The 70,767-nt window shown below is 41.4% G+C and overlaps 4 protein-coding genes across 5 annotated transcripts; 2 read left to right on the top strand and 2 right to left on the bottom strand.

Annotated features, from left to right (window-relative positions):
- Positions 1–26,030: 26,030 nt before the first annotated feature.
- On the top strand, positions 26,031–32,019 carry CCNG1 (cyclin G1). The gene is made up of 7 exons (XM_068159437.1): positions 26,031–26,237; positions 26,947–27,210; positions 28,266–28,519; positions 29,110–29,188; positions 29,283–29,381; positions 29,613–29,807; positions 30,501–32,019. Exons 2-6 carry the CDS (start codon positions 26,947–26,949, stop codon positions 29,802–29,804), a joined length of 888 nt encoding a protein of 295 aa, XP_068015538.1. The 5' UTR covers positions 26,031–26,237; the 3' UTR covers positions 29,805–29,807; positions 30,501–32,019.
- Positions 31,682–38,534, bottom strand: NUDCD2 (NudC domain containing 2). The gene is made up of 4 exons (XM_068159448.1): positions 38,295–38,534; positions 37,057–37,105; positions 34,975–35,126; positions 31,682–33,431 (listed from the first exon to the last, which is right to left on the bottom strand). The coding sequence occupies exons 1-4, from the start codon at positions 38,481–38,483 to the stop codon at positions 33,348–33,350; spliced, it is 474 nt and encodes a 157-aa protein (XP_068015549.1). The 5' UTR covers positions 38,484–38,534; the 3' UTR covers positions 31,682–33,347.
- Positions 38,535–38,645: 111 nt separating this feature from the next.
- Positions 38,646–54,953, top strand: HMMR (hyaluronan mediated motility receptor). The gene is made up of 18 exons (XM_068159408.1): positions 38,646–38,755; positions 39,644–39,742; positions 40,332–40,408; positions 41,188–41,268; positions 41,965–42,153; positions 42,435–42,521; positions 42,990–43,090; positions 44,234–44,308; positions 45,224–45,402; positions 46,154–46,302; positions 46,591–46,805; positions 47,388–47,504; positions 48,277–48,435; positions 50,752–50,904; positions 51,020–51,119; positions 51,333–51,509; positions 51,990–52,152; positions 52,897–54,953. Exons 1-18 carry the CDS (start codon positions 38,710–38,712, stop codon positions 52,908–52,910), a joined length of 2,181 nt encoding a protein of 726 aa, XP_068015509.1. The 5' UTR covers positions 38,646–38,709; the 3' UTR covers positions 52,911–54,953.
- Positions 54,339–68,358, bottom strand: MAT2B (methionine adenosyltransferase 2 non-catalytic beta subunit). 2 transcript variants are annotated; one of them, XM_068159425.1, is made up of 7 exons: positions 68,287–68,358; positions 62,128–62,322; positions 61,178–61,292; positions 60,728–60,880; positions 57,598–57,791; positions 57,347–57,460; positions 54,339–55,947 (listed from the first exon to the last, which is right to left on the bottom strand). In XM_068159425.1, the coding sequence occupies exons 1-7, from the start codon at positions 68,314–68,316 to the stop codon at positions 55,777–55,779; spliced, it is 972 nt and encodes a 323-aa protein (XP_068015526.1). In that variant the 5' UTR covers positions 68,317–68,358; the 3' UTR covers positions 54,339–55,776. The 2 variants fall into 2 exon arrangements, with proteins under 2 accessions (XP_068015526.1, XP_068015518.1); XM_068159417.1 differs by lacking the exon at positions 68,287–68,358 and adding an exon at positions 66,143–66,282.
- Between the last annotated feature and the right edge of the window lie 2,409 nt (positions 68,359–70,767).

Genomic DNA, 70,767 nt, shown 5'->3' with positions numbered 1-70,767 from the left:
CAAACATTTTCTCACATTTCTCTGTAATATTAAATTACTTCAGCTAAAGTGAATCTGTAAGCTGTTCAGCTCAGAGCCCTGATCCTCTCTGACTGAGGAGAAGACTGCCTGCCTCAAATACATGACAACTTCCTGTCATAGTGAATAACAAAGAGTAGCCAGAATTTGAGAGTTCAAAGTTGCTGCTCCTTCCTGGGAGTATGGAGGTTGAATTTGAAAAGAAATGTTTGACTCTTGAAGTGGATTACTTGTACTCTTTTTAATTTAAAGTAATGAGAATGTCTCTTCTTGCAACAAGAATAAGTTATATCCTGTAGTTTTGTCTAAGAAAATTGCATGAACCGCAGAGGATTTCTCTTCAGTGTGGTATAAAGATAGGGGAAAGGGACTTATGTTTGCTTCCACACTGGCATGCAGGAATAATAAAGATGTAAGTTAAATAACATGAGAATGTATGGTACAATGGAAATTGATAAGCAGTTTCTAGGCTTCAGATGCACCAGTTATAACCAAATTTCCAAATCTACCTTTGGAAGAAAGCAAAGTTTTGAATAATAATTTCTTAGGCATTTACAGAACATCAATTCTAAAAAGCCCTGGAGGTACTTATAACCTTTCAGATTGCTATGAGAAATTGTCAGGAACGCTTCCATTCCCTACTGAAACATATTATTCAGCTGGGGTGCAATACAGAAACTATTCAATAGGCAACAAGACAAGACATTAAAAATATCTACCCAGGAAATTATATGGATACCTGAGGCAAGAGGAATGAAATTACCAGAGCTAGAATTTGATCAAGGCACAAAGATGCTGCTGTTGGTAAATGCTTTGTGATGGTCTGAGGATCATTCTTTTCAGCACCAGCAACTTCAAAACGTAAGGCGAGATGAGAGAAGATAATTACAATTGCAAATGCCAGCAGTTATTTAAACTGAGAGTGCATTGCATTGGGTTATTGTGATCATCCATACTTATTCTGTAATTCAGAAGGTCAAAGGTTGTATGTAAACACTCCTTTTAGCATCTGCATATAAGTACAAAGAAGCACCAAGCTTTCCAATCTCAAGTACTGCCTTTAACCTGTGCTGGCATAAATAGGTTGAAAAGTATTTAAATGAGAAATAACTATTTAGACAGGAAGCACCAACATTAAATCATTTTGTACAGCAGGCTGGTGCTTCTCTAACTGCCTTGCACCTGATGGGAAATGACACTTTAAATTATTTTCCAGACAAATAATGATACAGTGCAAACTTTTATTAAAGATAAAGACAGTAAGTGATGTGGCCTAACTTTGCAGTCTACTTGGCCTTGTGTCAGATGTATGTGAAGAAGCCATCTTTGTGAAGAGCTTGAACTGCTTATATTATGCCTCCATCCTCAACTTTCTTTTCTAATGGTGCATCAATCACTATTAGAGCTATAAAAAGGCACAAGTGTTATTCTTTGGATTGTTACAAGAAAGAGGCATACAATAAATATTTCATCATGGCCTTTGTGTCTTAAACTGAATCCACCTCAATATTATTTAGTCCAAAAGGGCACTTTTCTTTCCACATACCTCTAATGTTTTCTTCCTACTTCCTCATATATTTACTTCTCAAGAAGACAAAAAAAAATCCTCTCTCAGTCTCTACCCTTTGCAGCCACTTCTAAGCCTTCAATAATTCATTGCCTGGTAGTATTAGCATAAAATACTTGGGATTCAAGGCAAAATCATGCAAATACTTGCATCCAAAAATAATTGACTCAAAGATCTCTTTTTTTTTTTTTACCCTTCTTCCTTCCTCTTCTTTTCCATAATTTGATGCATAATGTGATTGGTTTATGTCTTAAGCACATTGAAGATAAGTGCTTTGTAAACAGAATTAGTAACTCTTTTTTGAGCCACTTCTACCAATAAGAAAAGCAAAAAATTTTAACAGTAATAATTCACTGCTCAGGAGCTGCATTTCAAGCTTTGCATAAAATAAGCACCCAAAATCATGGCAATTTCTCTTTGGAGTGCATTAGATTACCAGTATGCCAAACAGTCATCTCAAAACGCTTAACTTAACATACAGTACCTCCTTTCAGAGCAACAGACTTCATCCAAACTGTAGGTGAAAAGAATAAATCTGGACTAACAAAATCTAATGTAATTTTTAGCGCTGATTCAGTGTAGGATTATGCTAAGCCTTCATTGTAATGACTGTATAGTGGCACTTAAATGTCAGGTCACAATTTCATTCAGCCTCCTTTACTGAAGCCAGATGAAAGCTTTTGTTTCCAAAGATAAGTAGTCATACTTAACACTCCACAGGTCAGTAAGTCAGCACCTGTCCTACTTTTTCCAGTACTGTTTTCATTGCAATGGTATCTGTGCTAAATACATATAGACATGCAAATTATGTATTCAGTTCCTAGATAAGCAACCAACTTTTGCTCCCGCAGTTATCCTGTGCATATAATATACACAAGCACCCCCTCAAAAAAAAAAGTGCTTACTGAGATAGTACTTAACTTTTATAGGCAAATAAGTTGTATCTCCTACTCTACTCACCAGCAAAGTACAATACTGTAGCTTCTAACCACAATCTGACATGCAGAAATCTTCTCAGAGCTTCTATGCATAGGTCCCAAGAGTCTTACTTCTATGAATTCCTTCCCAAACCCGTTTTAACATTTTAAGTCACTTATTTCTGCAGTTATCAGGCATTGATTTATACACTTGCCTTACCACCTAGCCTTCAGTGTTCTGGAAAGCAAATACAGACACTTTACTGCACATCCTACTATTTTTACTGCTGAAATAATGAAACCTTCTATAAGTTATTCATTTCGTTGTAAAAGTTTATTACACTATATCTTCCAGAAAAGCTATTCAAAACAAAACTAAGCAGTCAATTACCCGATAGAATGAAGCATTAATGGTAATTAGCAAGCTAATGTTCAATTAGATTTAACAAAAATACTGCTGGGAACTTAAGAAGCACCATAACGCCAATGGCCCTTTATTATTGGAATGATAGGATACAACAATACAAGTCCTGCTACCAGCAAGACCTCAGACTACATAAAAGTCCCAAGAACAGATGACTTTTCCTGAGATTTGAGCTTCCTACAATCCCTACAGCTCCTCGGGGAGCCATGTCAATTATACCATCATCAATGCAAATGGCATTTTAAAGAGTCTCTGCAACAGGCAGAGAATGCTAATGCAGATCAGAGGTGCCAGCATACAGCACACTTCTCCCAAAAGCTCTTTAACCCATTGTGAGTCTAGTCAGCTGGTTCTCTCATTTTAAAGATAGGCTACTGGTGCCCCTTCTGTCTTTGTCAGTCAAAAAATCAACCATTAAAACCAATCCATTTTCCAACACCAAAGCACTGCGGAAGGCAGTGGTGGCAGCAAAAAGATCCATTTCAGTGTAGAGAGTGTGATAATGGGAAGGCTGCCGGCTTTCTTGCCTGGTAGCTTATTCTTATTAAGATAAAATGTTTTCCGAAAACACTACTCCAAACAGAACATTAATAAAAAGAAAGGGAGTGATGGAGCATGAAAATGCTTAATACTGCTATGTGGCATGAGCAGAAAATGAAACTTTGCCTGAAATTTAATTATCACTGCTCTAAAAAAATATGAAACAACAAGAAGGACAAATGCCACATGCTCATTTTCCAATGGCATTTAAGCTATATACCCCTGATGCTCCATAGAATAGGGCTCTTTGGGGAACAGATACAGAGAGTATAAATGAAGTAGCCATACAGATCAAAAGGAAAATGTACTATTATGGAAACAACTGGCATATCAGTTTGAAAGCAAATGTCAGCCCAGCAAGCCATCCCACTGCAAAAACATTCATATATGCAATATATCCACTTCACATTTACATACCAAAGAAATTCTAAGTTTCTATGATTCTAAGAATTGGGAATTTGTCTACCCCAAATGTTTAAAAAAAAAACCAAAAACCTTTTGCCTTCATAAAAATTTTGTGTTGACTGGCAAAATAGAATAGACCAGACCAGGTTGGAAGAGACCTTCAAGATCATCGCATCCAACCTATAATCCAACACCATCTAATCAACTAACCCATGTAACCAAGCACCCTGTCAAGTCTCCTCCTAAACACCTCCAGTGATGGTGACTCCACCACCTCCCCAGGCAGTCCATTCCAATGGGCAATCACTCTCTCTGTGTAAAACTTCCTCCTGACCTCCAGCCTGAACCTCCCCTGGCACAGCCTGAGACTGTGTCCTCTTGTTCTGGTGCTGGCTGCCTGGGAGAAGAGCCCAACCTCTGCCTGTTTACAACCCCCCTTCAGGTAGTTGTAGAGAACAATAAGGTCACCCCTGAGTCTCCTCCTCTCCAGGCTAAGCAGCCCCAGCTCCTTCAGCCTCTCCTCATAGGGCTTGTGTTCCAAGCCCCTCACCAACTTTGTTGCCCTTCTCTGGACTCATTCCAGCAAGTCAATAATAAAACTTTTGAATAATGTAGCTCAGTTAACCACCACTAGAAGTTATTTTTCAGTTACTTGAACTAATACTAGTTCACAAAGGTGAAGTACTTTGGTAACCCACACAGATCTGCACAAGAGAAGCAAGAGCAAAACCAGAGATATCAAAAGCAGAAATCAAGGGCAGAGGTGAAATAAGCATTTAAACCGTCAGGTCTCAGGAAAGCAGAGAGGCTTTTGAACTGTGCGGTGTTCAGAGAAACCAAAGACCCAATTCTAACATCAGCTTTTTATTAAATGGCTACTCCCTTTTGATCTGAGCTTTAGTCACACTCCAGGATAACTGTAGGCAGCAGCAAGGAGGGAGGAAAAAGAAAAAACAAGATAGGAACTTAAATCTACACATACTTATAGAACAAGTGTCACATTCAACATGAGGTGTGAGGTCACCCCCACGGCCACATCTTGCCTGGGATCATCATTCAATTGTGAAAAACACTTAAAAAAATGTGTTTCTATTTCAAGGAGTATAAAACCTTTCTGGTAACACTGAAGTTCAACAAAAAGAAGGCAACACAGGAAGGTGAACTTCCCAGGGAAGAGTTTTACCTCCCAGAAAGTCACCCCTCTGTGCAAGCTCTACAGTTCCCCATGTTTCACAATACAAAAGGAGGTGCTGATGTGCTGCTTCTCCACTTCATACAAATATAAGCTTATGTAATGTTCTGGGAATTAATTCTAAGCTTTTTAGGGGGTTTATTTCTTTATTTTCACCAAGCAGAACTAGACAATGAAGTAGATTGCTTTTTAAATTCTAATCCTTTTTAAGAAGTCAATTTAACAAGACTTGCAAAAATCTACTTCCACAAAGAATTCTGTCCTGGAAAATACCTCATTTTCCCAACTTGAACTGAACCAAATGCTATTTTTGGCTTTGATGAAAGCTCCTCTGTTTTCAGCACTAGAGTCTGGTAAGTCCATATGCCGGTACCAGAGACACTACTGATCAAACAGCACAAGCATCAAGGGATTTGCTTCCCACACAGTAGGAAAAAAACACCTTCGACTAACAGGAAGTTAGCATGGCATTCTATTCCTGCCTCTGTCCTCCCCACATGTAAACTCTCAGCACACAACTCCTTCAGCACACACTTACTGCTCAACTGACCAACATATATCAAAATACAACCTCAGTCTCTTATGCACAGCATGACAGAAATGGTTACCGGTGGTAGTGTTAGATACATCCCAGCTTTCACTCTGATGCCCAGAGAGGTATGACAGGGTGGCCTCAGATGGACCTTCATATCCCCCAGATCCTTTCTGTGCCTGTGGTGATGGAGTTAGGATAGCTCCACAGGCTCTCCTGTCAGCAGTGGTGATCTTGAAACCTAATCCAGGCACAACTGCATAAAACTAAAGCTGCTCTATCAGACATGACAGCATCCATAATCTTTCCTGGCTGAAAGTTCACAGAATCACAGAACTGTCAAGATTGGAACAGACCTCTGAGAGCATCACGTCCAACCACATAGCTAGAGCTCACAATCTGACAACTACTGCTAAACCGCTACCACTAAACCATGTCCCATAGCACCACATCTAGGGATGCTGACTCCTCTACCTCCCTGGGAAGCCTGTTCCAATGCTTGACAACCCTTTCAGTGGAGAAATTTTTCCTAATACCCAATCTGAACCTCCCTTGGCACAACTTGAAGCTGTTCCCTATTGTCCTGTCACTTTCATCATTCACACAAGTTTTCACACATTCAAGAGCACTCTGCAGCAACTGATCACACAGATCCTTTCTCTGTAATTAGATTCACTGGTTCATGGATTTCTATACCTTAGAGAAATATTTTTCTTCCCATACAAAGGCTTTTATCAGAATATGACACCATTCAATAAGAAGTTTTAAGTGTATGTTTAGAATAGAATAAACCAGGTTTGAAGAGACCTTCAAGATCATCGCATCCAACCTATCAACCAATCCAACCCACCTAAACAATTAAACTATGGCACCAAGCACCCCATCAAGTCTCCTCCTGAACACCTCCAATGATGGTGACTCCACCACCTCCCCGGGCAGCCCATTCCAATGGGCAATCACTCTCTCTGTATAGAACTTCTTCCTAACATCCAGCCTAAACCTCCCCTGGCACAGCCTGAGACTGTGTCCTCTTGTTCTGGTACTGGCTGCCTGGGAGAAGAGACCAACATCTGCCTAACAACCACCCTTCAGGTAGTTATAGACAGCAATGAGGTCACCTCTGAGTCTCCTCCTCTCCAGGCTAAGCAGCCCCAGCTCCCTCAGCCTCTCCTCATAGGGCTTGTGTTCCAAACCCCTCACCAACTTTGTTGCCCTTCTCTGGACACGTTCCAGCAAGTCAACATCCTTCCTAAACTGAGGGGCCCAGAACTGGACACAGTACTTGAGGTGCAGCCTAACCAGTGCAGTGTACAGGGGCAGAATGATTGTCCCTGCTGGCCACACTTCTTGATACACATCAGGATGCCATTGGCCCTCTTGGCTGCCTGGGCACACTGCAGGCTCATGTTCAGCCTACCATCGACCAGTATCCCCAGGTCCCTCTCTACCTGGCTGCTCTCCAGCCACTCTGACCCCAGCCTGTAGCACTGCATGGGGTTGCTGTGGCCAATGTGCAGAACCCAGCACTAGGATGTGTTCAATCTCCTGCCCTTGGACTCTGCCCATCTGTCCAGCCTGTCGATACTGCAATAGAATATTTTATGTTGCCAAATGCAAGTTTTTAGAGGATCCACACTGTATTTCTCAAGGAGTCTAATCTGTTCACCTGATTTTAGCTGTAAGGAAAGAAAACAGGTTGCAGGTGTACCCAGCTCTGCAGGCTGTATTACTGTATTTATAAACATGGAAGTCTTCATTCCACAATCACCCGTTTTGCACACAAAATCTTCACCCGAGCCCACGTGAACTGAACTTTTTGAGTCCACTATGGTTCAGGAATCTCTACTGCAGACAGTTTATTTCAGATGAGTTTTTTAATGAGTGAGATGATCCCTATTTTAAATTTGGTATTTCAGTAAAGGTTTCCATTGATCTCAATTTTCCAAGTGCACTTGAAAGCTTCTAAGTAACAGCGGTAGGTTGATTTTTAATTTTGCTTTCACACCACTTGAGTGGATTCAAATTCTATGAGGCAAAATGATACTTGGCAGCAAATGACACAAGATGCCACTTGGCACCATATTCTGATTTTTAAGCAGAAAATGTTGGAAGGCTTAAAATATTTCTTTGTCTTACTCTACAGTGACTGAAATACATGTATAATTTGTCAACAGCTACAATACTAGAGAGGGGAAGCCAGTGCATTAAAATCACCTTTTTCTGTAGATTAGAAGGGCATGGACTACACAAACTTGGGGAAATCAAAATACTACAGGGTAGTATGTCTGAATATTAAGATCAACTATATGGTCAAGGAAAGCTACAGACAAGTAACATTTCTGCAGTTCAGTCACTTATGATGGTCAGTTTAGTACTTAAATAGTATCATAGTATGAGTCAGGGTTGGAAGGGACCACAAGGATCATCTAGTTCCAACCCCCCTGCCATGGGCAGGGACACCCCACACTAGATCAGGCTGGACAGAGCCTCATCCAGCCTGCTCTTAAACACCCCCAGGGACGGGGCCTCGACCACCTCCCCGGACAACCCATTCCAGGGTTTCACCACTCTCATGGTGAAGAACTTCCTCCTCATATCCAGCCTGAATCTCTCCACCTCCAGCTTCATTCCATTCCTCCTAGTCCTATCACTACCTGAGATCCTGAGAAGTCCCTCCCCAGCCTTCCTGTAGGCCCCCTTCAGATACTGGAAGGCCACAATTAGGTCACCTTGGAGCCTTCTCTTCTCCAGACTGAACAGCCCCAACTCCTTCAGTCTGTCCTCATAGGAGAGGTGCTCCAGCCCTCTGATCATCCTTGTGGCCCTTCTCTGGACACATTCCATGTATATATAAATGTATATTTATAGCATACTGCAAATTCAAAGCATAATTTGATCAACCTATTGTTATATCATGGCCACCATTTCAATTAGTATATTGAATTTGTTTTGTCTAGCCCACATAAACAGTTATCCTATTGCAGCTGAGCTGGAGTACTACTGTGTACTATGAATATTATTTTCATGCTTTCCCCACCCCCCATTCCACTACTCTCTTATCCTCGTTTTCATCTCAGTGACTTTGTCATTTGTATGGCAATTTCTTCTAATAGCTTTACTCATGCTTCCAGACTGTGCAAAATGCTGAACAGAGCAGAACAAGCAATTCAGGCACTTGGAATAGCTTTAGGAGGGCTATACAATCTTTTAAGAAGCATTAGGTAAGGTCCTGCACACACAGTATTTATTTTGCAGATACATTATCCCTGTGGTCACTGAACTTCACAAAGCTAAACCAATAATGAAGCATTCACAAGGAACACCTTTTCTGTTAGGGGATCCCTCACCTAGTTGGAGAGTACACAACCAGACTTAGCAAGGAGATGAATGGGATTAAATACTTCAAAGCAGCACTAGTTCTTACTTACATTGGCTTCTAGGAAACAAGCAGCTTATCATGAAAAAGAGAAGAACAGAGTAGAGCAGTTTTAACATGCCTCCTTCCTCTGCTACCCCAAGGAAGGATCCATCATCAGGCACTGAAGGAGCATAGATTTAAAAGTTTAAACATCACTGAACAAGCAGAAGGAACCAAAACCGGCAATTTGTGGAGACTGGTCAAAGATCCCCTCATTTGTGATTCAGCCTTAAACACCTGTTAATGTTTGGAGCTCTGCAAATATCCAGGTTAGATATTGTAGCAAAACACTGACTCATAAAAGCAAAGAGGAAAAAAAAAACAACCAAAACCCCCTTATGCCTGCAACTGACTGGAGTCCCACTGCAACTCAGCTCCCTGAGCTTTGAAACAGGAGCTGTTTTCTGTTCAAAATATCCCCAAAGTTACTGCTGGAATGCCTCCTGCCTGCATTGAAACCCCTGCCCTGCTGCTTTGCATTCAAAAGAAGCATAAGAGTATTCATCTACTCAAAGGTCTGTTCAAGAGTCCTGAAGAGAAGTCTCTCAGGTCCATCTGCTGTAATTACTTCTTTTGAACTCTGACTAGAAAGCCTGGCTCAGACATAGAGTGCTAAACAGGACATCGAAGAGAGACCTGAAACTGCAGATGGGAAGAAATACAGAACCGTTTCCATGCAATTATATATTCACTCATTTTATATCAAGAGTATGTCTGCTTCTGCCTTGGGAAAAGCCAATCAAGTCTGCAGTTTTTAAACCAATAAACAGCACACTTAAGCTTTGTCATTTTTCAGAGCAACGTCAAAAAGACACAAACAAAACATAGTCACACGTGTACTTTACAGAGCTTGAGCCAGAAGGAGCTCTCAAACGTTCCACTTGAAAGTGCTAAAACGATTGTTCACAGAAACAAAGCAAAGCAGCAGAGGCACAGAGGGCAGGCAGGCAAGCACAGGCTAACTGGACAATAGCCAGCCCTGGAGCTGGGCAGGAACCCAGTATTTCATGATAGCCCTACTGTGACTTTTGCCTTAAAAGACTTTTTGTCCTCACTCCAGCTCCCACTGCTGCCAGCCTTTTCACTGATTTCAGCGAAAGGTTGATTGGGCCTCAGGGCTTAAGTTTCAGACATGCTGGATGTGTGTTGACTTCAGCTGTCATAAATACTCAGCAGCACTTATCCAGAAGAGCAAGTCCTTAGCATGCAAAGCAATTCCGTACTGGTCACATCAATGCCTTACAGAAGTCACAGAAGCATGAAAGTATTGTAACATGGAAGACAGCCCTGACACGGTGACAGAGAAAGCTAACAAAACACTCAAGAAAACTACACACAGAGTGCAGGCTTGCAGGAGGACACCCCACATTTACTGGTATCTGTCAGAGGTTTCCAAAAATAATCACACATCCAATAAAGTTCTATCAACTGAAGCACATGATGAATGGGAAGATGAGAATTTCAACATACTGACCTTAAGAACCAATGCAACTACCTGAAGGGAGGTTGCAGCCAGGAAGGGGTTGGTCTCTTCTCCCAGGCAATCAGCACCAGAACAAGAGGACACAGTTTCAAGCTGCACCAGGGGAAGTTTAGGCTCAAGGTGAGGAGAAAGTTCTTCACAGAGAGAGTTGTTAGCCATTGGAATGTGCTGCCCAGGGAGGTGGTGGAGTCACCATCCCTGGAGGTGCTCAAGAGGGGATTGGACGTGGCACTTGGTGCCATGGTGTAGTCATGAGGTCTTGGTGACAGGTTGGACTTGATGATCTTCAAGGTCTTTTCCAACCTTATGATTCTATGAAATCACTTAAAACTAACTTTTTTCCCCCCTACCTCATGGCTGAAATTCTTCTCCATTCAAAGATGGCTACCTTTTGTTGTCATTCACATTGACATTTTAGGCTGGATGTTAGGAAGAAGTTCTATACAGAGAGAGTGATTGCCTATTGGAATGAGCTGCCCAGGGAGGTGATGGAGTCACCACCACTGGAGGTGTTCAGGAGGAGACTTGACGGAGTGCTTGGTGCCATGGTTTAGTTGTTTAGGTGGGTTGGATTGGTTGATGGGTTGGACGCGATGATCTTGAAGGTCTCTTCCAACCTGGTCTATTCTATAAGGCACAATAAAGGTACTTGAAAGGTAATTCTGCAGTATTTGGGTTGCATATATCTATAAAACTGTGACCACTGTGGCATTTTTTTTCCTTAAAACATCATGTTTCTTACACATGAATTTCCATAAAAAACATGCAGTAGCAGATCATCTAGAACCTAATAAACTCAGTAGGCACTGTGCCTACTGCGTGTGTATGTGTGTGTTTGTGTGTGTTAAAAGGCTCAAGAGACAATTTCTAAGACTGCAGGGATAGAGAGTTCAGCTCCATGGACCTATTCAGTAGAACAGTTCCAATAACCACATTCTAAATAGGTGATTTCTATGACAGGGGGAAACCACTTCAGATTTTCTCAATATATCAACTGTTCTCTGTTAAAATATTGAATAAAAACCACCAAAAAACTCCACACTCATCTACATCATCCTCTCTTAATCCTTTTGTCCTGCCTTGCAAGAACAGCTTTTTTAGTTACAAACTAAATGCTGCAAAGAGCTCTCTGGAGTACTTCATGAACTCTCCTGGCTTTCAGTGCTGTCTCAGAGATGCACCAAGTGAGAGTGAGTCACTTCTTCATTAATTATGAAAATCCATAAACTAGGATACAGGTGCAAGGACTGCTAAACAGGAACACTGTTGGTTTGGGTTTGGTTTGTTTTTAAAAAGGGTTCTTATGAAACACACCAAATGAGGATTTAAGGATGCACACACACAAAAAAAAAAACCCTGTCCTTGTACTTGACCCACAGTTACATTTTAACTAGTTACCAGCTATTAAAGATGGGAAATAAGATTGCAGACAGAAGCATTACAGTCCCTGGATGGAGCCCTGGATGTTTCTAACTTTCCGTGCACAGGGAAGAATTGAATACAAGTGTCCAAAACAGTTTCACTTCAATAATCTCTCTATCTATGGCCAATTTACCTAGTTACAAACTGTGTGCCATCAGCACACTGACATGCTGCTGCTGCTGAGCAGGCAAGCAGCAATACTGATTTTGAGTAAAGCTCCGGGTGAAAGGAAATAAAAAGGCAGAGCTGAAAATCCTTGGCAAAGCAGAAATCCTTGTCACATGCCCAGCAGCAGAGTGGGCCTAAGCTACCATGAAAAGTAGCTCTTGATTGAGGCATGTGGGTTCACATAGATTTATCAGCATAGCAAGCACTGGAAATCACAAGTACAGGCAAGAGGCTGAAAAGAACTCTCAGACAGGAGAAGCAAAAGATGACTGATAGTACACCAGAGGCTGCTCAATCCTGCCTGAAGCATGGAAACAGACAGCACCACAGGACATAAGAAATCACAGGTTAGGTTGTCTGTTGATCACATGAATTAAAATACCTCAGACTATTTCTATTAGCTAATTTTTCATCTTCTTCTTTTATTGGACAAAATTTGAGACATGAATTTCTACCAGAGTTATGCAAGTAGCTGTTCATCTTGCCTTTCTTTCTGTTTAAAGTTTCAAAGTACTTCCAAACAACATCAATTCTTTCTTCTACAAGGCAAGCTGGGAACACATTTAATCTGTTTATCTGCTGGGATAAAGAAAACAGTTGTTGATAATTAAGCACTTTCTTAAATATTTGGTTGTTTGGGTGTTTTTCCTCAATTGGGACACTCAATGGGTAAGCACAGAAGGAAAGAAAGGATAAAAAACGCTTCCAACAGGCTACCAGCCTCACTCTTCTGGCAAACAAAATGAAGGCAGCCTCTACAGGTCTCCTGTCAATCTGCAAACAGTTTCATGCTGCAATTAAATTAAATCACAGGCTACAGATTTAGAAGCTTAAAGATGCTCATCACTCAAAGAAAAATGAAACCACAAACAGTAGCTCGATAAACCATACGGCCTCATGTCATGTAGCCAATGTAACAGGCTTTATTGATAAGTATTTTTTTAATCTGACATTAGCTTGAAATAACATTTTCAAACAATGGCTCTTTCCTATTGAGTTTCTGTACAATCCATTACACTGAATGCTATCACCTTTAAGCCAACTACAGGGGTTTAACATTCCAAGATGTCTGAGAACACAAGTATGACAGTTTCCCTGAGCAGCACTGATTGCCACATATTTTAAGTTACTCTGAATGGGAACAACAGAAAAATAGCTTCTAGGTGCATAGTGTATAAGCTTATCTACAGGAAGCAAGGAACAAATCAAAAGGGGAGAAGTGACACAGGAAAAACTCATAGAAGCAATAGCACTTTTGTTGACATAGGCAACATCATGGGATTTTAACCTTAAGAAGTGTCTTCATTTAGCACAGTGATTTGAGAAACAATCTTCTAATACAAAAATTTTGCTTCCCAGAGATAACAAAGAGCAACCAAACTTGACAGGAAAGAGTTTTGTCTCTTGTTTCTGAGCCCACAGAACCCAGACAACCTGTCAGAACTCCAAAATGCAGGCTTCCCTCCCACAACCCCTCACTGCAGATGGAAAATGGTACAAGGCATACTGGCCATTAGACATATTCACAAACCTCATGCTAAACATTAAATAGAAGGTTTGCAGACAAAGCACTAACCTCAACCATGATAACACACAAGCAAGTCCCAGCCAAACCTCCAGTAAACTGACCAACCACTTCTCCTCACCCCAGCTCAAAGTAGAGCAACTCAACCATACACCAGACCTTAGCTTTTCTAGTTTCTCTGTGTTTGCTGCAATTCCTTGGATCTATACTTGTGCTAGATTCAGATCAGCTGCTAGTTTGATGTAAATGCCTGCTAGAAAGGGCTTATCAAACAAAAATCAGGATAAATTGTAATTTTTTCCCCCACACTATCTTACAATGTAATGAACATCCAGCCAGGAGTCCCAAAATATTTAACTAATCAATTTAGGTTCTGTTTCAACCAGCTCGACAATTTACAGCTGGTGTGCTTAACGAAGCACAGATTCTCCAGACAGCCACAAAGCTCAGAAAAAGAGGGGAGGCATGTTTTCCCTCTCTACTTTCTAAGCAAAGATTCCCATACTCCCAACACTGACCACCCCGCCCTCACCATACACACATATACTAGCCTCAAAGGAATGAACTGGTCCCTTCTGGCTCCAGTGCACATGTGGCAGACTGTGCCTCACACATTACTTCAGGCACAAGCAGTGACCAGCAAGAATGCTATAACCTCCACATTCCTTATGAACTGAAGGTCTACCACAGTGTCTGAAGACACACAGGCACCATAATAGCATCTTCAGTATATAGGGTTTATTTGTACTAGAAATAAATTGCTACACAAGAGATCACAGTTCACTTAAGTTCCACTTTCTTCTTTTACACATTGTGAAAGGAGCACACATTACAGCACGACATGTAGCCTGCAGTTGTCCCTTTGACAGCCTACTGACACTCCCCTAATGATTCCCTCATCCCATCAAATGCTTGCCGCCTCCAAGTGTTTGAAAACATAATGTTACATTTGCCAGTTTGTTTTAATGCAGGTTTAGTTTAGATTCCTATCTCCAAGGTCTATGCATTCAATTTCTCACCACACAGAAAGTGGGAGGTGCTGTTGTATTTTCTTGGTATGTTAAGACTCCATTGGCACACCAGCAGCTACATCCAACAAAGGAAATTTTAGCTAGCTTAACTTCTTACAGTTTAAATTATGTGCAAGCAAAGTCAATACACTTGGTTTTCTTCTTCAGCCTAAAAAGAAAGCTCTGCCTAACAGTTAAGACTTAGAAGAGAACTGTGGTCTGTCCTCCCTGCTACACCAAAGTCAGTAACTCTACTTGACCATTCTTTATCACCCAGAGATTAGACATCTTTCACATTGCTGTAGCAAAGCCTTCAGGAAGCTATCATAGTCTGCACTGGCATGGAAGTACAAACACTGCACCACTGACAATCCAACAGCAATTGTGCTTGCATGGAGTTACTCTTTCCACTTCATTTAATAGACCTATGGAGTCTTCTGTCAAGACCTCAATTCACTGTACTGCATGATTATTGACTTGCAATTGCAGAGTTTCCAGACTCAGTGGAGCACAAGCACAACAAGCTTATGTAAAGCTGAGCAGATAAGGAGCACAAAAGTGGACTGGGCATCACATCAGCAGTTCCTTAAAACCTAACACCTCTTTACATCATCAATACTTGTATCAACTCCGCAAGAGCAATGCCTGCTCAGTTATAGTCTTCACTTCACTGATGTATTAACTGTCCCAAAAATTATGTCACTAGATGCCATATAAAGAAGCCCTCAAGTGGCAGAGGATGACACTAAGACATCTACAATGGCATATATTGTTTTCCCACAAATCTACTAATGCTTCTCAATACTGAAAGTCAATTATGAAAACACAAGAGGTCTCATGTTAATGCAGGGGCAGGGGTAATTATTCATCTAATACTGCTGCTGCAAAGCACTCACATGAGGATACAACAATTAGAAGTGCATGATTTAAGGACATGTAAATAGGCTTGGGTGTGTATTGAGCTAAACAGTAAAATAAAACATTGCATAAGAAAAAGAATCCTTCAGTAAAAACTGAGTTTCATTCCTGTAAGATCTGACCACCTCCTGAAAACCTAAAAAACTTAAAATGTGGATTTGCCAAGTCTATTTCTCAAGTGGTAGCATTTTCTTCCCTTCAGCAAGTTGTCCTGCTTTTTTTCAGGACTTGAAAAATCATTCCAGTAGGAGGTTAAGTTGAAAGTCCTCTTTATAAAAATATCTCCTTTCACAGTCTTTTCTGGCATTTCTCAGCTCTGGATTTATAAGTAATTCCACAACACATTCACTGAAACACCCAATATAAATATACCAAAGCTCTCAGTCTTTAATGAGGATGATATGAAACTTGTCTATACAAATCATGTGCCACTACTGCCCTCATTCGGGAAGACTGAATCTCTCATTCTTATTTCTCCAAAGACTACAGTTTGCCACAAAATTATTGTTGTTATTAGTTTTGATAGTTCAGGTGTGAGCATATGTGCTGTCACTTACCTTTTCTTTCAACCTTAAGTGTCATCTCCTAACAGGAGGGATTTCTATTGATCCCTGAGCAAGACAGAGAGAGAAACCTGCTAGTACTCTAAACCACAAATGAACCAAGAAACCCTCAGCACTTCTTAGACGTAAGTGATCATGAGTCATTTCAGTGCTGAATCCACCTACATATGAATGCAAGTACCAAATAAACCATTAAAAAAAATACATACATAATCAAAAGCTGAAAACAACTTGTGTTCAGATCACAGAGACAAGCATTAGAACAAAACATGACCAGGGAAACAGTTTCAATGTGGTTAACTGTTGTTCATAACAAGGAAAGACAGATGAAGTGAAAGACATGAAATAAATGACAGATGAAAAAACATAAAGGGGCAGGGGGGGTAGAATCTGCTACTAAGCAGACAAGCCTTTTTTAAGTGTGTGAGAAAAGGCAGAGAAATAGAGACACAGGTGGCAAGAAAGAAATTGGTTAACCCTAATTTTAAAATAAATAAATAGATGCTTGACAAACAATAAGGGAGCCAAATCAGTTTAAAGCAGCAGAAGGAATCTAATAGCCTCTCCTCTTAACTCAATCACAGCCCTATCCAAACAATTTTGCATTTTAAACAATACCTTTCCTCTATTAACATTTGATTTATAGAGGGGGAAAAAAAAACCCTTAAAATGTCTCTCATCCCCAAACTGTGCATTCATAAAGAGCATTCTCTGCTATTATTGTTGATTTCTAAGCACTCCTAAACAAGCTGGAGTCATGAGAATATTTCAAAGGAAATAACAAGGCTGGGGAGAGGCCTTGAGCACAAGCCCTATGAGGAGAGGCTGAGGGAGCTGGGATTGTTTAGTCTGGAGAAGAGGAGGCTCAGGGGTGACCTCATTGCTCTCTACAACTACCTGAAGGGTGGTTGTAGCCAGGAAGGGGTTGATGTCTTCTCCCAGGCAACCAGCACCAGAACAAGGGGACACAGTCTCAAGCTGTGCCAGAGGAAGTTTAGGCTGGAGGTGAGGAGAAGGTGCTTCACCAAGTGAGTAATTCGTCATTGGAATGTGCTGCCCAGGGAGGTGGTGGAGTCACCGTCCCTGGAGGTGTTCAAGAGGGGATTGGACATGGCACTTGGTGCCATGGTCTAGTCATGAGGTCTGTGGTGACAGGTTGAACTCGATCTTTGAGGTCTCTTCCAACCTTAGTGATACTGTGAAAATAGACTGTTTAGTCTAAATCAGTCCCAAGTAATATTAAATATTTGTCCCTTATTCTTTCAGTGGACTACTCAGACCTCTTCATGCGAAAGCTGACTAGATCATCCTTTTCCAGACTAATAGCCCAGTCCCTAAAACTGGGAGCAGATTCCAAGACCCACAAGATAATTTAAACTCTCTAGTAATCCATGTTGGTTTCTACAGAAGATATTTCTCTCAGCTTTGTTTCAGAACTTGTCGTGGGATGTGAGACAAAAAGAAGCCAGTGAGATTTCTCACATACATTATTTAACCAAGGAAGAATGCTTCCTCCGTTTTCATCATGTACTGCCACCAGCTTTGATCAGCTTCAAGCAAGTTACAGGGCATTTATCCATTTAGATGATTACCAAGTACTTACATAGATATTTGAGCCTGAATAAACCTGATGTCAAAGAGATCTGTGACTCAGCAACTTGGGACTCCAAATATTGTAATTTAAGAAAACTGTGCTAAAATAAGCAGAGACATGTTTGGGTTGGAGGGCAAGTCAAGGGTGTAACTAAAGGGACTGCAGAGAGCTCTCCAATTACAAGTTTTCAGGACACCTCTGTAACCTGCTTATTAAAAACTAAAACCAAAATAGACTACATTTACCCTTCTCTGGAACCTGCTTTCCAAATGTGCAGCACCAGACAAGCAGCACAACAGGTCTCACAATTACCTCAGAGACAACACTGTCACTCCAGCTACATTTATCTGACATTTTACATTCACACTTTAGGAAACAACAACTATTTCTGGACAGCAAAATACTATCTGAAGGACAGAGATTATATCCTATGCATTCTAAAGTGGCAGGTTGCTATGGTTTCCCACTGCAAGAACAAAATTCGCTTCATTAGGTTATGTGAAGATCTCCTCTACTAAACCAAAAGGGTTCATCAGGGAAGCAGACTGTCCTTTAATCACAGCTCTGCCTTTGTGAAAACCAGTCCATTTTTTCCCCCTGAAACAGCCATTGAAATGAAGGATGTAGCTCTGCACATGAACTGAAATATCCTAATGATTCCTGCTCTGGCCTGAGATACTAATCACTGAGTTCCCACAATAACAGGCATGCTAACTGACTTGCAGGCTGCTGTACTCTAAATCCATGGTTTGGGAAAAAAAAATATTAAACTCTTGATTGTTTAAATGTCTGCCTGAGCTACCTACTCACTTAGTAAAACACTGTAACAATTACAATCAATTAGCTGACCCTTTTATCTTGAAAATAAGTCTCAGATGACAGAAGCAAAACTATTTCCCCTTTTGAAAATACATATATCACTCTTTACCAGGGCACTGGGAGAATGAGTTATCCCAATCTGACATGAAGCAATCTTCCCAACACTTAGATTATTTATGGGACACCTTGCAGAGTGTGACAGAGCTCCACTTTAGAGAAAAACAGCACCAAGATTTATTGCTGGGCAGTCTTCAGCAAGGTACAAGTATGGGCCTGTCTCGAGGGGCTTCTTCCTTTCTGTCACGGTAAGACATTTGCATCCAACCCTTAAAGATAGTGTTGTTTTAATACAATGAGTTGGGGGGGGGAAGGGTTTACATTTAACCTGCTCTCCAGCCTAACTTGTCACATAAATGCCAAAGCTAGAGCAAGAGAGGTCATTTATGTACAACCAGTGAGAAACACCAATACAGTGTGGAAGCATACCCTCAATCCCATAATTTTAAAGAAAAAGCCATTAATGTGAAGAAAAGAGTTACATTTCTCTATTAAAAAGCTTAAAATAACTTCACCATAGTGTATATTTATTTGCAAACACACCTGACTTAATAGTTCTTAAATTTGGATGGAGCTACAGTCAGAGGAAAAATATAAAGTATAAATATTACTCTAGAGTGAAATTACACCACTAATTAGTCAAAAACTGGCCCTGAGATGAGATTCTGGGGGTGGGGAAGAATATCAGCTAAAACCAAGATGAGGGAATAGTGAAAAACCTAAGCCCCCATTCCAATGCATTCAATTCCAGTGCTTTAGAGAACATCTAACCTTTGTGACACAAACCCCATAATTCCCTGACCAGTGACACCAGGGTGTTACCTCATTTTTGGTGTGACAGGAAGAATGACTCAGTGACTTTTTTTTTTTCCTAACAATCTTTTCAGTGCATTTTTGCATATTTCCAAGTACCACACGACCCACTAAACAAAATCACTTGTTCAGTCCGTCTCTTGGGGTTCATCCGCCAAGCACGGTGCAGAAGATTCCAGGTACTGCTCCTAGCAAACCATTTTCAACCATTTTTAAGCCTTTGAGCTCTCAATTAGTCTTTGATCAATTAGTCAATTAATTTCCTTCCTAATATATTTTTCTGAACAAAAATAAAACCAGCAAGCCACATATTTCTGTGGTTTCAAGATGCAGCTAACAGAGTTCACAACCTGCTGTTTCAGGGTAGTCAGGAACAACCAGCTCATTATCAGTACACCTTGAACAACCGTGCAGCATCCACACAACCACAGGAAATGTGTAGTCTGCAAGCAAAAAATCATTTTATAAGATAAAACACGACTTTTTGCTGTGCTGTAACTGAAGTATTTCAAACAGTTCTCTCTGAAGACATCTGACAGCTCCCAGACTGCTTTCCACAGGGTGATTAACAAAACCACACACCTTTGTAGGCTTATTAATATTTAGACTGATCTCTGCTTTCCCTTTCTGTTCAGGAAATCACTGTTTTGAATCCAGCTGCTAATACACTTCCTAGAAGAGCAATCCTGAGTCTTCTCAAAGTAGGAGGAAATACCTAGCTAGAAATCAAGGGCAGAGAACATGTAATCATGAAGTGCTCAGAACTGCTGCCATTTTTGAAGTTTCCAGCCAGAGCATCTAAGATTTCATACCCCATGCCCTTTTCCCCTAGGACAGATAGCTACACACTAGTCCTCTTTATGATTCTTCTTGTCTGTTTTAACAAAGCCTGAGGGAAAGGGCTGTGAAACCACAAAGAATTTCCCTGAATAAATTTAAACACCTCTGGAGTAAAAGGAGACTATTTTTAAAATCGATGCATCACAAAAGCAACTAAAAGAGATCAAAATAGACATAAGTAACCATACAGAGCAAATACCAGGCACACAAAATAAAGAGACTAGGGCACTTAGATGAAATGCTACTCCAAAACAGTAACACACACACAAAAAAAAGCTAATGGACCACTATTACCCCTACCCAAAGCAGATGTTTGTGCATTATCATTGTAGTCAAGGTGGAGAAACATGCAATAGTTTGCTTAGCTTGGCAGCTTCACATAAGTATGCAGTAGTAAGTTTCCCAGCTTGAAAAAAGCAGAGATCTTGAATTCACTGTATTAAGAAAATGAGGGGAGAAGAAACCATCAAACAGATGTTTGATTAAGATCCACGTAAGAGCATCAAGTAAGAGTTAATTACATCTTCCAGATGCATTCCAGGTTTTGATGTTTATGGAGAGTGTTACAATCTCCCTATTCAGCCTGAAAAAGCACCCTTCTCTTGATTGATTTATAGCAAGGAAATGCAGAGCTCACTGCCTTTATTTTTTCCCCTGTAGATTTCTTTCTCTTCAAGTTGAAGAACGTAATGGGAAGCAAAAGTAATAAGAAACTTTTAAAATCACTTCATCTAAGCTTCAGTCAAATCATTCAATGTATCAGTGACAGGGCTAACTGATGCCTCCTCTGATCTTTATGACTTTTCTTCTTCAATGACATTTAGACACAAATCCTTTATATTAAGGATAGTGGGAGTTCAGTGCACGTAACACCTTTGAGAACCTGCATCTCTGTAAGCTTAAATGAGGCCTTTGAAATTAGAATCTCCCAGTTCTCCAGTGCCTATGCTGAACTTCAAATTACAGACTTTCCCTAAAGTAAGTCCAAGTGACCCAGAGGCTTGTCTCCTTAGCCTCCCAGTGCTTGTACTGAAATCTATCCAAGAGATCTTTACTCTGCTGTGACGTATTTGCTACAACAAGACTCAGTAAAGGAGTAATACCAGGCAAAGCAAATCTCACATTTACTGGTGATGCTTCACTTCTTTCTTTTTATTTCTCTCTCTTTCTCATGTGCACTTCCTTACAATTATGTTAATGAAATAAGATAATTATTACAACAATAGAATAAGCACAAGGCAACTACTAGCAGTGAAGGGGAAACGAGACAGGATTTTCTACAGAATCAGACAAAAGTTTTGAGGACTGATTATTGCGAAGATGAAAGAGCCAGGAAGCAGCATCACTCCACCAGGGAAGACTAACCAGAATCTGAGGACAATCCTGGCAAAGGCAGGGCAGGGCCCCACCAAAGACAACACCCAGAGCAAGCAGTCTGGTGACAGCTACAGGCTGCACTGACAGCCCTGTATTACCATACAAGAGAGAGGTCACAAGGCAAGTCCAAAGTCAATCTGGAAGTCCAATCAACAAGTCTAGACACCCAGAGGAGAGGCCTGACCACAGTCCATTCCTAGTCCATAACTGTGAGCATAAGTGAGGTTCCCAGATCCCTGGATGGGGAATGGCGCTGGAAGCCTCAGGTGAGGCTGGTCCAGGTAATTAAGACCTACCAGTGCTCTCTGATTCTGGCAGTGGGTATTAAACAGACACTTTACAAAGATTTCTGAAAGACATATATACATAGATTAAATAGAAAAGAGGTGAAGATGCCACTCCTAACAAGTATTGACTGCTTCTATGGCAGGATTGCCACCCATCCCTGTCCATGCAGCAGCCCCAGGACCAGCATGCTCCTCAGCCCCACAGCTGTATATATTGCAATCAGTGTGTCTTCAGCCACCTGGCCAGTTCACAAGATGGGACGACATTCAGTAGAGATGCAGCATCTTCAGCTATCCAGTCTTAATGCTCCACCTCTAATCTGCCAGACCTACTAGGGAAACAGCTGCAACAGATTTAAGTATTTACCAGCGTCCTCACCCTTTGCTGCCACCCTCTTTCAGAGTCTTCACCCCCCACACAGCAGACTGCAGAGCAGATGGAGTGAGTACACTGTCTTCAGCCACTTCAGCTTAAAGTCTGGCACCTTAGAGCAAGAAATTTCTCACAGCTGCTGCCCAAGTGACTAACAGCAGCCTAGACTCTGCACCAAGGATGTTAGCTACATACACTGATGAAGGTGTGAAGGTGTTCTGGGCTTCCACTTGCTAAGTGTCTAAGCTCTAGGAATGCTTTTAAATCAAATCTCATACATGACACCTCACTAACGTGAATTCATGTTCCTTACCCTCACTTCAGGCCAGAATCCTTCCTGCAAGAACACAAAATAGGCCAGTGGCTTTGGCTGCTGTCAGTGGCTTCCAACCAGCTCTGTGGCCCACTGCTTTTTAAAGTTCTTCGTTTATTTTTACCAGCAATTTAAGAAATAAAAGCTATTTAAAACAAGCAGCATAAAAAGAAGTATCATTTGCCTCACATGATTATTATGTGCATAGCAATGACAGGAAGAATGCTGAAATGTTTCCCAACTCTTAAAAAGAGGAACGTTTCCTCTGCAATATATAATTTTGAATTTTAATTTAGATAACTCAGAATATTTACTGGCAACAAAAATGTGCATATTCATGAGATCTGATTTACTATAATCTTTATTTCTGATGTTCTGCATCTGTGAATACTTAAAGTACTTGAGTTTGCATTCATGGGCAATTATACAGGAATCTCAGAGCAGCAACAGATTGATTTATGGTTAAGAGTCTGTAGCACAGAAAGACAATTCATTTTCTTTCAGAAGGGCTGGGGCATGAGTTTCAGGATTGATGCTTCTGCTCTCATTTTTGAACAAATGACTCTTACTTTTTTTGTCTAATAGACGTACAAACCAAGGTCATTATACCGAAGGTCAAAACAGTGATTTTTAGATGCATTAACTCTACCAATAAGATCTGAGGAAGAAAGTTAAATAGGCATCAAGTGGAAACCCAGAAGGTAGATTAGAAGCAAGTGAATGGTGCTTTAGAGGGGAAGGACAGACACACAACTCAGTCATTCCAAATACACCCAAGGACTCCCTCAAGTTCCTCCATGCTGACGTCCCTTAAGCTTTCTAGAAATCCAAGCACTTACTAAGCCAAACACATCTGTATTACATATTTCTGCATCCCTAACTATTCCTCTTTCTGGTTTTGCCTTTCTTGACATTCATTTCAGCCCTATGAAATACAAAGAGTCTTCTAAGAAAGTGAACTTCAATTAATTTCTGAAGGTAAGTCATAGGAAGATTGAAACAAACCTATAACGAATCAGTGAGAAGTACAATGGGAGAAAGCAGGATGAATACAGCTTTTGATGCATGTACTGAGTAAATAAGATTATAAAGCTCACTGATGCATGAAACAGTCCCTGTGTTTCACACTCACCCTCCTTTAAACATAAGAACATAACTGATGAGGCTTCCCAGGACAGCACATGCCTCGTCTTCCTCTCTTTATGTGACAACAGAAAAATGAATATTGGTAATGACAACTATCAACAAGAAAAGGGGAAAATGTGCCAAGTACTTAAAAATCACCTCATTAGAGCAACTCAGGCCAACTGTTCCTTTGGCAAGTCTTAAGTCTGGTGAAAACATACACAATGCTCTTACCAGGATTTAGCCAGTACAAAAGCCAAACATATGAACAACTTTTGCCCAACAAAAGTCTTTATAACTAATCTTTACTCCCCACACAGTCTGCTTTTAAGTGAAAATAATTCCACAGCATTACTCCAAGATATACAGAGATAGTGAAAACAACTGCACTTTCACATAGCTATAACGCTAAGACCTACCTCTGAGAGCAAATCCACAATGCTGTTTGAGTTCCTTCTGCCTGAAAGGAGTTTATGCACACCAGCTCATAGCTCCTTGTTGGGTACATTTGTATCAGACATACCCCTGGCTAACAAAAGTACCCCATTCTGAACAATTGCAGTATTATCTGGCACATCTGTCACCTGAATTTTTACCCCAAAAGGCCTTAAAGTCAGCCTGTCCTCTACTCCTGGTAGGTGTGACAAGCTCTAACTTAATGAGTACGATAAAGAATAGGCTGTGCTATGGAGGAGGGTAAAATACTGCCTGGAACAGGTGTTGGCTGTTTGCAGTTTGCCACCACTTAAAGGACAGCTCCTCCTCACTCCATTTTTAAAGACACATAAAGCAGGTCAGAAATAATGCTTACAGCACATGCAGAACAAATGTATTCATAAGCAGAAAATGGAGAGAAAGAAAACCTTCCTGTCTCAGAGGACGTATCATGACTTCTTTGACTTGTGTGGTCAGTTGTAGACTATCAGAACTAGCTAAAAGTGGTACCACAAAAGCTGTCTAAAGACTATATGAATCAAGAATAGCATGGCCAGCAGGAGCAGAGAAGTCACTGTGCCCCTGTATTCCATGCTGGTCAGACGACACCTTGAGTACTGTGTCTAGTTCTGGGCCCCTCAGTTTAAGAAGGACATTGAGACACTTGAACATGTCCAGATAAGGGCAACAAGGATGGTGAGAGGCCGCAAGCACAAGCCCAACAAGGAGAGGCTGAGGGAGCTGGGGTTGTTTAGCCTGGAGAAGAGGAGGCTCAGGGGAGACCTTATTGATCTCTACAACTACCTGAAGGGTGGCTGTGGCCAGGAGGGGCTTGGTCTCTTATCCCAGGCAAACAGCACCAGAACAAGAGGACACAGTCTTGAGCTGCATCAGGGGAAGTTTAGGCTCAAGGTGAGGAGAAAGTTCTTCACTGAGAGAGTCATTAGCCATTGGAATGGGCTGCCCAGGGAGGTGGTGGAGTCACCATCCCTGGAGGTGTTCAAGAGGGGACTGGACATGGCACTTGATGCCATGGTTTAGTCGTGAGGTCTGTGGTGACAGGTTGGACTCGATGATCTTTGAGGTCTCTTCCAACCTTGGTGATTCTGTGATTAAGCCTTCTTATCAAATAGATTTTTGAACGACAAACAAGCTGATAGACTTCAGTGGGGAAAGGGGGTAAAATAAAGCACTTTTCTCAGGATAATTATCACCCAGACTGTACCGAAATCCTGGACTTCCTGAAAGACATCCCAACATACATAAAGCTCACTTGGCTTTGAAGTCTTTCAGGTCCTTCCAAGATTCAGAGAGCTTCCTGCGGTCTGCATATACCTTCAATATCAGTATATTTAACGGTAAAAAAACTTCTGGGCTGCACATCAAACTACCTCACTTGTTAGTCACATATCAACATAGAGGAGTCAGAATAACAAATATAGCTAAGAGGTTTGCCTTCCTAGAAACAAACCTTGCATTGTAGAATTTGTTGGTTTGCTTCTTCAGCTGTCAGCCTTGGAGGAGGTGGGAACAGTCACACAAGCATGGTCCACCAGTCCTCAGCCCACGGGGAGAAGAGTTTCCCCTGGCTGGAGTCGAAGCGCTGCACGGCGCTGCAGGGCGCTGCAGGGCGCTGCAAGCCCGGCTGCAAGCCCGGCTGCAAGCTCCTGCCTCGCTCTCCTGGGGCCGTGGCACGCGGACGCCACGAGGACTCCAGCTGCCTGACAGCTTAGAGCGAGCTCGCGTTCACCACACCCCGCCACCACCAGAGGTCGCCATCGAGCCCAGCCGGCCCATCTCCTAACGACAGCGCCCCGCCCCCTTCCACCATGTCTGCCTAGTGATTGGTCTGTCTGGAAGTCTGTCATGTCTTCAGCTCCGCCTCCCGAGCTGGGCGGAGCGGCGGGGACCGTGCGGGATAGGATCGGACACAGGGTTGTCTGCGTGCCCGTGGAGCGGCGGCTGCATGGCGCTCTCGCGGCGGTCCCTGATGCCCAAAGGACCGGACAGGGGTTTAGAGTGACCCCTGGGCACTGCTGCGCTTGTCGTTGCGGGTCACGGTAGCTCGGGGACCTCCCCACGAGAGAAGCGACGGGAACAAGGTAAGGGCGCGGGACAGGGACCCACCGCTGACGGATCTGGGCTCTTCGGCTCCGTGCCTGGCCCGTCCGTGGGGCGGGCATTGCTCCTCCATCTCGTCGATGGGGCTGGCTGGTCGCCCGTCTGCTGTCAGAGCCCCCGGGGCGGCGAAGGGCAGGCCCGGGCATGTCCCGGACATGTCCCGGGCACGTCCTGCACAGGAGGCGCGTGCGCGGCCCCGCGGAGCCCCGGGGCGCCGTGGGGCCTGGCCAGGGGGTGGGAGCTTGCGGTGGGATTTGGGGAGCCTCCCCTCATCTGGGGCTGCCCCCGGCTAGGTGGGCGCCTGTCCTGGGGCTGGCTCAGTTGTGTGTCACCCGGTGCCTGAAGTGGGCAGTTTGCCTCTGAAGTTTGGGTTACGGGGCGTAGAAGGGTGGGTGGGTGCCCCCGCCCCGGCCGCCCGGCTGGCGGGACAAGTCAGGTCCAGCTCGCTCTGTACGTGGGGAGCTTGGCTGCCGGTGTCCGCTCTGTGACTGCCTAGTCACCGGCGCTGCGGCCGGGCGCTGATGCCGCCGTTCCAAGTGTCCCTCATGTTGTAGTTGCCAAAAGACTTAAAACTGAGCGGTTGACCCACCTACCGAGAAAGTTTTCATCTTTTCTTTAGAGACAACTGCAACTTTGTACCTTTTCCCCCTTTTCGCTGTTTGATGGATTTGTGTTCGTTTCTACTTGCAGATGATTGAAACATTGGTAACGACTGAAGCTCAGGAACTGCTGTACCAGCTGACAGCCTTATTGGAACAAGAGTTAAGATGTCAGCCAAAAGCTGCTGGCCTGAGACTAATTGAATCTGCTCATGATAATGGTCTCCGAATGACTGCAAGGCTGCGAGACTTTGAAGTGAAAGATCTCCTCAGCCTAACTCAGTTCTTTGGTTTCCACACAGAGACATTTTCAATAGCTGTGAATTTCTTAGATAGATTCTTGTCAAAAATGAAGGTAAGGCTTTTAAAAGTATAAGCTCTCAGTCCTGAACTTCTGCTCATTGCAGCTTTATCCTTACTGTAAGTTAGAAGATCATGGATTTACATGGCTAAAGATGAAGCTCATTATCTAAACATCTGATTGCACAAAAGCTAAAAAATGTCTTTCCCTGTTCAGATTTTAGTAGTGTTAAAAAAGCTGTTTCCTCTGGAGAAGGAAGAGGGCATCAGTTCTAATGTAAGGATTCCCATAAGCTTGGAAATGCAGACCATATTAATGAATTAGATCAAAACAGGTTGTCTTACCTGTTGCATGTATAGAAGAACACCTGGTATTACATCTTATTTTACTGCTGTTTCAACCTACCTCTTTAGCCCTGTTTTTATCAAGAGGCTTGATGCTATTCACTGGTAAAGCACTGGAATCTGGTAAAGCATTCAGTTAGCACTCCATTCTACCACACGTGTGTCATGCTGACCTGGGGTGTTTTTAATTGTCTAGTGACACAAGATTACCACTGTACTGTTTGGCCAAGAACAAAAGGTTGTTTTACTTGTGTGTTAAAAATGAGAAAGCTAAATGGAAAAGGATGATTTGAAAGGCTTCTGAGCTCAAAATGAGCAGTAAAAATAGGGACTGTAATGACTGTATTTTATGGACTGAGAGTGTGTGTGTATATATATATATATACATGGGTGTATACATGTGTTTAGAAACGAATTTCATAAGCCAATATATACAACAGTGTAAGTCCATAAAGATTCTGATTAGGTCATTACAGAACCTCACTAATAAACCAGTTCTACCTCAATCAAACTATATTGTTCTGCAATCTCGCTTTTTTAGATGAATGAGGTGGAATTTGTAATGAGTAATGGTCTTCTCATTTAATTAAATAAAATTAAGAATGTAAGTAGATAAAGACTTTATTAACAGAACTATCTCCTCTAACCCCCATAATTTTTCCTTAAAATCCCTTGGTGCCTATGTAGTTTGGTACTTAATATGTTGAAAAAGCTATCAAAGGACTGACTAACTCTTTAAAAGTAACAACAGTTTACTTTTTTCAGGTACAGCCTAAACACTTGGGCTGTGTTGGACTCAGCTGCTTCTACCTGGCTGTGAAGGCATCAGAAGAAGAGAGAAATGTTCCCCTAGCCACTGACTTAATTCGGATAAGCCAGTATAGGTTCACTGTTTCTGATATGATGAGAATGGAGAAAATAGTATTGGAGAAGCTGTGCTGGAAAGTTAAAGCTACAACAGCCTTCCAATTTCTACAGCTATACCATTCACTTATTCATGAGAATTTAAGCTATGAAAGGTAAAATATCTAATCCATGTGTTTTGCTGTGACTATGTGATCAGGAAGCCTAAGTAGAAAAATAAGCAGGGAAATAAGCAATTAGCTTTTCTATACTTAAAAAAACCCACAAGCTTTCTCTCTTATTGGCAATTACTGTAAATAGGAATATCTGTAGTTTAGTAGCATTTTAATTTTAAATGCTGTTTGTATAAATTGATCTAAAGAGTATTGCTCTCTGAGCCAAAAAACCCAAACTTGATCAATAATGACAGTATAATAAATCTCTGCTTATGCTGCACTAAGTATTGCCTCATTGCAAACATTTCAGTATCTGGCTTAGAAAGATTCCTTGTGCTAGTAAGCACAAACACTCCTTGTTGGTAAGGCTGTTTTGACAAGGCAACTCTCCCCAGCGGAACACAAGATTTATTTTTGGCATTAGGACTACCAAAACTGAACACCTGCTTGACTGTAACCCTAGAACTTCTGGGACAAATGAGGCCTTTGTTTAGATAAAGAACATTTTTTTGCTGCTGCTTTATGTTCCCAGGGTGGTGCTGCCTTGATCTGGCTTGCATTCTATATTCACTCATCTGTTTTTATTCTAGGAGAAAGTACCTTAATTTTGAGAGACTTGAGACCCAGCTTAAGGCATGTCACTGCAGAGTCATGTTTTCTAAAGCCAAGGTAAACATCTTGAAAGCTCAAAGACAGTGAGACTATTGAAACTTAACAAAACAGTGTTTAAAAAAACCCAAAAATTCTCTCTCTCTCTCTCCAGCCTTCTGTCTTGGCACTGTCTATTCTGGCACTAGAAATAGAAGAACAAAAGCTGCTGGAATTGACAGAGGCATTGGAATTTCTGCAGTTGCATTCCAAGGTATGTATAGATACAGTTTCAGGGGAGGAAGGAATTAAGATGCATGCAAGGGCCTACACTGCAGGGAAGGGACAGATCTGTGGGCATGCTGAGTTCTTTAGTGGCTTTGTTGCCTTTTTTTCCCATTTAGCTTGGGATCTTTGGCTTGCTGTCTTATGTGAAGGTGAAAGTACATGTATGAAGTATGGATTTAATGAGTTATTCACATATTACATTCTCTCTTGCATTTAGATAAACAGCAGAGATCTGACCCTCTGGAAGGAACTGGTGTTGAAGTGCCTTACAGAATATTCCTCAAGCAAGTGTTCCAAACCAAATGTCCAGAAACTGAAATGGATTGTGTCTGGACGTACAGCACGGCAGCTTAAACATAGCTACTACAGGATAACACACCTTCCTACAATTCCAGAGACCAGCTCATAATAGGTAACTCCTTGTGAAATGAACTTCTGATAATGTAGAATTAACTAGCTGTTAACTACCACAAAGTTTCTTATTCTGTATAGGTAACCTCTTAGAGACAAGTAACATAGATGTAGTCAGCCTGCCATAGAGGCTGGTCTGCTCTGTTCATGCATGAGCCAGCGCTGTACCTAATGAAGTGTATTCAGTATTCCTAAGGTTGTGTGGCAACCTAACATACAAATGTTGGAGGAAGAACTGATCTTCTGGTGTGCCGTGGGAGCAAAAATGCATTCCAGAGACATGGGGACCTCAATTCAAAGTAAAATGTGGAATAAAACTGGTAAAAAGAGACAAAAGCTTGGCTTGCCCCTATCCTGTCAAGTCATCTAAGAGGAAACACATGCCTGTTAGAATTAGTTTCTTGTAGCTGCTAATTAAAAGCAAGAATTTTATGCACTTTAAAATGTATAACTGACTGTTTAAAAAGGTCTAAAACCTGTAATTCAGTTATTCACATCACTGGCTTTTTTTACTCTGTAGAAATTGTGAACTACTTTCTTACCTAGATTTTTTTAATGCTAAAGGCTGCATATTTTGCCTTCACAACTGTCTTGGTGCTTTGCTCTATTGAAGTCTGATGCTTTGTTTCTCTTGTAGAAAGCACTTTGATTGTTTGTCTTTTTGATGGTTGTTTTTGTTGTTGTTGTTTTACAGGAGTACAACAAAATGAGGAGAGAACCATCCTGAGACCATGCCAACAGACATAAAGAATAACTGAGAAACAGTCTGAAACGTGATCTTAATAATGAAGTACTCAACTCATGGAAAGAATATGTAACATTTCAGACTAAAGATCCTTCCAGCACATGTGTTCTTTTCATGATGATTGCAACAGTGTCAGTTTTCTGTCTTGTTAGAGTGCTTACGCTTTAGTGAAGCACCACACTACTGAGACAAGGAATTCTAACACCTTAAGACAGTTTGTAGAACAGCTTCTGTAGTCTAACTAGATGGAGGTGGCTGAAGTACAGGTTTAATTTAAAAAAAATAAATAAATACTCACTTTCTAAAGATTGTGACACGAGGGAAAACATCCTGTGCAGTACCACAATGCTACAGTGTCTCAGTCAAATTAATCCCACTCAATAGGGCTGACAACAGCAGATGTCTGTCACCCTACCTGACATGCTGTTTGGGCACTGTCGTGTGTCCACATGCTAGGCAGGCCCCTGGCCTACCACGGACATTAGAAACTAGACTACATGATACCTGCTCAACAGCTCAAGCAGATACAGCAAGAGAAAAGAGCAACCTAATTTAATTGCCTTATAAAAGGTAGTCACTAACACAGTGTCAGTAACTTCAGCACTAGAGCTGTAGTTTACAAATTATTTCAGAGTGTAAAAGCTTTTGTGATACCCAGTGAAGACTGAGGGAATGGGCTGGGTCACCTGCCTCAAATGCAACACCAGTTTCACCAAATTTCACTCCATAGGAGGTAAATACTGATGCTGAATGGGTTCATTTTTACAGTAGGAGCAGGGCTAATGTCCTTTCTAGGACTGTACGTAGGAGAAATCTAGAGAACCACTGAAGATTTCTTCCCCTTTCACTTCTTCAAGTTTTGTGAAAGGGAACTGGTTCTTTGAAGATCAGGTGCTTGAGACTATGCTTCTGGTGCTAATAAGCAAGTGAAGAGGAAGAATATATTATTGTATGTAAGGTAAATAGGTTTTGGGGGAAGACTGCTGATGACCTCTTGACTTCCACATCACTGTGGAGCAGAGGCTGTTTTCAACAGGGTGTTAATTGATTGTCATATGAACTGACTTGAAGGAGAAGGGGAGATCAGAATGCTCTGAATATAGTATGGGCTTATATGTTAGCCAACCAACTTTTTCTCCTTTATGGTAACAGCTGAGGGAGAAACCATTCTTTGCATATCTCACACTAGTTAAACCTCTCACAGAAGACTTCATACCAAAGCTCTCTACTGGACAAATAAGCCTTCAGCTGAGAAGAGTGGAGTGGAGGCACTGCATAACTTGCAGCTGGGTTTTGTCTGCTGGTACTCTTTGTGCATTGTGATGGCCTGAGAAAAGCATACAGGTGATTTGGACAAAGGTGTAAGCAGGCTGCTGGGAGAGAGGATGATGATGCAATGTCCAATTCTGATTGTCATGTCTCAATAACAAGATGTGTACCTTTCAATTAAACATTGAAATGTGCTTGACTGAGTAATTTCTTTCTTGTTTGTTATAAAAGGTCCTGTTAGGAAGCCTAAAAAGTGACTTACATGTGCACAGTCCCTACAAAACCATAGGACCTCCAAATGTCATCTACTCCAATCCTTCTGAAAAGATGACAGCAGAAGGAACACACATATTTCAGGAGTATTAATGCTTGCTCTTACAATGAGAAAGAGGTGGATATAATTACAATGAAAGCATTCTCCCTCCTCAGCTATTGCTTTATTTTTGCCATATGCCAACTGAAAGAGTGATACAATTTCAGAAGTGAGGCTCAGCAGTGTGATGGGACCAGCTGCTGGCAATTTATCTCCAGTGAGACTTCTGCTTAAGACTTCCTTAAATGCAGTATCTTTAGTGTTCAGAACACAACAGGAGTTGGCAATCATGTCTTCCTCCTGTTAGTATGTTTGACACAGCTTTCATCCTGTACAAAGCTGTGGCTGGACCGCTTCTCTGCTGCAGAACATTCCTGATAGGTAATTGACACATGCAAAATACTGTATCATGCAATAGCTAAGTTTAATATGTGGCTTTAAAACTATCTAGAAAAGTCCACAGCTTCTTAGATACACCATCAACACATAGTGCTATGTGATGGTGATGAATAGATGCAAGATACCATTTCCTACACCGAGACTTCCTATTCCTTTTAGAATTCATTCTATTCTTTTTCAGAATTTTACATATTTACACTGAAACTCCATATTACATTACCATAGAAAATTATTTCTAGCCAGAGTTTGACCTGACCTTTCAGTTTTATAGTATTGCTTACATGGTAGCAAGTACTAATCATTAGTGCTGTATTAGCACAGGGGGTTGTAAAACCTTATTTAAGGCAAGATGCAGCAGTCTATTTAAACCACTTTTTTAGATTAACATTTCTGACAGAGGGCTGCTACAGGGGGAAAGTGTAGCTGTAGCCATCTTAATATTCTTCCTGTTGCACGTTAAGAGAAAATATTTTGTTTATATCAACTGATCTTCAGTGATGAAGACCACTGCATAAAGACAAGTGGTATATTTATAATCAACTAGTTTACTATGATGTTTAAACAGAACAAACCCTGATGAAAGATGGGGAGGTGTGCACACCTTTCTCTAGGTTTGTCCTTTAGTATTAGAAATTTATCACAGCTTATAAGTCTGCTGGTAACACTTTGTTCTACTGGAAGAGATCTTTCTCTTCACTCAAGTAATTACTTGACCACAATCCATTGAAGAGAGTGTTGAAGACTTCACCAGTTACACGATTCCAGTCTTTAAGTGTCATGTGCAATTCCTCCCATGGAACACAGATAAAAACAGTTTACTTTTCAAGACTAGAGAAGTCTGGTCCTCCTTTGCTGTAATTTCCAGAAATCTCTGCCCCACTGAAGTCAAATCCAGGGTTCTGATGGAGGCGAAAGAAAAATGTAATAGATCAATAACTTGTAATAATGCAATAAAAATCAACAAACAAAATGCCTCAAAACTGTTTCTGTTAATATTCTGCCATGGTAATAAGGAAATATAACAATTAGTCATTCATTTGTCATGGCACTGACATTCTTGGAAAATGCATCAACTAATAAGCCTTGAATTGTCATCTGGTTGCCTACTGCTGAAGTGACTTTGTAAAGGGGGTCTCAATTTGGCAAGCAGTTAGATCTCCCAGGAAAGAAATATTACAGAAAGTTAAAGAAAAAAATTCTGGCTTCTGGGGTCACTTGAAATTACTAATTAAAAATATAAGCACCTGCCATGCTGGATAACAAGTTTCATAAAAGTGTTCTCTGTTGCAGTCTGCAGCACTCTTGATTCAGCTGTTAGGCAAGAAGTTGTAAAGCTAAAGCTCTGCAGACATGCAGAGGAGTACTACTGACCAAAGCAAATTAAGCAGTTTCAGTAAAAGGGCAAGGAAAATGTTTTCCAGATAATGATTCTACATCATCTAATGTTGCAAAGAAACATATTCAATAGAATCATAGAATGGTTTGTGTTGAAAGGGATGTTAAAGATCAACTAGTTCCAACCTCCCTGTTATGGGCAGGGACACCTTCCACTAGCCCAGGTTGCTCAAGGCCTCATCTAACCTGGCCTTGAACACCTCCAGGGAGGGGGCATCCAAAACCTCCCTGGGCAACCTGTTCCAGTGTCTCACCAACCTTACTATAAATAATTTCTTTCTAATATCCAGCCTAAACCTACTCTCCTCAAGCTTCAACCCATTCCCTGTCATCCTATTACAACAAGTCCTTGTAAAAAGTCTCTCCCCAGCTTTCTTGTAGGCCCCCTTCTGGTACTGGAGCTTGATGGCAGAATTTGATGTCAGAAGTTTGTTGTAAATATGGTTGTATCATAATTCCAGGTAATAATGCAAACTGTGTGTAGCCTAACTTAAAAGTTGTTGGCATCATGCAACAAATCCTAAACCAGCAATACACCCACACAAACTCATCTTAACTTTTCATAAAATATTCACACAGACAATTAACAGAAGGACCTTGGTGCCATGGGTTAGCTGTTTGGGTGGGTTGGATTGGTTGATGGGTTGGACGTGATGATCTTGAAGGTCTCTTCCAACCTGGTTTGGTTTATTCTAAATAAAGGTTTATTCTAAATCATTGGAACGTGCTGCCCAGGGAGGTGGTGGAGTCACCATCCCTGGAGGTGTTCAAGAGGGGATTGGACGTGGCACTTGGTGCCATGGTCTAGTCATGAGGTCTGTGGTGACAGGTTGGACTTGATGATCTTTGAGGGCTCTTCCAACCTTGGTGATACTGTGATACCTCTTGGAAGTACACTGATAAAACCCTCTTAAGCATTCAATGCATACTGAGCTACAGTATGCATTCCCATGGCACTAGACAGCAGAACAGTTTTCCTCCAGAGTTATGTCCCTGAAAACTGGGCAAACACAAAACATAAGGAGTAATTATATTCCTTTGACTTGCCTCTCTTTGGAATCGTTCCAGTGTAAGCTTCCTTTGCATCTGGTCCTGTACCCAAGGATCAGCAGCATATTCATTTTCTAAGAGAGATGTCCAACAATTTCCAGCATCTCTATTGGTCTTCATTAGGACAATTCGTATCAGCTTCCTGTCCTCTGTTGAGTGAAAACAGACACATAAACCAACTATTAAACTCAGTCCTATGTGCTAGTCATTTTTGTTGCTCTGCTGAATTCATCATTAACAAGCAAAAGATTTTTTTGGTCAGGGAATTTAAACTCTTAATGCAAATGACAAGTTAATTGATAAATAAATAGCCATTAACAAGAAACAGGCTGAAGCAAAGAAAGCCTATTGAGCCATCTTTCCCCTTTCTGGCCTGCAAAATGCTGATGCTCTTTAAGGGATTAAAATGCAGCTCATGTATAATTCTATTGTAAACATCAAACATCCTTTCAGAGAGGTTCACAACAGAGAAAAGATTAAATCAAATCTATGAACACATATAGATCAGCTAGGAAAATAAAGAAGAACCTGAGGTCAGGCCTTACAGAGAGTTATTACCAATAAAAGCCAGAACCAGGTTTTAGCAACACATTGGAGCTGTATTCAGTTTAAACAGACTGAATGTCTATAGACAATATATTACACACACACAGAGTATCACAGAATGTTAGGGATTGGAAGGGACTTCAACAAGTCTAACCCCGCTGCCAGACCAGGACCACCTAGAGTAGGCCACACAGGAACACATCCAGGCATGTTTCGAACACCTCCAGAGGAGGAGACTCCACCACCTCTCTGCACATCCTGTTCCAGGGCTCTGTCACCTTCACAGTGAAAAAGTTTTTCCCTATGCTCACACCTATGCTCCAGCTTGCACCCACTGCCCCTCATCCTATCACTGGACATCACTGAGCAGAGTCTAGCTCCATCCTTCCAACAATGCCTTTCACATCTTTATAAATATGAATGAGGTCAACCCTCAGTCTCCTGTTCTCCCAGCTAGAGACCCAGCTCCCTCAACCATTCCTCATAAGGGAGTCGTCCTTGTGACACTGTGCTGGACTCTTTCAATCAGTTTCCTGAGGTCCTTCTTGAAATGAGGGCCCAGAACTGGACACAATATTCCAGATGTGGCCTCACCAGGTCAGAGTAAAGGAGGCAAAGAACCTCTCCCGACCTACTAACCCTTCTAATACACCCCAGGATGCCATTGGCCTTGGCTGCAAGGGCACATTACTAACTCATGATCATCCTTCTGTCCACCAGGGTATTAGAGCTACACTTCAAAGGTAATATGTAGGATGCTTAGTTGCACTGAACTGGATAAATACAGACTTAAGGAGTGTATTTTGAAGATTATTCACATACTGGAAAAGAGCAGGCTTCACTTCACAATGTTTATTTACACTTATAGTTTTCCTGTTTAAATTAGCAAATTATTAACTGATATTTAGTTTAGAAACACTGAAAGCAAAATCAATCACAGGAATGCATTAAGTCAGAGGCACAATCTATAAATATGATTGCCAAACCCCAAAATATCGTGAACACTTTGCATTATTTATGATGCAATGATCAGAGGAGCTTTCTTTGCTCAACATTTGTAGGTAGCTTAGTGTGAATTTTAGATTGCTTTTTGCAGTCTCTAGGGCTCTAGGCCTTGTTGCCCATCCCAAAACTATAACACATATCACGTCACCTATCCCAAAAATATAAGGCATAAGAGGAGAAAAAAAAACACAAAAAGAAATAACTATGGAGAAGCACAGACCACACAAATCTAGCTTTAATGAGGGGTTGCAAAAAAGCTCTCACTGTATGGAAGTGTTTGTAATCCATACAGTTGTCCCTTCCCAGACACGGCATTTTTTTTCCATTAACCTTAATGTCTGGGGTTTATGTACTACCCGAGTTCTTTAGTCTGCCAACAATACTGTCTTTCACACACAGCTGTGTAGAGAAAAGAAAGCAATCTTCCCCATTAAAAAAAAAAAACAAAAACAAAGCCAGGGAGGTAAACTCTTTTACAGCAATTTTTGAGGAGTTGCAGATAATGGCATGTCAGCTACGGATTATTACCTAATGTCCATGTTCCTTCATCAGTTACTGTAGAGTCAAAAAGTTTACCCTGCAAAAGATATGTACAACATTATGACAGGGAAAACTCTTCAGTATCCATTTCAGACTGAATCAAGTTTTACTCCAAACTTACCTTCTTGTTTTCTACTGAGAATGAATAGGCTGGTCGGGCCCTATAAACATAGGTGGGCACACAGGCTATAAGAATTACTTTTTGTTATGCAACTTCAAAAACCAAAAAAATTAAAGGAAGCATTTAATATAGGGAAGATACCTGTCACTGTTTCAGTACCAGTTCTCTGAAAGGGCCTGTGTTTCTCAGAGGGCAATGCCATTTCTACTAGACTTGCCACAAAACCAGCACCAGAACAAGAGGACACAGTCCCAAACTGCACCAGGGGAAGTTTAGGATTGAGGTGAGGAGAAAGTTCTTCCCAGAGAGAGTTGTTAGCCATTGGAATGTGCTGCCCAGGGAGGTGGTGGAGTCACCATCCCTGGAGGTGTTCAAGAGGGGATTAGACATGGCACTTGAAGCCACGGTTTAGTTAGCCATGAGGTGCTGGGTGATAGGTTGGACTTGATGATCTCTGAGGTCTATTCCAACCTTATTGATTCTTTGATTTTCTATGATTCTGTAAAACCGTTGTTGTTTCTGCCAAGGGTAACATACAGCTACGGTGATTGATGCACCTTATTCTCATCATCAATGTGAAAATAAATCTGCTTTTGATATGGGGGTTTTAGCCTTTCAGCAGTGTGTGAGGCTATACACTCAAACACTGCCCAAATGATGGCAAAAAGGCGTCTCCACGTGAGTTTGCTCATTTTATTATCTTTAAAAGCCCGTGCAGCTCGACAGAACGGTTTCTAATAAACTTCACTTTGGAGATAGTTACGAAATGAAAACAAAGGCGCAACACCGCTGGGAGATGTGCAAGTCCCCTGACGAGGCACCGGCGCTCCCGGAAGGCACCGGCGCCCCGAGGCCCTTTGCGCCGGGCGCGGCTGGCGCTTCACCCTGACCCGACCCACCCAGTCCTCCCTCACAGCACCGGGCGCGGGTGGAGGCTCGCCCTCCATCCCCTTCCCTCGCAGCACCGGGCGCGGGTGGAGGCTTGCCCTCCATCCCCTTCCCTCGCAGCACCGGGAGCGGCTCATCACCCCTTCCCTCCCTTCCCTCAGAGCGCGTCGCTCTCAGCTCCCAGACGCCCGCTCAGCCGCTGCCAGGAGGCCGGTACCTGCAGCACCTCCTGGCCCCGCACGGAGAGCGCGATGTGCCGGCTCTGCAGGTTGCAGTTCACGTCCTTAGCCCGGGTGCCCGGCGGCACCTGTACCTCGATGAACACCTCCTCCAAGGTCTGATACCAGCAGCCCCAGGGAGTCCCGCAGGGCACCACCCCGCTGCGCTCCTCGAAAGGAGCCGACATGGGAGACGGCGGCCCCACTCCGCCCCAGCAGCCCCGGATATGACAGCCCCGCACAGGCGCGCAAGTCACCTCCGGCACACCACTGGGACGGCGAGGCGCCTGCTCCGCGCACAGACGCTGATTTGCTGAGTGAGCTCCAACGGGTAAGAGTGATTGGCTGCCGGGCCGCGCAGCAGCGGCCGTTGAAAGCTTTGAATGCCCAGACGTTTGGCGTGTGCCTACAGCCATGGCCTTTCGCAGCGCCCCGCTCCACTCCTCTGACCGCAGCTCTGGTATGTGTGCGGGGTAGCTAAAGCTCTTCTTCACGGTGCCAGGGGGAAGGGGGGACCGGCTTGCGGCTATCGCAGTGTGCTTGTGCCCTGCCATGAAGGGAGTTGCGTAATGCGGTGCGTTTGAGGGTCTAAGCCGTCGGAGGGGTCTCCTCTTGAAGAAGGTTAAACGGCTACTAAATCTAATAGCGAGCATGTATATACATGTGCGTAGTAAGTGAATAAATGGTGAGCTAGCTTTCTAATAGCGTGATGCAAAGCTACACGAGAGAAGTGCAGAACTAGTCACGACTGAAGCATGGCTACTGAGGGCTTTTGGTGGTGTGAAAGTTTCCTGTAGCTTTTTGGCTGTAGCTGAATGATGCTACCATCACCCCTTTTCACGTTAAGGGAAATCACCCTCATTTGCAGAAAGCATAAACAAGTAGCTAAGCATGTGCTGGGCTTCACAGCACCTGGCTGTAATGATAATTGTATGAAGAATTTGTAGCCTTCTGGTTTCTGTTTGCTGTTTCCCTTAAAATGATTTCTCTTAACAACAACAAAAAAAAAAAGGAGAATTTATGTAATGTAATTATTTGAAAGAAAAATGGTGTTCAATAACATCGAAATAATTTTTTTCTAAACTGGAAGATGTTTAAACAATAAGTTGTTTACTTTTATTCTTTCTCACTTTAGACTGGCTTTTTCATCAAGTAGGGTTCGCATCCTCAAATCACTTGGATTTTTTTCTTTATGGATGTGAACACCCTGCTAATAAGGTGCCTTGCAATATTGTGTATGTATATTGTCTTTTAACTTAGATGTATCACCAGCTTTAAGTCATTTGAGCTAAAAAACATTATCATTTACCTTAGCTGTTCTCTGATGTTTTGAAACTCTCATTTCTAGCATGTGCCCCATTGAGAGAATCCTGTGATGTTAATTCTTCAGGTGCACCGAAAGGTTCTCTGACCTCTGAAACATGTCAACAGGCTAGGAAACAGGAAAGTAAGTAGTTGTAGAAGTGGCCCAGAACACGACATACTGCCTTTGAATGTGACAACTGCTAATGCTCACATGCTGTTCTTGCTCTGAAGTTGTTCAGCCTTGGGGCTCCCTGCTTGCCTTCCAGCTCAAGGGGGGCAGCAGCTGTTAGAAGATGCCTGAATCTTCTGAAAACAGCTTTCTATGTGACTTCTGCTAATTAAGGAGATTTCTATAGGCCAAATAAATTGTTTACTTCATTAACCCTGTCTTCATGGAATTTTTACATATAAAGCATCCCTCAGTTGGAAACTGACATCAGGGATCTGGATGGTGCAAGGTAACTTGGCAGAAGCTGCATTCTCAAAACTCAGTCATCTGGCAGTCTTTCTCTAAAATCTGCCAAGTGCTGATGTGACCTAACATTGAAGTACCTGACTGCAGCAAGAAAATAGCTAGTACTGGGTTGTGAAGTGGGTAGTCTTACAATCACATGGCATTGTCTTTTATATGAAAAGTCAATTAACCTTGTCCAGTGTGGTTAAATTTCCCTTGCTGTGTGCGTTCATGCACGCTCCCTTCCTTGACCGTTTTTTTCTGCATCTTTCTGCAGGCAAGACAAATCTGAAGAGTGATAAGAGTGTAACTACTCCTGGAACTGGAAGGAGATTTGCTTCTCTCGTGTTAACAGTAAGAATCTTCTGTGGTGCCTTTAGCTCTGTTTAAATTGTAGCTAAACCTCTCTGTGACCGGTTAGATCATGCAGACCCTTTGTGCAATTATTGTTAACCTATCTGAGTAAATATTAAACACCTCATGCCTGTATTCCTTAGTAACTAAGAATGAAAAAAGAAATTGCAGTGTCTTTAGCAATCACATGTTGATTACATGGGACTACGCAGTGTCTTTGGTGTTACAGTGCTGGTGGCTTTTTTGCCTCCTGCTTGCTATGTGGTTACAGCATGGCAACTTCTTTTTAAGAAGATAAGTGTTTCTGCTTTCATATGGTGGACAGGGCAGAAGAGAAACCTAGTGGTAAAAAGATAACAGAAGGGATGATAATATATATATATACAGGCTCTGAGCTCAGCGTGTGATTAAAGATTTGAAGATGCATAGCTTAACATGCACAGAGAAGTGATAGCCTGGACTCACTAATTTAGTTTACTAGCGCTCTTGATGGAGGATAAAATTCTGCACATGAACCTGTGGTTAAGAAGTTAAAGGGTTCTGTATGGAGAGTGCTTCATCTATTTCTTGTCACAATGGTTGTAAGCTCTCCTTTCACAGTAATGCTTATTAGAAGGTACAGTAAAACCCATTCTAACCTGACACTGGTGTGCTTTGCGTGGGTGTGTATTTTGTGTGTGTCTTTAATTGTAATGTCTATATGAAGGTGCTCAGTGTTGTTGCAGCAGTATGTACCTAGGGATCAGCTTAAGTATTTCTAATACATCTGTTTTCAAAAGCCAGCTAATGGGATGCGGAAGCCTACGAAAGACCTTACCCTTATGAAAGAGAAAAAGAAACAGAAGACAATGGAGAAGGAGGTATGGATACATTTGGAGCACAGTCCGGTAATATATTTCCACTTACCAGGATAAAAAATGCAAGTTAATAAAATTAGTGTTAGCATAGGACAGCATACAAGTAGTCTGCAAACAGCTTTGTGCAGAGCACTACTTAGCAGATGTTACAGTGTGTAGAAAGCATTTGGTTTGTTAATGTAGTTACATTGTTCCTACTGACTGATAAGACAAAAATAAAAAAGAGAACCAGGTCCTATGTTCTCTACCCCAAAAAGGTTCTGGTTTATTAAAAACTCTTTGAGTTTTTTGCTTAGTAATCAATGTTAATTTTAGAAGCAGATAGCTTTTCATTACCAATACACTTCTGCACACTAATCTGTGCCTTGTGTCTCAAATGTCACATTCTGTCTATTCTACAGCTACAGAAAGCTTGATTCTGTTGCAAGCTAGCACTAAGACTGTTTTAACTTTAGCATGTTGCACTGGCTCTGTAGCATAAAATAAGTCAGAAGAAATGCTAGGACTGCAGATCTGTGCTGTGTAGTAACAGAGAATTGTAGTGTTATGCTGCTCTTTGTGAATGACAAGTGAAGATACATATCCTGAATACAAGTTAATAGTTTGGATACTTAACCTCTCCAAGAAAACCACAGGCATAAAGTAATGGTGTTATTGAAGAAGAATGATGGTAGGCAATAAAAACTTCTGTTGTTTTAGATTCGTGCATTAGTGAGAGAGCGTGGAGAACAGGATAAAAAACTTACAGCTCTGAATGAGGATTTTGTTAAGATTGAAGCCAAGCTGAGTGCTGCAGTTCAGGAGAAAACATCTCTTTCAGCAAATGTTGCATGCCTGAAAAAACAGCTTCTGGAGTTAACAAGAACCAATGAACTACTGAAGTCAAAGGTATCCAGACAAATTAGCTGTTACTAAACTTCTTGGGCGAAAGGAAGCTTGAGTTGCTAGATTGCCATCTGATTTCATGTTCCCCGTGTTGGCACAGGGATAGAGCATGTCTGGTTTGGGACCTTGTGTGCATCTGTCTAAAGACAGAGTGGGACCTGCTAAGGCCCATCTTAAGGGCTGGTAGAGATCAGTGTTGGGGGAGGTGACATTTAAGGGATTGCATGAGAAGTAATTCATACAAAGGAGTTATGCTTAGCAGTTTTATATTCATCTCTACTAAGCTGTCTGAAGATGGTGTGCAGAAGAAAATGAGCAGCTTGTGCATGGAATTAATGAAGCTCAGAAACAAGAGGGATGCTAAGGAAAAGGTATGATCATTTGCACTTCTGAGCTGTTCAGGGCCACACAATGAAGAGTTTACCACAGAACTGCAGTTTCCTCTTTCTGTAGAGAAAACAGAAACAGCAAATGTTCTTGATTTTGCTGTTGAAATGCAGAGTGAATCTAAGTTTGGGTAAGGAAGCCTAGAAATAATTCTGTTACCATATCAATCTGTTGGTTAGACTATTAATTTCTTAGAAATCCAGTGGTCCTGATTGTAGTTTGAGGCTCTTACACACATTTGTGGGGTTGTGGTGGTGGTTGTTTAAACAAATGGCTAATATCTTTACAGAGGGATATTTTCAGTCACATTTAGCATAATAGCAAGCATTCTCATTAAATCTTAATTATTAATTCATTTCAGTCTGCCACTCTCTTAGGCAGTGAATTTTTATTACTAAAGCTCATTGTGCCGGTAATATTTCTCTTTGTTATTTTGTTTGTTTGTTTTTAAGACTGCACTTGCAAAGCAGGAAAACATGGAAATGAAGCTGCAGGAAGTACAAAGGAATCTAGAGCATTCCAAAGGAAAAGTAGCACGGTTAGAAGAAAAACTGTAAGTAATAAGGAAGGGACCTGACTTAGCTGACATTGTATCTAGCTGTGGTTATGTGCTTATACCTCACAGTAAGCACCTACTGTAGAGAAAATACAGGCTGTTTCTCTACTGAGAGAGAGCAGAAATTAGTATTTGTAACCTGGAATAAATTTGATGGAATTAACTTTTAGAAACTGCTGTGTTCTTAAAGGAACATACCACATATTGTTCCTCTAGTGTATCCAGCCTTCTTCCAGAACACAAACCATACCATTTCAACCCTTTGCCTTCCAACATGATATAGGTGGAATTTCTTGGACATGGGGATGAAGACGGAAGATGTGTGTTCATTTTGGAACAAGATGTTCATATAGACTGAATACTTCAGTACCTGGCCACTCAACTAGTGCATTATGAATAAGCAAGAATGAGAAAGCATTGGATCAGCAGTTGAGATCCTAATTCAGTAGCCAGCCATTTGACATAGATTCAGTGGACACACGAGTGTTCTCTAGCTAAATGTACTGAAGGCCTTTAAAGCTGCTTTGTAGTAGCCACTTCCTTTGAAGAAGTGCAACAGCAAAGTGTTTTGTCTTAAGTAGTTGTTTGTAAGCAAAGAGTTAAAAATCAGCACTTTGTTCTGCCCAAATGCCACTTGACTCACAGGAACGTGGACTAACACATAGGCTATTCCTGATGATGGCAAGCTAAGAAGCATAAACATAAGGAATATTTTACATCAATTTTGTATGATCAGCACTGCAGCATCCTCCTTGTGCTTTCTGCATTTACTTAACATCCACATGCTCAATTATGAGCAGAATTTTTATGCTTGCATTACAGTTAAAAACCACAAAGCTAATAGTACAGGTAGTACACTTTACAAGGCAGGAAATGATCTAGACAAATGTCTAGCTGGTGCAGCTGCTTGAGCATCCTTGCTTGTGGTAGAATATGCCTGAGAATCTTCACTTTAAATGGAACAAGTATCAAAACAGGACAGAATCACCTCTTAGAACTAACAGCAGTTTGTCAGCCATTATAGATTATGAAAAGTATATTTTGCCACTAAGTTGTGATTCAGTGTTTGGGTTCTTTTCTACTTACAAGTAGCTCTGAATTTGTTTGCATATGTCCATTGTAAAAAGTTCCTGGTTTTAGGTCTGCTACTGAGAGAGAGAAAGTTGAAGAAAAATCTGACACTGAAAAACTCCTGGAATATATCACAGAGCTCAGGTAATAAATTGTTCTCAAGTTGGACTGGGTAAATTAAAGGGCAGTACAACACTTCTATGCCTGGTGAAGTAGTATCTTGGCAAGAACTCTGTTTAACAGTATTATTAAAATAAAGGGGGGAGAAACAGATACTTTTTAACACAAGGGAAAAGAGTTGTAAGATATTAATTGTTCTTTCTAAATGTGCATATCTGGGTTAAGCATGAACATGGAAAAATGGTATGAGGGTCCTGAAATCATGTTGTAGCCTGAGTTATTTGTACATGAAGCAAGCTAAATCCTTTTCCTCTAATGTACTAGCAGTCGTGTCTTTTAGCCCTTGCTTTTAAAACAGCATGCCCACTCAATCTGGGCTCCTGGTCAACTTTACAATACTCTGATCTGAATTTAAGACTTGTGGTGAATTTTGTGAGTATGAGCCAGCAGTCTAATTCAAACAAATTGCTAATCCAGTCCTTTGTAATTGATTGTAACTGTAAGTACTACCCCCACCCTTGTCAATTTACTCATTAAGAGACACTTCACGAACTGGCTGCATATCTTAAGATTCTGCTTATTCTTGTAAAATTTGGCTTATTAGTCTGTATACTTTTCTGTGAAATTCAGCTCTGTAAAACAAGCAAAAAGACCCTGTATGTAGCAGTCATTGGTAAATTGATTATAGTGACTAATTCTGTTTTAATCAAACATTTATTTCTGTGTGGATGTACAGATTTCTGTATTAAACTCTGACCTTTTGTTTTAGAAAGTGGGTTTAATTTTTGCTAACCTGTCTTAATGTGCAAAACCTCCTGTTTGTAAAAGATGATGAAAGCAGTTTTCCTGGAAACCAACAGTCCTAAGCATTCTTTTCCTTTGTAAGTGTAAGCTTACAAGCAGTTTAGTGGTCACAAATACCTGAATCTTCTCCTACAGCATTGTTGCAGACACAGTTGAGAAATACAAACGAGATGTTGCCCAGATGGAGGAGACTCTGATAAAGAAAGACCAAGATATTAAGATCCTGAAGGAAGCCCTTAAAACAAGAGAGGAAGAATCATGTAAACTGACACAGGAACTTAATGAAAGATGTCAAATGCTTCAACAAGAAAAAGGTAATTGTTAGTGCTTGTGTATGTGGGACACTTGCATATGTGGGAGAGCATTGAATAGATTTGTTCTAAAATGTAGGTTTAGACTGGTTTGTGCCAGGTTAAAAACATCATGTCTCTCTGCTCTGGCTGAGACAGCTAGACATATTTCTAGTAGTATGGAAACTACTTTGAATCTAAATCGGTATTTCTGTGGAGGGTTACTAAGGTAGACTGTATAGAATAAAAATTATTCATGTAGTAGGAATGGTGAACACTTTCTCTTCACTGAGAAGCAGCAGGACATTGTCTCAATTCTGTTAGCAGGCTGTGCACAGGTTCACTGAGGTACTGGGAGTGTATCCAGGAACCCTTGCCTCTTTTTTCCCTTCTCCCTCAAAACCAGCCTGAGACTGATACTTCTCTCTACCACTTGGGCTGTATGTACTGGTATTGTGTGGAAGAAGCTTTGAGGAAACTCTTAGGTGTGTTTCCCCAGCTGTTCTGCTTTTCCCATGAAGGCTAACTGCTTGATTCAAAGATTCCTGCTGTTAAAACTATTTTTCAAAAGGTGTACTTTTAGCCAGCCTTGAGGCATTTTCCAGTAAGTCAATAACAAAGTTTTGGGTTGGTTGTTGACTTGTGAGTTGGTTGTTTTGTTTTCCTTGCCTACCTAATTTTAAAGATAGAATGGTATTACTATGAAGAATAGATGTTGTATTTCTCTGAAGACAGAGAAGGGAACTTGTGTTATATTGACAATTCCTCTGTGCAGAGAAAGAGTTGTCTGAGATCAGAGGAAAACTTCAGAGTATGAATGCTGAAATGGAAGACCTGAAAAAAACAATTGGCTTAAAAGAACACCACCACCAAAACCTGCTTCAGAAACATGAGGAGATCATTTCTCAGTTGCAGCAAGAGAAGGTAAATAGACTGGAAATTAGTCTAATCCAAATGACTGACATGAAAGGTTCTGATTTTGGTCATTAAATTGCTGTATTAATAATGGTCTAATCTGTACAAGTGGGTGCTGGCCAGCAGAGACTGTGATCTGATAGCTCCAGGAACTGTAGCTTGTATGATGGGTGTTTTAGTTCTGCCCATATATTTGACCTTATTTTTGTGCTTTAAAGCCTGAAGACTGCAAATTACCCTTTAATTATCTGGAAAAAACATTAAGAGTTTTAAAATCTGCATTATTGTGATATGCAGGAGTCATCTGCATTAATACACCAGAAGTTACTAGAGTTTGAAAATGAGGTAACAAGTGAGAGACATCTTCTTGAAGAAGAGCTGAACGATACAATGAATGAGCTCCATAAATTACATGCCAAGGAGAAGCAAGCTGAAAAGTTGGTGAAGCAGCTGGAACGAGAAATCCACTCTCAAGCTCTTGAACTTGCACAGATGGAAGAGAAGTTGAAAGGGTTTGTGAAATAAACTTTCTGCTTCTAAAGCTCTGAAAGGAAAAATGCTAAATCAGAATATGAACAAAGCTTCTGAGCCTAGTTCAGGCTCTAAAGACACCTGGAGACATCTAAACTTACTTCATGGTGGTTGTTGATCAGTGATAGTCATTAGATCACAGCAATCTGTTCTATATTCTGAATTTACAGCTACTTAATTAGTACGCAGATACTTGGTTGAAATGCCAGTACTGTAGTAATATGCTATTGCTGTGAGGGGTGAGTCACATGCATGTATATTGTTTCTGCCCTGAAGAGGGCAATAACCAAGAAAGTTTTTCCAAGCAATTTGTTTCTTCCTTTCATGTGCTGAAAGCTTATTAAATGTTCCATCTGTGCTAGAGCTATCTTGGAAAATAAAAGGGGAAGTGCTTAGTTAAATGCACTGTGAGGATTGTGCTTTGATACATGAGAACTCATGGTGGAGAAGTTACTAGTTTGTCACAGTTAGTCTTATGGCAGCAGTACTGTTAACTGGTACCAGCATTTTGCTATGTGTTCAGACATACTTATCTCCAGTGGAATGATGAATTTCTATTTCAGAAAGAATGCTGAGTTGGAGCAAATCAACACAACACACAGCAATGCTGTTTTGCAGATGCAAGAAGAGCACAGCAAGACGTTGTGTAAACTTGGGCAGACTGTTGCCGAGTTTGAAAGGTATTTAAGTTTCATCAAGATCTAGGATGAGGATTATCATGTCAACAACATATGCTGTTCATTCATGTGTCTCAGTACTGCCTCTGAGTGTTGGTACAGTACTAGAGCAGTGGATTTTGTCATGGGTATTTGATGGCACTAAAATTAACTTATTCCTTCTGACTACCAGTCAAGTGTAATGACACACTCTACATCTGCTTTAGGAAACTGGATGTTTCTCCCAAAGTCTAATCAACACTCAAAGTGCTCTTGAATCTGACAGTTGTAACTAGTAAGGGTGTTCTTTGCTCTAAAATCTCTTGCAATAAGGCTTTTTCATTTTAGGCTTGAAATTTGCAATGAATCTAGTTGCAATGAATCTGTTTTTTTCCTACAGTTCTTGCAGATCTTTTCTCTCAAACTCTGTATTATGAAAGTGTTTAAAAAGTGATGCTGTTATTGCTAAGACACTCATGAAGGATCCAGTGGGATTATTTGCCAACATATGTTTCAGACAGTAGATTTCTGGTGGTTAAGCATCAGCTATAGTTTTGTCTCTTGTGTTTTAAAATATTTACCAAATTGGGAAAACATTTGTCATTCAGAATTTGTTGTAGGATTACTGCTATGGCTTTATGGGAATGGGGGTGCTTTCAGCTCCAGATCCACCAGTGCCAGAACCTGCCCTATCTCTGCCTTGCAAGAGTTTGCATTGCTATTGTAAGGCTTGAACATGTCAACTTGAATTTGGCCTGAAGTAACAAGATTTTTCTTATTTGTGTTGTCATACCAGCTACAAGAAGACAGTAGCTGAAGAAATACGCAACCTCAAACTGGAGAACACCTCTCTGGAAGAAGAAGTTGCCAACCTAAAAAAAATCAGCCAAGATAACCTACAGCAGCTTCAGGAAGCAGAAAACACTAAAAATAAAGCAAAAGAGGAATGTGCAAGGTATTAAACAATTTTACTTAAGCTAAAGACTGCCTTCTTATCTAGAGCTTAACATAGAGTCACAGAATCAATAAGGTTGGAAGAGACCTCAGAGATCATCAAGTCCAACCTATCGCCCAACAGCTCACGACTAACTAAGCCATGGCTTCAAGTGCCACATCCAATCCCCTTTTGAACACCTCCAGGGATGGCAACTCCACCACCTGCCCAGGCAGCACATTCCAATGGCCACTTACTCTTTCTGTGAAGAATTTCTTCCTAACATCCAGCCTAAACCTCTCCTGGTACAGCTTGAGACTGTGTCTTCTTGTTCTGGTGCTAGCTGCCTGGGAGAAGAGACCAACCCCCACCTGTCTACAACCTCCTTTCAGGTAGTTGTAGAGAGCAGTAAGGTCTCCCCTGAGCCTCCTCTTCTCCAGGCTAAACAACCCCAGCTCCCTCAGCCTCTCCTCACAGGGCTTGTGCTTGAGACCTCTCCCCAGCCTCATTGCCCGTCTCTGGACACGTTCAAGTGTATCAATGTCCTTCTTAAACTGAGGGGCCCAGAACTGGACACAGTACTCAAGGTGTGGCCTAACCAGTGCTGAGTACAGGGGCATAATGACTTCCCTGCTCCTGCTGGCCACACTCTTCCTGATACAGGCCAGGATGCCATTGGCCTTCTTGGCCACCTGGGTACACTACTGGCTCATGTTGAGCCAGCTGTCAATCAGTATCCCCAGCTCCCTTTCTGCTTGGCTGCTCTCCAGCATCTCTGACCCCAGCCTGTAGCGCTGCATGGGGTTCTTGTGACCAAGTGCAGCACCCAGCACTCACTTGGTACTCTACCAGATAAAATCAGCATTTGGGTTAAGCTTAAGCTTTTTTACCTTTTCCCAGTGCAAAGGATTAAAAATATTGGTAGAAAATTCATTAAGTTTAAATTTAAATGGTCTGTTCAGTCAATTGCTTTGGCAGTTTCCTTCACATAGAACACAAAGGAAAATACTTCACTGAAATACATTAGACAGTTGTCTTTATCAGAAATACCAGTTACAGTAACTGTTCCACAAATAGAATCCACAGGGACAAACACTTAATGCAGAGCTCACCCTTTGCCACTGTCACCTCAAATTCTGCTCAAAAGATGTCAATTAACCCTCCATGAATTGTCTCACTGAGTTAAACAAAGGTCTTCTGCCTAATATGAAGAACCACAGGGTGTAAGTAGGTAACACCCAAGAAGTTGTATCAGACCACTAACTGAGGATTTATCTAACAGCAGCTTAAGAGTTTTGTGTGCTATATCTCACTCTGTTCAAAGCATGATCAAATCCCTTGCTGTTGTTGTTGATGATCAAATCCCTAACTGTTTGAAGAAGGGGTGGGTGGTTTGGTCTTAAAAGGTCCCAGAGTGTAATTGCCTTTAGACAACTGTAGTAACAGCCTGTATGTGAGTTGCATTATGGGACATACTACGTACATGCTGGAAGATTTCCTTCCCTGCTTATAACGTAGTTCCTAGCTAGCTCTTGAAGCTGGATTTAAATCAACAACTCTGCTCTATTTTAGCTGTTGCATGTGAATAAATTACTTACTCAGCTGCACTCAAATCCTGTCTTGACTAAACTGACATGTACATTTCTGACCTTCCCAACTCTGTCTGATGTGTAATATCCCTCAAAGTTTTGCAATGCTTTTGCTGTCCTGTTCACCCACAGCCAGTATATTACTGCTTAGCCTAGTTTATTTGAAAATACCTCTGCTGTTTAAGATGTTGCCATTTGTTTTCTTGTCTATTTGGTTAGTGTTGTCTCCAGTTTCCATTCTAACTGGTAAAAGAAAGAAAACAAAGTTATTTTGTGTTTAATTTGCTGGCAGTACGTGGTAGAGAAGTGATTCTTAGTCTCTGCCTAGGTGATAAAACAAAATGGCTGAGGTCAGAGAGGGAAGGCAGTGCTTTTAGGAGTAGTTTTTGAACCCTAGAGCACATCCACACTGAACAGCTTTGGTTTCTGCTTGAGAGAACCTCTGCATGTGAAGTAACTAGTGGAGTGTCTTCCACTAAAAGCTACTGGCATTGAACAGCCATAAATAAGAAACATGATGTTTCCTTACTCCAAAAGCACTGCTTGCTTCCTGATAGGAGAAATTAAAAATATTGCACCTCTTGAACTTGGCTGCTTTCTGTCCTGTTCTTTTCCTGTAGCACTGTTTGTTCAAACCTTCTTCAGGAGTTCTCCTAGCAGCTTTTTAATCGCAGTTACTTGTGTGTTCAGAGTGGTATAAAAAAAAATGAAGTAAGGGGTCCCTAAAGATGGATGATATTTTCCTCAGGATGGTTTTGGAAGTCCAGACAAAGCTTGCACTAAAAGAAGCAGAAATGGAGAGAATAAGAGAGTCTTGTCGTGCACAAATGACTGAACTTCAGCAAAAACTGAAAGGAGAAAATGAGGATCTGAAAAGAAAACTTCAAGTGGAAAGCTCAAGGTAACTTTCCTCAAATAAAACCTGTGTATTATAGCACCTCAAAGTTTTAGTGTGAAGAAGTGTTGAGAGCTAACAATGAATTATAATGAAACTCTGTGCCTTTTTGTTTCCTAAGGAAAACCATAACTGAAGATTTGACCTCTAGCTTACAAGAAGAGATAAAGACCTGGCGTAACCTGTATGAGGACTTGCATAACAAAACTAAGCCGTTTCAGGTGTGTTAAGTAGTTATTTGTGGTATCTGCTGACTTAGGAGTCAGGCAGGTGACTCAAGTTCTACTCTGGAGAACCAAGCAAGCTATTTCCAATTGCAAGGCAAATGTTTCTAAAGTTACTGTCCTTTGAGCTAGCAGTTCCCCTTCCCAAACCACCCTTTCTTCGTAGGCATCTTTAAAAAGCTGTGTTGAAATATTCTGTATGTATTTCAGCAACAACTAGACGCATTTGAAGCAGAGAAGAATGCACTCTTAAATGAGCACGGTGCAGCCCAAGAAGAATTGAATAAACTAAGTGATGCCTATGCTAAGCTACTTGGCCACCAGAACCAGAAGCAAAAAATCAAGCATGTTATGAAGCTTAAGGAAGAGAATACTCACCTGAAGCAGGTTTGTGGAAACTTAGAAATCTGCAAGTTATTCATTTGCTTGATTGCTTTGCTCTAAATACTGATAGGCTAATCCTACAAACTACTTGCCTTCTGTGTTTCTTAAATACCCTCAAAGAACTAGTTTACATTAAACCAGAAACACAAAGAGAATCTGGTTTAACTGACAATGTGATCTATGGAGGGATCATCAGTGCAAACACTTGCCTGTTTTTTCTTACCCTTTTTGGAAGGTCTAGACTCAGTGAAATATCTGCTGAAAGTTGCAAGTTGCAGGCTACCATACCCCTTAGTGGTGTTTTAAAGCAGTGCTGTAATGGTGCCCCTTTCTCTACACCTCTGCTTGAGCTTGGTTTATTTTTCAAAGTTACCAGTAATTGTGTATGTAACTTTGTGTTCAGTATTTGTTAATGCTTCATTAAGGATGAAGCAGACTTTTCTCCTGCTCTTAATCTTTAACTTCCAAGTATGTTTTCATTAGGATGTCTCAAAACTGCGTACACTGCTAGCAAAAGAAAAGCAAAGCCACAGAGATCTTCAGGAGCAACTCTCTGCAATTCAGGGCATCAGGCATTTTGATCCTTCCAAAGCTTTCCAGCATGATCGCAAGGAAAATATTCCTCCAAAAACTCCTTTGAAAGAAGGTGAGCTTACACATTGGTGTAACCTTCTCCTTGTACCTCTTAAACTTATGACCAAAGAAGGTATGGCAATCTTACACAGTCTGCAGTGTTTGGGGAGGGAAGGAAAACAGCATCTTGGGTGTTTCACAGCAGCTGGTGGGAGGCCGGTTCAATGGGGCAGTTCCAGTGTATTGTTTGGGCTGTACTTTCCAGCCCAGTTCCTTATCACCTGAGTTGACATCCCACCTGCTCAGGCTAGACAACAGAAATTGTTTGGGGTGGGAAGAGGAGTGAGTTACTAAATCTGCTTTGGGTGATCCTGCAAGATGTGAACTTTGTAGGTGATACACAGTAGCAAAACAATTTTCCTATTGTTATACAGCTTACACCTAACAGCTCATCAGGTAGTAGGCAATGTCTCCTGCATGGGTGGTAGAGGTGAAAGTGGCTCAGTGATGTGAGCCCTTGTTCTTTAGCTGCTGCCTGGCAGGACATTTAACTGCTCTAGGTTTAGAGGTAAGATGCCAAAGATGTACAAATGAAGGTGAAAAGATGATGACCAGAGGGAAAGCAGTGTTGGAGAGAGAAAGGGGGAATAGATCTCCACTAGACCTTCATTTTACAGTACGTTTCACATATGAAATCCTGGTTTGCCTGCTCTGTGGAGTGTAGTGCCTTCCTCCCTGCCAGCAGGCTAGCACTTACTCCATGGGGTGGGAATAAGAGTAAATCAAACCCAAACTTGTTAATATTTTACCACTGCAGGTAATCGCCAATAGACGTACAGAAGACTTAACAGACTCCATGGTGACCTTGGATGCTGTATAGAATACAATTTAGTAGGAGTAGCAGAGAAATGGTCCAGAATGATTTTATTTTTAGGAAAAACTGTGATTGGTTCTACTCTTACTGGGAAGCCATAGGTTCCACATATCTCTTAGACTCCTGGTAACTGCTGCACTCAACCTCTAGAATTACTCCGATTTTCACTTTTTTGTGTGCTGAAGCTTCTTCCTAGTTTGTTTTTGACAGAGCAACTGAGGTTTAGAAAAGGTGAACAAGTGCTGGAGACTAAGGATAAGATGAAATCTGATTTCCTTTAAAGTGGGGTTTTGCATCCATCTCATGTATACAATTTCAAGTCTAATCTGCTGTTGATGGTTGCTTCACTACCCCAGGCAGCGATGCTGCCACGAGACCCTTTTTGCTCTATGGCCTAGGTACTATAGAACCATTGCAGAAAACTGGGCTACAGTTTTTTTTATATTCTTAATGGGATCTATATTCAGGACATGGTAACTTAGAACTGCAATACCTTGCCCCAGGATTTTTCTCATCAGAAGTACATTTTCTGGTCAAGGACAAAGTGTCTGCATTTACCTGGATGTCTGCATGCTGGGGCTGAGTATTTTAAGAGAAATGCCCATTTTACACATGCTGTGCTTGCTGGGGGCTTGAATTGTTTTTATATCTTTGTAGCCAGCTGCTGTAATTGATCAGTGCTTGGTGAAGGAGTGTAATAGAGCTAGTCTTAAGGGGATTGATGAAGACCCCCTGTGCCCATATGCATTGTAGAGACTTACATTTTGGCCAAGTGAAATGAATCTGTCTATGCTAAAATTTTTAATTGGGTGCAATAAACATTTTAATTTAAAGACATCTCTCTCCTTCATAAATCAGGGATAGAAATCCATTTAACTGCATAGTCCTAGAATTATTAAGGTTGGAAAAGACCTTTAACAATTGAGTCCAGTCATGACCACTGAACCTTATCCACACCTTACTGAACACCTCCAGGGATGGCAGTTCTTTCACCTCCCTGGGCAGCCTGTTCCAAGGCCTCACTGCTCTCAGTGAAGTTTTTTCTAATGTCCAATTTAAACCTCCCCTGCCACAATTTAAACCACTTTCCTCTCATCCTCTCACTGGTCACTTGGAAGAAAACACCAGCCTCACTACACCCTCCTTTCAGGCAGGTATAGACAGCAGCAAGATCTCCCCTCAGCCTTGTTTTCTCCAGAGTTGGCAACCCCCCCTCCCTCACAGCTGCTCCTTCTATGACATACCCTCCACACCCCTCACCAGTGTTGTTGCTCTTCTCTGGTCACATTGCAGGACCTCAGCTGAATTATTTGCTTCTGGTGAACAAATCCTGATGGTTTAAAAAAAAAAAAACGAATCAACAACTCTTTCTCATGCTGGCAATATATTTATTGTCTCTTTGGAGATAGGTTGCCATGTGTATATCGGGAATTGAAACTAAAACCAAATTGGGATTATGAACTCTTAGCATATGCCAGTTGGAAGTGACAATGTAGTGCTGAGTTTTAGATGATCTTCTGTTGGTCTGTTTTTGTATTTGCCCCCCTTCCCCTGTTTTTTCTTAACAAACATCATCCCTTCAGAAGAATACATCATCCAAATGCAGCTTCTCCTAGTTTTCCTAATGCTCTGTTGCCCCCTCATCCAAGAACTTTTATAGTGTTGATTCTACCATTTTGGAAGGAAGCTAAACCTCTACAACCTATAATCTTCCTCCACTTTACGTGGCTACTTTGTCCAACTTTAAGAACTACATTTAAGAAGATTAAAGATTTGCTTATATGAAAATATAATGTTAAATTATTAAAGATCAAGCCTTCAACATATGTACTTTGCTGTTTCAGAACAAGCTCCAGCAGTGTGGGATCTCACAATCTGTGCATAAGAAGCCAGTGCTCCAAATTCTTGAAATGCCTTTCCCTTCTCTCTCTCTCCCCCCTGTATTGACTAATAAACATCTTCCTCCCACTACTTTTAGTAAAATGCTGCCCAAAAAAAAAGAGAGAGAAAGATTAAGATACTTCATGCTTGTGTGTACAAAAACCAAACAGCCTCCACTGAAAAAAAAATACAAATCCTCCACTTCCCTCACCCTAAAAAAATCCCTCAAGTCAAATCTATTTGTTCCCCACCCTCCCAGCCCTCTCCTAGCTTTTATGTCACTCTTCAAACAAATGCATACAAGTTAACTGTACAAATATGAAGCTGCAGGCATTCAAGTTACAGAACATTATGAATATATTTTGAGCATAGAAAGTACACTTGATAATTGCAAAAATAAAGTTTCACTTCTTTAAAAAACATTTTGATCAGAGCTCAAGCAAAACATTTTAACATTTCCTACCTCAGCTCCACTTCATAACACCACCATGTTCAGAAGGTTAAAATAGAAATGGAAAAAGAACTCAGATTTTTGGTGCAATAGTAACTGGCTATGGCTTTTAATGAAGAGAAATGGGATATAGAACAATGGCACAGACCTTAAGCATCAACAACATATTTCAGGCAAAATTAAAAGCCTACAAGTGATCTGAATCACTTTTAGCATCAACTGGTACCAGTTACCAAGAACCATGATTTGCTAAGAACAGATCACGGTAGACTGGTATGAACAGAGGCAAGATCCATGACAGCAAAGAGGCTCAGTTTTTGTCACTGAACCTTTGTTAAACTAACACATTTCACTAGTGCAAGACTGAATGTTCACCTGATTAAATGAAAACTCATAAATGTCACCATTTAAGAACACTCATACAAAACTATTTTTGTTTTTCCTTTTAAAAAAGTGCCACACACCATACTTTTCACTAAAAAAGTTACAAACTAATGGAAGACTGTCTGCCTCCATCTCTTGTCAACAAGGAAAGGCCAAAGTGATTCTCTGATCCCAGCTCGAAATGGTGTTCTCTGACCTATCCCCAGCATCTCCAACTTGGAGCAGTCCAGCTGAGCATTCCTCGGACGGAGGGCACCCACCACTGGACAATCAGTAATCTAAAATGAATGAACAAAAAAACCCACACACCAGTAAGAAATCAGAAATGGCAGGGGGGAAAATGTATTCTGATATATTTACTTCTCCTTCATGGCTCTCTATATAGGTATGTTCCCCTCCTTCAGTCCCCACCCCCTCCCAACTATTCTGTCGATAGGTCTCCAAACCAAAACCAGTTTGATTTATGGTTAACTTCATTCTGACATAACAGATGTCAGGCAGAGAAATGTAATGTCTTAAGTTACATTTTTCTTCCTCAGTTACTGCTCACCATTTATGCTTTTCTGCATTTTACTCCCATTTTTTCCTTTATGACTATAATCTTAAGGTAAAAAATGCTCTAGAACATTGACAGAACAGCACCTTGACCTATATACTTGAAGAGCAATAGATTTGGGCAGTGTTCTCCATTCTTTTTCTCTCCATTTTCCAAGCCACATTTCAGTTTCAGCCCTTAGTTTTTCAGAATCCTCAGACTTTATTTTGGATATAAATTAAATATTATTTGTATGTTACATTCCCACACCATTATCAGTATGTCTTTAAGAGTAGATTTAAGTGTCAACAAAATTGCAGGACAGGTGTTTTAAGCAAAGCAGAAATGATTTTAAGTCAAGTGCTTAACTGCACATATTCAGAAATTAATAGAATTAGAATTTAATAGAATAAACCAGGTTGGAAGAGACCTTCAAGATCGTTGAGTCCAACCCATCAACCAATCCAACCCACCTAAACAACTAACCCATGGCACCAAGCACCCCATCAAGTCTCCTCCTGAACACCTCCAATGGTAGGTGGTGACTCCACCACCTCCCCAGGCAGCCCATTCCAATGGGCAATCACTCTCTCTGTATAGAACTTCCTAACATCCAGCCTAAACCTCCCCTGGCACAGCCTGAGACTGTGTCCTCTTGTTCTGGTACTGGCTGCCTGGGAGAAGAAACCAACATCCTCCTGTCTACAACCTCCCTTCAGGTAGTTGTAGAGAGCAGTGAGGTCACCCCTGAGTCTCCTCCTCTCCAGGCTAAGCAACCCCAGCTCCCTCAGCCTCTCCTCATAGGGCTTGTGTTCCAAACCCCTTACCAACTGTCAGTCTATCTAATCTGTCAGTCTAGGCTTGTCCAAGGACAAAGATAAAAAAGGTTGACTTGTGACTAAGGGGAACTGTTCTCCAGAAATACCATTGTGCTGCAGACTGTGAAGTGGGTGACTGACTGGGTGATTTTCAAAATTCAGCAGGTTTTCCTCAGTTAGGTACCAGACAATCCTCAGCCATACATCTGCTCTGCCAGACATATTTGTACTAATCATCTGTATTTGTCTAGCTAGTGTGAGACCTACTACTTCAAACCATAAAGCACATCCATCTTTCTGCAGGTCAAACACCACACAACTTACTGGTCTCAAGTGGCTGCTAGGAAGGTTGAAAGCATCTGCAATTGCACATGCCATTTCATACTTAGTCATCTGTTCATTGCCAGACCAGTGAAATGTTCCTTTTACTGATGGATCCTATAGGAGAAACATGAAACACAGGTGTAAAGAAGCAGTGCAGGAACTGTGCAGAACAATCTGCCAGAAAGATCCTATGCTACCCAAGAACTCAAACTGGTTTTACCTTGAAGAGATTTGTTTCCATAAATTCTTACCAGCATTCTCTTCTCTGCTAGTTGTCTGCAAACAACTGCTACATCCTTGACATTAGTAGGAAATCTTTGCTGCCAATGGTCCATGTTGGCAGATTTATTACTGAACTGCACTTTATCAAACATAACTGTCACAGCACTTTCCTCCAGCCTCTCTACCTCTCCATACAGGATAGGAATTCGAAGTATTGCAGCATCTAAAAGAAAGAATATTTGGGATTACTAACATTGTTACAAATGAGGAAGAACAACCTGAAAAGCATTTTCAAACTGTTAAGAAACACATTGGAGACATCTACAAATCACAAAGGAAATTCACTATTAGCATACTACTTTAATTTGTATCAACTAACCCAGTTTATAAACACTAAGTTTAGACAAACTTATTTCCATTTATGCCATAGATTTCCAGAAGGTTTACAAGCTTTCATGAATGCCACGAGAGAAAAAGAAGGCCTGTTTGGGTTAGAACAAAAATTAAAACCCAGCTGCAGTCTGGCAGCACTCCCCATCCTCCCTGGGAAAAAAAGCAAGCATAAAAATTCCCACCAATCATAAATCACCATATTCAGGCAGCAGTTACAAAGATTTTTGCACAAGCCTCCTGCACAAAAGAGGCTATTATCTACCAGGGGGGTGGGGAAAATACATGAACCTTGGAATGAATAAAAAGCAAGACAAATAAGCAGCAACAGATTCATAGAATACACCAGTAGGTAAATGATTGTGATACAGTGATTTGAGAAATTAAACAGTAAACAAGTGCAAAGATAAAGAGTATTTTATGACAATACTTCATACCAGTTTCAGCCATGAAGACCCAAAAGGCCTCTCTGAGCAGAAATCGAAGAAGGCTATGACAAATTCATTAAAAGGAATACAGGTATTTTTTGCTTAAAGGGGGGGAAAAAAAAAAATCAAATCAGTCCTAAAATCAGAAAGGAAGTCACCAAATCACTGCAATTCTTAAAGATTTGTAGGAAAAGGCTATAGTTATTAGAAAGACAAAAAGAAAAAGCTAACACGAACTAGTCTTCCAGAGGAGTGAACCAAAAGAAGTACTTACACAAGAAAAAAACCCAAATGATTTCCTGTTCTCTAACCCCAGTTACTTGGTCACTGAGCCCATAGGTTCTACCTTTCTTTAAATACTAATTGAACTATCTCTTTTTGAGTATCCTTAGAAGTACCTCACTGTTTGAGACAAAGACTACTTTCCTTTTGTTCCCAACACAGCTCTTGGAGTCTTGGAGAGCATTAGCTCAGTAGGTCTCTGAAGACCTCCTGGAACTTTTTTATAAGATTTAGTATTAAACAGAACTTGTATCCCCTCCTGAGCAATGTAAAATATTGGGGGTTTTAAATACACCAACTCCCTCAAACAGTTAGTGGAGATTCTTGCATTATACAACAGAAACACAGGGAGGCTTTTCAGGCAACTACAGCCATTTGACAGAATGAAATTTGCCTACAGAACATCAGCAAGACCCTGGCTGGAAGACTAACACATGCAAAACACATTTGTATGAAGTGACAGAATTGACATTTTCAAGCATCTTACTCAACACCATCTCAAAATTCCTTCTGCTAATAATACCACTGCTGCAACCCACTACTGCCTGGCAGATCACACTGACAGAGGTAATGAAACAAAACTGAAGTGTTGAGTTGGAGGAAGGCTCTAGCAAGATAACCATCTGTACTTGAATCTGGTGCAGTCTTACCTTCATCACCAAACTGGAAGAGGGAGCAAACAGCAGCACAGATTCAGAGATGACATTTAAGTAAGAGGTGGAGTGAGCAGCTTCCTATCCAAATCAATTTCTATTTAAATAAACCTTATCCTATTTTTCAGAAAGTCTATTTCTTACTAATGACGACAAACCTGTATTAAGGTCTGTCATTTTCAAACACAGTATAGATTTACTTACTGAAAGACCACCAACACTCACTTATCAATTGCCTAATTCTCTGGGTAGATAGAACAGAATCACAGTGACAGTATGATACTGATGTATCAGAAACCTGTTCTGCAACTACACTTGTCTTGAAATTCTTTGAGAAAATAGAAGTGCTTCCTTCCTGACTGTCTATGAATGGAAACCAAGAGCACACTAAGTAGAAAAAAAACAAACCTCTCTTTCTTATACAAATTGTAAATGCAAGGGAACATAGAATTTAATAGAATAAACCAGGTGGGAAGAGACCTTCAAGATCATCGCGTCCAGCCCATCAACCAATCCAACCCACCTAAACAACTAACCCATGGCACCAAGCACCCCATCAAGTCTCCTCCTGAACACCTCCAATGGTAGGTGGTGACTCCACCACCTCCCCAGGCAGCCCATTCCAATGGGCAATCACTCTCTCTGTGTAGAACTTCTTCCTAACATCCAGCCTAAACCTCCCCATGTTCGATCCCAAGATTTTTTTCCTTATTAAATAGCGTTTGAAAATTTGTTTGTGTAATTTGAATGCAAACTTTTATTAAGAAAAAAGATCTAAATGATAAGAAAATAAATCAGTTGCTTAAAAAAACAGAAATATGTTACTAACTCTTTAGAAAGTGTTACAAGCAGTAATCTGATGTGTGTGGTAAGCCAGGTGGGTAAAAATAAAATGTATGGCTTATATAATGAGAGCAAGATATGGAGGAAGATCAAAAGAGTAACATAACAAAATTCTATGTTGATTTTATCTGCATTACTGCGGAACCACAAGTCTGCTTTTCCCTTCAAGTAAACATATGTACATATTCATCTGTTCCAAGTATTTGCAATGCCTCTCCATGAATAACAGCAGCTATATATTAAGCATGGTAAGGTTTGTGCCGTTACAACCTATTGATGATGTATTGTTCTCTTTCTTCAGGAATAGCTGAGACACAGTAGTCAAAGGCTTGTGTATGTCAATCATCAGCAGACTAGTAACACAAATGAAGATCAGAACAAGTAAGAAATAAAGCTTGAGTCAACCTATAAGCAATAGGGATCACTTACAAGCAAGGAGATGATTCCTAGTCACTCACTCCTCATCTTCATTGTTTTGCAACTTCTGCACTGACTTATGAGTCTATTAAGGCAACATACAACTAATTAAAACCTCCATTAAAAATGTGTGAGTGCATTCTTACCTTCATTATTTTCCAAGACTGCCTTTTCACCCTCGAGTTTGGTTTTACCATACAAATTCAGGGGATTTGGTACATCAGTCTCTTTATAAGGAGGGCTTGTTCCATCAAACACATAGTCTGTACTAATGTAGATCAGAAATGCTCCAACTCCAGCTAGGAAGAATACGTTTTCATGGTCAATTTTAATTCATGCCTAGTTTGAAATCCCAATAAACCTTTAAATGAATCCCCAAAACAGCTTGTCTTACAGGCCAAATCATGCCCACTGCTTTGGCTGTTCCCCAGTCCTTCACACAGACATTGGTGCTGCCCATATGGAAAATGGATCAGTGGTGCGCTGAGCGCAGAAATTATATTCAGCACCTTCAGTAACCAATTCATATTAGTGTCCCTGTATAAATAAATGCAGTATTTTACCAAGGAACCAAATCCATTAGATGGTCTCCTTACCTGCCTCTTTAGCTAAGTTCCCTGAAGCAGCCACATTGAGCTGAGAAGCAGCATCTGGTTGACTTTCTACAACATCCGGCCTTCTCTCAGCGGCACAATGCACTATAACATGAGGCTGGAAATTAAAGACTAATTTTAAACAACCAACATTGTCAAGAGATTGCAGCTGCACCCTAGCTCTAGTGATGAACTCACTCAGACAAAAAGGCTTTTCCCTATGTTGTGAGAAGTAATGAAAGAAGTACTAGTGGTTTTAATCCTGGCATTCTGAGGAGCATGTTTTCCTTAGTAAGTAAAACAGAACCACGCTGCTTCAAGATATCAGCAAGTTTAAGTCTTATTTTTTGCAATTATCATTTTCAGCAGCTTTGAGCTTACAGCAAGACTGAATCTTTATTTTTTAATGTAAAAAAATACATATATAATAATGATACAGTATTTAACTCACAAACATACAAAGCCACCTACACATGGCTTACTTGACATATGCAGACTATTACCAAGCTATTTAAAGTCATTTTATAGAATGGCACCCTGCATAATGTATTTCAGGTTTTATATACTCCACTTACAAGTTGGATTGAAAAAACAGTGCACTACTTACTGCACTGTATGCCCAACATAGTTACTGCTGCTTCAACTTCAAAAGAACTGCTTCATTACTGTATCACTAACTCACGTTTATCTTTCTAACTCTATGCAAGCAGGCTGACACATGCCTCTGCTACCTGCAGTCCATCACTGGTGACAATAGCAACGTTCAGATCTGTATCTACACAGCAAACCTACACTCCAGTTGTGGTAGGAAAAGTAGCCATACATTTTTCAGAGCTCTGCCAAAGCATTAGCCCCACTAAAACCCCATGAACTCAGTATCAGAACAGGACTATCAGCTGATTACTAGATGTATAAAGGACCCTCATCATCTACTTCCTGCTTCAGAAACTTACCTGAAATTCATGGATTATGTCATGAACTGCAATAGAGTCCAGAAGATTAATCTGTTCAAATCTGGGCTGAGCTCTCCTGTATCCACAGCCAACTGCATTCCAATTATTTTCATTGAATTCTTTAAACACAGCTCTGCCAAGAAGTCCTGTAGCACCAGTAATCAAAACTCGCCTACTGGGGACATCAGCATCTTCCTAAGGAAATGAAAAGACAAGTTTTCTTTCTAATATTATGTCCTATGTCTTCTTACAAAGCATGCAAAGCTACAGTCAGAGTATTAAACAGGTTTCCTTGCCACATGAGTGCTTTGGAGTGTCCTATGGAACACAAGCATCCGAAAGTACCAACACCTCACCAAGTCAAGCATTTAAACACATTTTTTGCAGATAATGCAAACAAAACTTAAGTGGGAAGCTCCTTTATTTCCACAAGAAGGGAAAACCAAACCAAAGCACTAATCAAGACAGAATTTTAAGTTCATTCAAAATTCTGATAACTTTGTGCAATTTGAAAGCAGGAAAGGAAGTTCTTTTGAAAATGGACCCAAAATATGTAACATTTAAGGACCACATCCTGCAACACATAATTGTGGACAGACTGTGCCTTTTAGAGGCTGCAGCAATGCCTTAAAACTCACTGTGGGACCACCTACTATAATCTGAAGAGCTGAAGACTTGAATTCATTACACTGAACAGCAATTCATCATGATTCCACACAACAGTCTAACAAGAAGTAAAATCAAGACACAGCTCTTCTCGGTTTTACAAAATGCATCTCACTTAAAACTCTTAACATAACACAGCTTTACTTCAGCTACTGCACAAGTCAGTGCTAAAGATAGTCATTACATCAGCTCACAGAAAGTTCATTCCTCCACCACTCACTAAACCAGCAAGATTTCAAGACAGCAAATGGAAGATTCACATCTGTCTGTGCAATCTTTATGTTCTTTTCATGCTTTCCCTCTGCACGTATCAGGAACGAGGGCCTGCTAAAAATAAAAATACAAGCATATGCTTGCATGCCAGAACAGAACAAAACTTCATGTGTGCAGAATCCTTAAATCCTGGGTTTCCTGACAGCTTTGTACATAAGAACAATCTGTGGTAGTTGATTATAATTTGTAAATGCTCTCTACCTTGCCATTCACACAGCCTGGTCATGTCAGAGCACTCTTAGATGTTCACCATTGTAACAGACTTTTTGTCTGCAGCACAGGAAGCAGAAGAAATTGCTTCCAAATTACTGTCTTTCATCCTTAAAAGTGAAAAAGCTTTTGTTCCATAAGGATATATGCAGACATATATCACAGAAACAGCCTATCCCAAAACAATTGCTTACACTTCCCAGCATACTGCATGCATTTCCCTCAACTCTGGATCTTCAGCAAAGGATGACTCAGTCTCATCAGAACTGGATGAAAATGAGTCATGTACATCTGGGCAATTCCCTGAAAATTAAAAAGTTACCTTCATTTTCACAATCAACCTGACCTCAGAACACAAGATGATACACAATTTTTGAAGGCTGCCTGTGTTTCTCTGAAAACCACAAGCAAGAGCATGCAAGGGCCATCTGCTTCTTTTTCCTATGCACTTTTCCTCTTCCAAAATCTGGACAGAGCACCACAGGACAGATTATCAGCCTTGCTATGGTCAGAGGGTACCCCTAACAAATACCAAAGACTTGCTGCAGAAAACACAAATGGAGAGGCTCTCAAACGATGTCACAAAGTATCTTTACTAAGTAGAAAGTGACCAACAAACACATCCGTCACCTGTAAAATCCGACAGAAGCATCATTCATCTGTGTTTGCTTATTCCACACACCATGAAAAGGATATTACATTAGCAGCAAAGCTTGAACTGAGCACAGTCACAACTTCTACCATGCCAAGGAAAGAACAGCTCTTGTCTGAAAGACTAATTTACTTTAGCAAATTATTTCTGAGAATCCAAGTAACAGGTGTTTCCCATAAATTCAACACAGAGTGGACACCAATTTCATAGAATCATAGTATCAGTCAGGGTTGGAAGTGACCACAAGGATCATCTAGTTCCAAAACCCCTGCCATGGGCAGGGACACCCCACACTAGATCAGGCTGGCCAGAGCCTCATCCAGCCTGGTCTTAAACACCTCCACTTCTGCCCTGCCAGAAGTTAAACATTCTAGTAATGCAAAACCTGCACTGATTAACTCTTTTGCTATATGCTGCTTTGCACCTTTTCAGAATGTCACCCAGCTGCAACGGCATTTCTATCACAGAAACTACAAGCAAAACTTCTGACTCCAAAGGATCTGTGAGGTTCCCACCAAAGCTGCTTGCAGATGCTTTCACAGACTTTCAGAAGCTACTGCTGCTGCCTCAGAGCTGCCCTCACATTCAAGTGAATACACAGTAACGTACCTCAAGCTATCAGCCAGAGCATCATCATTAACCAGCAAAGCTAAAAAATCACATTGTTGTCACTTGCTTTATCTTGCAAGGAACTAATAATCATGGTCCTCTAGAAGAGAAGGTGACAAAAATTTCCTATCTAGCAGTATCAGCACTGAACTGATAACAAATATAGGGCATATCTTCTTTTTGACTTCTGTTCATTTACATGTTTGGGTTTTTTTTTTAATATGGCTGCAGTTATTAATGATGCAATGCAGCTAACAGAGAGGAGTGCTCTTAGCTGTTAATGTAACAAGCTGCAGTAATTTTACTGACACTACATAAAAAAAATAAGGATAACATTTGAGTTTGAGGATGTCTTTTCTCTCCAAGGTGTATAGACCAATACACAAGTTCTTGCTCAACCTATCTGTTCGTAAATCTTTTACATGTTTCTCCACTAAGAGACAATCATATTCACACTCTCAGCAACTAATATTAATAGCTGGTACTTAAATGCACAATTTTGAGCTTTATAAAAAAGCATCCAAGTTTTCCCTGGTGTTTAAACTCATTAAAGATGTATGTAAGGATTGTACTTCACAGTCTCAGTCACAAAAATGTACAAGCAACAACACCATAAGGTTAAGAAAATACCATTTATGAGACCTAAGGTTACTTTCTAGGCACTACCAAAATACAAAGTAAGAGCCTATTCAACAAAAATAGCGACACGATGGATCTCAATGGGAAAGTCAAGATACAAATACTTCTTCAGCTTTATAAAACAAACCCTGAACGTGACAAAATCATTAAGACCTCAAAAACACCTCTTTTAAGGAACACCCACTAAAACCGGAAGCTGCTGGGAGAACACACGCAGCACAGTAAGACGACAAAACAAAGTCACTAGATGGATGAGCCCTTCCCTCAGCTTTGACATCTCTTCTAGCAACAACAACACAAAAAAGCCTTTCTGAAAGCGAATCCGAGCTAATGCTGACAAGCTAGGCACTGAACCTCCAGGTCACACAGTCCCCACCGCAGAAATTGGGAGCTACACCTGTTGAACACCACTGACGACAAAACGTGGCAACAGAAAACAAGAAGCCCACAATGGTCCGTGGGAACAGCAATGCATGTTCGGAGTTCCCTACACCGATCAATCATTAGTGCAACGGAGCCACTGGTGAAGCTGTGTGACGGCCAGAACTTCCTGCTGCAAAACATCTTTACGGCGATAACAGCAAGGGCAAGGCCAGGACTTACAAAGCACCTCCCATTTCTGCAGATCACGGGTAACTCCCAGCAGGGTAACAGAGTAAATGAAGTAACATTAAAAACGCAGAGCGGACGTGCGTCGTGGGGGAAGGCGGCTGGGCCGCAGCCGCACTGCGCCTCAGCGCTCCGCCGCCAGCCCCGCCAGACGCGGCGCCTCTCCGCCGGCACCGGGCCCCACGCAGCAGCACCTCCCGAGAGCGGAGTGCTGTAGCTACACGGCCAGGCCCTGTCCCGCGGCCCTAAAAGGACGAGACGGCTAAGCCCACTGAGGGGAACCGGGAGCCCCCGCCAGCCACTGCTGCGCACCCAGAGAACATCGCCCGAGTGCGGGTTCGTGGCGCCGCCGCTCACCTCCACCAGCTCGCAGCAGCCCGGTACGAAGCGGATCTTGAGCTCCTTCTCCCGGCCGACCATGGCGGCGGCGCAGCTGGGCCTGCTGCTGCTAACTCGGCCGCCCGCGGGGCTCGCCAGGCGCTCCGGGAAGGGCGGAGCGTACCCTGCGCCGCCAGGCTCGGAGCGACTTAATTGGGCCGCAGGGACGCAGCCGTCGCAAGCGCCTTCTGCCGGTGTGTGCTCATTGGCTGAGAAGCGCGAAAGGGGGCGGGGTCCGAGCGGGGGTTTAAAGTGGAGGTACTAGGCAGGGGCAGGCAAGTCACGGCCGGGTTCTGGGGCCGGAGGGGTGTAGTCCATCGCCCCGAGAGGCCTCCGGGGTTTGTAGTGGCAGCCAGTCCAGTGAGCGCGGCTGCCCTGTGCCGCGAACCTGAAAAATCACTCTCTACGCTTATAGCCGCTGGACATAATCAAGAACACGTAGAAGCTTTTTATACTAATGTGTGACCCACCTGCTACCGACCTTTAGCAGAGACCCAGGTACGGTCCCAGTCCCTACACACAAGTCTAACAGCACATCTTCAACAAGTCTTCGATTTGAAAAACAGCCTGGATGCACCAGTTACTAATTTTCGTTTCCTCACGGGAGAGGGGAACAAGTCCCCGCAGGCAGCTGGCGGTGTGGGGCTGGGCAGCAGTGACCCCGCAATGTGCCCCCGGCACCAGCTTAGTGCAGTCGCTCCTGCGCCGCAGCTACAAACATGCTTCCAAGAGCACTCAATGTTGTTGTAACGCTGTCATGTTAGCAGGTTTGCATCTTGAAACTCCTATCTTTCAATTGCATGAAATGAAGGATCAGGTCCTGCTATTCATGAAGTAAAACTTCTTAGTTAGACCAAAGCATCTGATTTGGCTGCTGAGAGATATCCTTAATACAGCTCTGGCACCTGTTCAACAGCAATGACTTCATTTTCTTTTTAGAATGGTGAAAACCATGTGCATTCTCAAATTGCTGTTACCTGTGGCTTTATATAAAAGCAACTGGTAAATCCCTCGGAAAATGGGGGATGCCTGTGAGAAAGCAACCACTGCTTAACAGTATTCAGCCTGTGCATATAATTTTATCCATACAAGGTGGCTGATGAAGGTGACACACAAAAATTAGTGGCCAAGACTTATTTTAGCTATATTCACATTTACATCTTCACCTGATCAGTTTATTTCAGCTTGACCTGATTAAAACAGTTGAGGAAGAAAACCTACTGCAGGAAATAACAGTTAAAGAAAAATCAGGAAGTCTATTAAAAATTGCAGAGAATCATGCTGAAAATTATTTAAATGTACTTATGGCAAACAACTGATATTTACAGGACAAAAATGGAGACATATATAAATCACTGCAGCCAGTTTCTGCTTTCTTGGAATGCACATGCCCTATTTTTCCCTATAGTAAGCTGAGAACATTCGATTTCCTTTTATTAATCTTATAATTCTGTTTTAAACCATCAGTAATTCATAACTCAAAATGCAGAAGAATAATCTTAAGAAAAAAAAAAAAAAAAAGCAGACAAGAAAGAAAAAAGCAAACCAAACTGAAAAATACCTGCTCAGCAGCTCTAAAGCAGCAACTCCAAGCACATCTAATGCCTCACACATCTTTTCCTTCCTGACGCAGACCGAAGGAGCTCGCTCTACATCTTCACACAAACAACGATGTGGAAATAAAAGTTTTCCCTTCCAAGATTACAGCAAGAGGAAAAGAGGGAATGCACTAACACTCAAGTCTCAAGCTAAGACCATAAATTTGCCTGTCAAAGCTCTTTATGTTTCTGATGCTAGTATAAGAGTTAAAAAACCAATGTAACAGAAGTCTATTTTTCATCAAATATTTATAGTTAATTCAGTAGCATTCTAGCATATATATTCAATTTATTATAAATACCTTGTGTAACACTAAGATTTCATAAAATAAAGATCTTATTATAGTGCAATATCACAATCATGTAAACATAATGCATTGCTGCGTGACTAAATGCACCACTCTAACATTTCAGACTGTAATTCGCTGAGACCAACATGCAGCTAAGTCTCTCGCTCCCCTTTACCCTGGCTTCTGTAATTGAAGTGTGGCAGCAATCTCTTAATGCAAATGCCCACAGCCTTACCTGCTCCATTTCCACCAGCATTTCAGACATTGCCTCAAACTAGATAAGTATCAGCCTAGGAAATTGTAGCAGTAACTGCGCATTTGTCCCTTTGTCTGCTTTTGCGTGTGGAGAGCACATGGACTGAAGGAAGCAACAGCTACACGTTGACCTTTGAAACCAAAATGCTAATCCAAGCCCTGTATCATGAGAGGCTCTGAATCCTGTTAAGCTTTTTGTTTGTTCCCAGAGGTACCATTTAAGCAGCTCAGTATGAACTTCAATTTTTACTTCGTAGCAGCCAGCGTGAGCAAGTGCAGCCATTGTGCGTATAAAATGTGCTCAAAGCACTGGCACTGAGCCTGGTGCAGTTTTCCTTTTATAAGAAACAGGAGGAGGGCTCTAATTAGGTCAGCCAGGTTGAGGATTCTAGCAACTCTTCATTTTACATTTAAGCTGAGTACGACCCAGATCTTGCTACAATACAGCGAGATGGATGAGCAGAGACATAATTTCTTGATAAAAGATGGGGGTATTTTCCAGTAAAAGCCATGCTCTAAAATATGAAAGTAATTTATTCCTGCAGTGAACAGGTAAGTAAGCTGAGCTATCAGTGCCAAGGTGTCAGATTTTATATACCTATTTCACATGAAACTGGAAAAGACTCTTCAACTGAACAAAAGCACTCGAAATTTCTCCTACTCTTTACTTCTCTCAGCCCTCTGCTCTACATTATTTATTTCTATATTAAAGCTTAAACAAAAAGCATAAAGATTTGCTAGTTTCCCTAGTTTCCTGTCAGTGTTCTTGACAGCATAAGAAGACTTTAAAATGACACTTGGGCAAAGGTGCCAATTAAGCTAGAAAATTTGCACAATGAAGGCTGTATGAAAAAGGTTATGAGCCATAAACCTAACCTTAAACCTAGTTCTGGCCACAGCCCTAACTGTTTCCTGAGCGTGCAGGTAACTCCCTTTCCATTCCACACTCTCCAGGTTTTCCAAAGCACCCAAGCCCCCAGCAGGCACCACTCTTCTCTAGTTTACTGGTTTGACCTTCTAGGAAATGTAGGACTTCTTTCCAGAAAACCAGAGAACCTCATCAGCGCCTCCTGAATCCACATACTTTTCTTTTTAGATAGGCAGCACACAGATGAAGGGGAAACAAACAATCCTGACCTATTAGGCCAGAGCTCACAGAGCAGATGTTCAGAACAGACTGCATGCTAGTTCTCAGCAAGTTAAGAGAAGAGGTAAACAAGAGAGTTAAATAATTTCTTTTCTGCTCCAATAAACCTCTCAGAACTGGAAGGATCTGAGACTGTGTATGTTTTCCATCCATTTATTCCAACTCACCCTTGTGGAACTGCATTTCCCTTCTGCTTTTGTGATCAGCACAAGAGCCCAATAGCTGGATGCTGTGTTTTTAATCAGCCCTGCTTCACATCTGTGCAAGACTGCAACAGGGATCCCAGTTCATCTAACAAGCAGGAAGACAGGATTTCAGAAGACCATGTTTTTGCCACTCACCAGGAGATGTACCCAGGAGATCACACACATCAAGTTGTGCCCACAGACTGAATGTAAAGGAACAGACTGTTCACTTGACTGGTGTAAAAGCCAGGATCCTGTATCTTCACTGCATTCAAAACCAGCTCCAGACAATTACCAAGGTGAACCTGAATTGCTGGTGAACTGAGGAATACTGACACTCAGCTTGAGTTTACCTGAACTGGGATCAAACTTCAGGATATTTATTTCAATGTCTGTAACACCAGCCTCAACTCCTTCACTGACCTGAAATTCTTGGAAGAAAAGGTCTTGCAGTAGCTCAGACTGGCTTTCTTCCAAGAATAATTCACAGACTTCTTTCTAAGACAATTCTCAGCTTTTGTCAGTTGAAAAGCTCTTCCTAAAACTACTAATTTTTGCCTTTCTCCACTGTCCTGAAGGGACAAAAAGCCTCCAAAATGCTCTGAATCAGACAAAGGGGCAGGAGCCCGCAGGTCTGGTTTTTCAGGAAACTGCCCACATTGCCCAGGCTTGTTTGAACAGGTCCTGGGAGTCCAAGTGGGCCAGGTGTGTGTGCCTTTGGCCACATTTGGAGAAAACTCATTCTATAGGTTAAAGTGTCAGGTTTTTATCTCTTGATCTTTGTTGTCACTGGCCATCATTGTCTCGGGAAATCTATAAATACCAGCCCAAAGAGCCAGTGCCTTGCCTTGCAATTGTCCACACTATCTAATCAACTACTATCTAATCAACTAAACCACGGCACCAAGCACCCCATCCAGTCTTCTCCTAAACACCTCCAGTGACTCCACCACCTCCCTGGGCAGCCCATTCCAATCACAGTATCATAATATCAGTCAGGGTTGGAAGGGACCACAAGGATCATCTAGTTCCAACCCCCCTGCCATGGGCAGGGACACCCCACACTAGATCAGGCTGGACAGAGCCTCATCCAGCCTGGGCTTAAACACCTCCAGGGACGGGGCCCCAA

Source organism: Melanerpes formicivorus, unplaced genomic scaffold, assembly GCF_026170545.1.
Source record: "Melanerpes formicivorus ecotype bairdi unplaced genomic scaffold, bMelFor1.0.p_v2 SCAF_2, whole genome shotgun sequence".
NCBI classification, from domain to species: domain Eukaryota; kingdom Metazoa; phylum Chordata; class Aves; order Piciformes; family Picidae; genus Melanerpes; species Melanerpes formicivorus.
This window is presented reverse-complemented; position numbering and strand designations above follow the sequence as displayed.

What these genes read in the sequence shown, in the direction of transcription:
- HMMR (XM_068159408.1), top strand. Translation starts at nt 38,710, where the DNA reads ATGGCCTTTCGCAGCGCCCCGCTCCACTCCTCTGACCGCAGCTCTG. An exon ending in ATGAACTACTGAAGTCAAAG is followed by an intron (nt 42,154 to 42,434) that starts GTATCCAGACAA and finishes ATCTCTACTAAG; the next exon opens with CTGTCTGAAGATGGTGTGCA. An exon ending in ATGGAAGAGAAGTTGAAAGG is followed by an intron (nt 46,806 to 47,387) that starts GTTTGTGAAATA and finishes TTTCTATTTCAG; the next exon opens with AAAGAATGCTGAGTTGGAGC.
- MAT2B (XM_068159417.1), bottom strand. Translation starts at nt 66,205, where the DNA reads ATGGTCGGCCGGGAGAAGGAGCTCAAGATCCGCTTCGTACCGGGCTGC. An exon ending in GCTGCTGCGAGCTGGTGGAG is followed by an intron (nt 62,323 to 66,142) that starts GTGAGCGGCGGC and finishes TCATTTCCTTAG; the next exon opens with GAAGATGCTGATGTCCCCAG. An exon ending in GAACTTAGCTAAAGAGGCAG is followed by an intron (nt 60,881 to 61,177) that starts GTAAGGAGACCA and finishes TATTCTTCCTAG; the next exon opens with CTGGAGTTGGAGCATTTCTG.
- CCNG1 (XM_068159437.1), top strand. Translation starts at nt 26,947, where the DNA reads ATGATTGAAACATTGGTAACGACTGAAGCTCAGGAACTGCTGTACCAG. An exon ending in TCATGTTTTCTAAAGCCAAG is followed by an intron (nt 29,189 to 29,282) that starts GTAAACATCTTG and finishes CTCTCTCTCCAG; the next exon opens with CCTTCTGTCTTGGCACTGTC. An exon ending in TTCTGCAGTTGCATTCCAAG is followed by an intron (nt 29,382 to 29,612) that starts GTATGTATAGAT and finishes TCTTGCATTTAG; the next exon opens with ATAAACAGCAGAGATCTGAC.
- NUDCD2 (XM_068159448.1), bottom strand. Translation starts at nt 38,483, where the DNA reads ATGTCGGCTCCTTTCGAGGAGCGCAGCGGGGTGGTGCCCTGCGGGACT. An exon ending in GGGGCCAGGAGGTGCTGCAG is followed by an intron (nt 37,106 to 38,294) that starts GTACCGGCCTCC and finishes TATCTTTTGCAG; the next exon opens with GGTAAACTTTTTGACTCTAC. An exon ending in TGGAACGATTCCAAAGAGAG is followed by an intron (nt 33,432 to 34,974) that starts GCAAGTCAAAGG and finishes CGCCTCCATCAG; the next exon opens with AACCCTGGATTTGACTTCAG.